General features: G+C 32.2%; 6 protein-coding genes across 17 annotated transcripts; 4 read left to right on the top strand and 2 right to left on the bottom strand.

The window, feature by feature from the left end:
- Window positions 1-11,130: 11,130 nt before the first annotated feature.
- Window positions 11,131-14,145, top strand: LOC123206089 (flavonol synthase/flavanone 3-hydroxylase-like). The gene is made up of 3 exons (XM_044623212.1): window positions 11,131-11,677; window positions 12,282-12,609; window positions 13,811-14,145. Exons 1-3 carry the CDS (start codon window positions 11,223-11,225, stop codon window positions 14,021-14,023), a joined length of 996 nt encoding a protein of 331 aa, XP_044479147.1. The 5' UTR covers window positions 11,131-11,222; the 3' UTR covers window positions 14,024-14,145.
- Window positions 14,146-14,573: 428 nt separating this feature from the next.
- On the bottom strand, window positions 14,574-21,072 carry LOC123206088 (fluoride export protein 1-like). 5 transcript variants are annotated; one of them, XM_044623209.1, is made up of 9 exons: window positions 20,704-21,072; window positions 20,569-20,617; window positions 18,522-18,656; window positions 18,206-18,459; window positions 17,963-18,040; window positions 16,714-16,812; window positions 15,983-16,175; window positions 15,482-15,906; window positions 14,574-14,877 (listed from the first exon to the last, which is right to left on the bottom strand). In XM_044623209.1, the coding sequence occupies exons 3-9, from the start codon at window positions 18,586-18,588 to the stop codon at window positions 14,656-14,658; spliced, it is 1,338 nt and encodes a 445-aa protein (XP_044479144.1). In that variant the 5' UTR covers window positions 18,589-18,656; window positions 20,569-20,617; window positions 20,704-21,072; the 3' UTR covers window positions 14,574-14,655. The 5 variants fall into 5 exon arrangements, with proteins under 5 accessions (XP_044479144.1, XP_044479143.1, XP_044479141.1 ...); XM_044623208.1 differs by having other exon boundaries at window positions 20,569-21,072; XM_044623206.1 differs by having other exon boundaries at window positions 18,206-18,656.
- Window positions 21,073-27,711: 6,639 nt separating this feature from the next.
- Window positions 27,712-30,567, top strand: LOC123206101 (cold shock protein 2-like). 7 transcript variants are annotated; one of them, XM_044623229.1, is made up of 3 exons: window positions 27,712-28,514; window positions 28,992-29,085; window positions 30,357-30,567. In XM_044623229.1, the coding sequence occupies exon 1, from the start codon at window positions 27,910-27,912 to the stop codon at window positions 28,432-28,434; it is 525 nt and encodes a 174-aa protein (XP_044479164.1). In that variant the 5' UTR covers window positions 27,712-27,909; the 3' UTR covers window positions 28,435-28,514; window positions 28,992-29,085; window positions 30,357-30,567. The 7 variants fall into 7 exon arrangements, with proteins under 7 accessions (XP_044479164.1, XP_044479165.1, XP_044479161.1 ...); XM_044623228.1 differs by having other exon boundaries at window positions 27,713-28,519; XM_044623227.1 differs by having other exon boundaries at window positions 27,713-28,519; window positions 28,992-29,141.
- A 3,514-nt stretch (window positions 30,568-34,081) lies between these two features.
- On the bottom strand, window positions 34,082-36,852 carry LOC123206119 (auxin transporter-like protein 3). Its single transcript, XM_044623251.1, has 8 exons — window positions 36,659-36,852; window positions 36,378-36,563; window positions 35,856-35,968; window positions 35,579-35,762; window positions 35,234-35,331; window positions 34,945-35,152; window positions 34,573-34,830; window positions 34,082-34,485 (listed from the first exon to the last, which is right to left on the bottom strand). Exons 1-8 carry the CDS (start codon window positions 36,812-36,814, stop codon window positions 34,291-34,293), a joined length of 1,398 nt encoding a protein of 465 aa, XP_044479186.1. The 5' UTR covers window positions 36,815-36,852; the 3' UTR covers window positions 34,082-34,290.
- Window positions 36,853-42,021: 5,169 nt separating this feature from the next.
- On the top strand, window positions 42,022-43,254 carry LOC123206120 (pathogenesis-related thaumatin-like protein 3.5). Its single transcript, XM_044623252.1, has 3 exons — window positions 42,022-42,114; window positions 42,202-42,865; window positions 42,970-43,254. The coding sequence occupies exons 1-3, from the start codon at window positions 42,057-42,059 to the stop codon at window positions 43,094-43,096; spliced, it is 849 nt and encodes a 282-aa protein (XP_044479187.1). The 5' UTR covers window positions 42,022-42,056; the 3' UTR covers window positions 43,097-43,254.
- Window positions 43,255-44,028: 774 nt separating this feature from the next.
- On the top strand, window positions 44,029-46,771 carry LOC123206121 (ubiquitin-fold modifier 1-like). 2 transcript variants are annotated; one of them, XM_044623253.1, is made up of 4 exons: window positions 44,029-44,190; window positions 44,281-44,378; window positions 46,255-46,287; window positions 46,514-46,771. In XM_044623253.1, exons 1-4 carry the CDS (start codon window positions 44,123-44,125, stop codon window positions 46,609-46,611), a joined length of 297 nt encoding a protein of 98 aa, XP_044479188.1. In that variant the 5' UTR covers window positions 44,029-44,122; the 3' UTR covers window positions 46,612-46,771. The 2 variants fall into 2 exon arrangements, with proteins under 2 accessions (XP_044479188.1, XP_044479189.1); XM_044623254.1 differs by lacking the exon at window positions 46,255-46,287.
- The last annotated feature ends 6,130 nt before the right edge of the window (window positions 46,772-52,901 follow it).

The following is a 52,901-nucleotide window of genomic DNA, read 5'->3' as shown; positions in this document are numbered from 1 at the left end:
TATTACAACTGGCAGACTTACCACCGTCCATCACCCCACCTTCGTCAATACTGTTATAAAGTCTTTTGCTGTTACATATACATACAGATACAGTAATGCTTTTAGTCAAAATATTAATTATAAGCAATGATTTTGTAACTGATAATAATCATTAACGGGAAGAAAGGGTTTAAATCTGTGTCACGATTTAACCAAAAGATAATTTCCATTAAAATATTTTGATGCCTGATTAGACTAATTGTAAATTGGACTTTAAGGAGTTTTAATTCAGTATGTGGGCAATTTATAAGCTCCCTTATATTTGTAATTATAGATAGTTATGACTTAGGAAACGTCACGTTAATTAATCCCAAGAAGATTCGACTAAAAACGGAGACACTTGGACAATATCCTTATCCAACCTTCTTTCTACCATTACAACAAAACATAACACAACCAAAAAAAAAACAAAAAAAAAGAATTAATTGGTTGGAATACATTTGAAATTACTCTTTAGCCCAAGTATCCCCCCCATCTAACACCTCCATATTGACGTGGCAACGAGGGCCCACTGATGCCAACAAAGGACCAATTCGCCTGGGCGTTTAGCCACTTGGAAACCTCTCAACTGTACCTTCCCTAGCAAACACTCCGCCTGAAAATCGGCGAATAGACTCAGATTCACCGGCCTCATTCCCGCCCGTGAAAAAGCTCTTTCCACGGTGCCACGCGCCGCAATGCCCCTTCAACCGCCGAGATTAGATTATCTTTGGCTTTAGCAAATACATTTCTATTTTCCTCGCCCACTCACCACTGCCCATCGCTGCATCTAGTGATTCAAACACCATCGAGTAATATTCAAGATAGTTCACAAAATTCCTCCTAAACGACACCGTTGCTCCGGACTCTATCCACCCTTCATTGTCTACGAATACCACCACACTTGGACAAAGTCTTCGCACATCATTGACGAACCCCACAGCGTTGTTTGTTGTACCCATTACAATGTAAAATAAAAGAGAAGCAGGGAAGTCCTTCTAACTCTCTTGAAGCCTCCCCTTTTATTTTCATCTTAATTTTACTTATTAGATGTATATTTAAGATTCAATACACAAGTGGGATTACATGATTTATACATTTATCTAATAAAATTAAAATATTATTTATTTTTTATGTTTATAAATTTTTCGACTTATTACCCGTATTATTAATTTAAATTTATTATGTTATGTGTATAACTTCTTTATAATTAAATTCTAAATAAGCATGTATATTGATACTTAATTAAGTTTTATGCAATGTCACGTTTAATTTGTGTGCTTCTTAATTCTCCTTGATGTATTTATATATTTGCATAATTTTGTTATTTACATGTGTTAATTAATTGAACCATAATTCATTTATTTAATATCTTTACCATTAAAAACAGGAGTAAAACCGTTATTTTTTAATAACATTAAAAAATATAAAATTTATTAAATTTTCTCTCTTAAGTTTAAAAAATAATAACTTCACCCCGACTTAAAATTTTCTAACTTTGAAAAATCACATTTTCCCCCTACAATTTTTCTTCACCTCTCTAGCCACCATCTTCGACGTCGACGACCTCCACTCTCCACTCTAAATCGTTGGTTGATGCACGTAAACAAATTTGAAACGAATCTCTCGTCGAAGACAAAGAGATCCGATAAGATCTGGGAGAAGAGATCTGAATTTTGTTAATGAAAGATCTCTTCATTGACAAAGAGATATGAAATCTCTTTGCCTATATCTCTTTGTTGTCAAAGAGGCTTTGTCGTCGTTCTTTCCAGATCATTAGAGAAAATGGTTAGAGGGGAAGAAAAAAATTCTAAGTTTTTGGAGGGGGGAAATGTGAATTTTCAAAGCTAAAAAACTTTAGGAGGGGTGAAATGTTAGTTTTTAAAACTTAGGAAAGAAAAATGTAATAAATTTTATATTTTTTAAATATTATTAGTAAAATAATGGTTTTATCCCTGCATCCAACAAAAAATTTTAATTTCAATTGGTCAACGAATGAGACTTCGGGTTTTTCAAACTTCGTAAGTGTGATTTTGAGATCGCACCTAAACTTGAATGGAAAATAGTTCTTTGGCCTAAATAAAAATAAGTTAAAAATGTCCTAATTTATCTATTGCATGATTTAAGATATGACCAATTAGAATCAGAGTTGGAAAATGCAAGACACAAGTGTATACATGACCGTGCACCTTAGAGAGACTATTTATAATGTTATTTTGACTCGTTTATGAAAAGGATGACTCATAACACTCGACCATTTACTCTTAATGGATTTTTGGGCAATTTCAAACATGAAATACACAACTATATATCTTGGATGCATGACATTGCATGACCTATATAAAGTAAAGAAAAAGGCAAAGGGGGCATATAATTTTCACCCTGATTTGATTCGATGTTTGAAAAACCTACACAATGTGATATGGTTGTTAACTAATGTAAAATAGCTATTAGTTAAAGTTTATAAAACATCGCTCTTGTATGACATTTAACTAAAATTCAAGCTAAGTCAACTATTCTCGTCTCAAATACCACAATTCACAATTCCAAATCAAGATTGTGGAAGAAGAATGGTAGGCAATTTGACTATGACCTTGCCATAACATCAAATTAATAATGTTAACGTATATCTACTATATATATATTCATACATGTTATTATATGATTTGTTGTTATTCTATCCTTAATTTAAAATTATCTAATTATATGATAACATATATAAGTGTATACATATTTATGTTATCAAAGTGAGTATATATAGTTTTAGCAAATATAAAAACATAAATAATCATGAATTTGAGTTGAGGAACTAGTCTTATTAATAACAGGAATTAAGAATATAATTATCTTAATTACTACTCTTTGCTCATAATTTGAGTCATTAGTGATAATTAGTGTTCAATTGGTCAATAAACCGTAGGGAGAGATATAGAAGTTGGATTAATTGATTTCATCCAAGTATTTAGTGTAAGATCATAGGTAAAAGATTTTCATAAGGATAATATTATGTATACATATTTATATATTATCATATAATTAAATATTATTATATTTTTAAATTAAAAATATTTAATCATATATTAATTATACCTAAATGATTCAAATTCTACGTTGAAATCCAACAGTGGTTGGCACTTATATTATCAATTCTTTTTGAAAAAATAAAGAATAAGTTTTTTTTTTTTTTTGACAAAGGAAAAAAGAAGACTGCTAATCGGATAAGATGTCGGTGTCCCAAAGAGATTTAATCCAAGTGAACCAGACAAAAAATTACAATGATCTGTTATAAAAAATAAATTGGACATCAGGCCATGTTCAACTTGAATTAGAAAAAGAAAAAATCCTGCAAAACAATCCAGAAATAGTACTCTCACAGAATATCGCCTACATGAAAATATAACTTGTGTTGTGGAACAAACTATTGCAATATTTACAGTTCTCTTGTTTATAGAACCGCTTTCTTCAAAGTAGCAAGTTCTGCCATGATACAGGATGCGGAAACATTGGCAATCCGAGTACCAAATGGAACCCATTTCAGATAACCGGCTTTCCCTAGCCCACGTCCATTCAGTCGGGCTAAGAACCACCCGATTCAGACACCTGGAGGTGGAACAATGCAACCCAACCATAGCTGGGCCTCACTGCTATCACTATTATATTCCTTCTTCATCAGCACTCCACTCACACTCCATAAAACTCCTAGCAGAAGTAGCAACATTACCATTGCTGCCAAATGACGCTTTAAGCTGTCCACCTTCCAGTTGCTGCTCGAGTCAGGAATTTCTTTGTTTGAACTTCAGCAAAATCTTTTAAGAAGCCACCTGAAACCGTTGGTGTCTCAACCCCGAAAATTATGGAGTAGGCCAGAAGAAACAATCCTGCAAACAACCAATATGGAAATGAGATTAGGACAGGGCTTGTTTATAACATGCATATTCTCAAGGGCCAATTTTATTCCCGAGTCTGACAAATGCCATATTCCCTAAGAAAAAACCGAGAAAAGCATACACCCACTGGCCATTGCTGCTGAGATCAAGCATTTCCCGATTCCAACCACTGAAAGTTGTAAGGCTCCCGAAGTAGCCAGTTGTCAAACCGATGGCTAAATATTCAGACACTCTGGAAATGTCTCCTTTGAAAACAACACCCCACCAACCCATCAAGAAAGAACCAATCTGGAAGGATCATGTTGATTTTGCAGGAGAACATAAATTTTTAAAAATTTTTACAAAAAAAAAAAAAAAAAGAGTTGAAAATAGCAAATCATGAATAATGCAGCCTGTGTAAAAATTGCAAAAGCCTTTCTACCAGCTGTAGAAGCTTTTATTAAGCTAGGGAAATCAGTTTAACACCAGATTGCCTTGGTTTTGGCAAGGAAAATTTTAATGCTTAGGTAGAAAGCCTCTTGAGAGGCAGATCATAAACTTTGGAAACAAATCCCCTTTAACTATCAAGCACTCAATAATTCAATTTCATGTCAACATCCAGTACTCTTCAATTTCAAAAACCAGACTCTTATCGACGGACACTCTCAAATCGGCATCCATTATGTCACCCTGAAATCTCCTTTAGTAATTATGAAATTACAGGTTTGGAATTAGTCAAAAAGCAGGTAAAAGTGAGACCTGTTTCTGCATGTAATATTTATTGAAAAAGTGTAATCTCACGAGTATGCTTTTAAACATGAGTGCATGTGAAAGACAGGTGGAGAATAAATTACCATATCAGAAGGACTAAACGAAAATAAAATAAAGAAAAGTTAGATCATAAGAGAAAGCTAACTTATTCAAACTTTCTAAAATTAAAATATGCTAATGCACAAGAAAGAAAATGATCATACCGGCCCGCCAAAAAGTCTTCTGAAAATTTAGCGTTCAAATATCGAAGCAACTGAAAGATAAACAATAATGAATCTGTAAACTAAGAGGGGCCAGAATAAACCTTCCAGATTCTTGAGTTTGACAGCCCTTGGCTTTAAGACACGGCGGAATTTGGTTTTTCCTCAGTTTTCTGTTAACTGAGGACTGAGGAGTGTAGTCTCGTTTTTAACTCTCGGATTTTGACGGTCTCTACAATAAATAGACGAGAGAGGTTGACAACAAAGATGAACACACGTCGCGTCGGTATCTGAAGAACTGGCGCACCAAAGCCAGCTGACCTAACAGAATCTGTTTTGGCAGGAGATGTCTTGTCGTTTTACATTAACATTGCCTAAAATAAACACGAGGAGTCAAATTTCTTTAATAGAATTTCTTTGGTAAGAATAATATTCAATTCCACTTGTTGAACTTAAATCTATGCATATCTGTAACTGTCCAATCCGTTCATTCAAGAAATCTTAATGCGGAAAGGTTTGTTCCCACCAAAGTATATTATATTGTTAGCCTAAAAAAAAAAGGGAAATTATAAAAAATAAACAAAAGTAAGAGAGTTTAAATAAAATTACTCAAAAAATTTAGATTAAAACAAAAATGTCCAATTTTTGTGAAATATCAAAACTGCCCATATATAAACACAACAAATTTCTCCTGTTCTCACTGTAAGTTTACTATTCAAAAACAGGGAAAAATTCAAAATTTTCCCCTGTCCCACGGTCATCTATTGTCGGCCAGATTTCTAGTGATATTTGTGGTTTTTGGCCACCGAAAATGGCACAAAACGTTAGTGTATCTTCCGTTATCTTGTTTGAATCAAGTTATTGTTCATATTATTAAGATTTGAGTGAGATTTTGCAGTTTGAAAACTTTAGGGTTTTGATTTTGAACAATGCTTAAAATGTTTTGATTCTTGGTTGATTTTGTTGAATTGGTTGAGGGGTTTTGTATTATAGTCTATGTAGATTTGATTTGTGTTGAAATTGGAGGTCGAAATGACGAATTTTTAGTTGAAAATCCCTTCTGAAACGTTCGGCAGTCCGACAGTGGGAACAGTGTTTCCCACTGTCGAACAATTTCTCCCATAGTCGATAGTGGGTTAGGAGACTTAATTAGTGTTTTCAAAATATTAGGGAGCTGTGTGAGAATCCTCAGTCCACTGTGGGCTTTTTTGAAATTTACCACATGACAGTGCGTTGTTGCCGACGCTGCCGTGGGATGGGGGAGAAATTTAACGTTTTCAAAGTTTTAAGGGGAGAGGAAACAGGGGGAGATCTACGGGGGTCCATGTGAAATTTTAAACTGAATAGTGGGTAGGCCGTGAAAACCGTGGGTTAGGTGAAAATTAACGTTTTTAAAACTATAGGGTTTATATGTGACAGACTTTGAATGACCATAACTTTTTATCTGAGAGGAGTTACGGGGCCTATAATATATCAACGCGAAGCTCGTTTCGAGCTCTATAACGACAACCGCTTTGTCGATTGCACTAAATTTGGAGGCCAAAATAAAATTGTTTTAATGTGTATTATATAGTTTTTTTATTTTATCAAATTTAGGATTTTCAGTTTTTATGATTTTGAGTTTGTTTGTGACCATATTAGACTTTTTTCATATGTAATTTTCAAATTTGATATTTGTAATTACGATGTTCTTTTTAGACACATTTTACGATGTAATTATGAAATTTTTGATTGATTTTTCGGTTTTCTCGTTCATAAGCTATTTGAACGTGTAGTTTTCGAAATTTAGATCTGTTTTTTAGATTTTTGAGTAATTTTTTTATTATTGACATTCTAGGGTATTTCAATATATCTATTTATTCATAACATGTTATTTTCAATATAGTTTTCACGAATTGATTTTTGCGATTCGAATTTAGAAATACGAATTTCTTCTTTCCGAAAGAACCCGTAGTAATTAATATTAAATAAAAATGAGAGTGAAAGTAAGTATTTAAGTGATATAAGAAATGTATGTAATGAGAGTGAGAGTGAGAGTGAGGGGGTTTATATAAATAAGGGGAAGGGTAATTTTGATATTTTAGAAAAAAACCATGGGTATTTTTGCTTAGGAATAGTGAATTTCGGCATTTTTACTTGAAAATGGTGACTTTGGGTATTTTTGTTTAGTGGGAGGGTATTTTGGCCATTTTTTATAATTTCTCTTTCAAAAATCTAAATCTAAATAATTATCTGCGGTCAATTAGTGTTAAAAAAAATGCTTTAACTCTAAAAGTGCAATTGAGATTTAAATATATATTTTTTTTTCAATTTTAAAAATTTATAATTTACTCTAAATTTTAAAAAATTATATTTATCCCCTAAGAGGGCGTTTGGTTTGGATAATATTTTATTATCAAAATAGAAAGATTACCTTGAAGATAGAATACTTAGAAGATTACTGGGTATAAATGATTACTATGTTTGATAAAATTTGATAGGTATAAATAATTATTGTGTTTGGTTAAAGGTAATAAAAGATTACTATTAAATTATTTTACTTAAATACCCTTAAATATAATTATTTTTAAATATTTTTTATATTATTTGTCATATTAATTAAAAATAAATTTATTTTTATTTCAAAAAATTAATAAATAATAATATAATTATAATAAACTCAAAATTACCTTAGTAATATTTAAATACCTAAGCTGAAGGTGGTAATCAGATTAAAAAAAATCTTTATATAATCTTATGTATATATATATTTTGATACACTAGTTATGTGTTTAAATTATGTATTAAAAAAGTATATATATAATATTATTCTTTTCCATTTCCATGGGGTAGCATAGTAATAAAGCACTTAGAACCTTCAAATGAAAGCATTTGGGTTTGAGATTTGGCGATATCATATCAATATCAGACCTTTTATTTACATAGTCCGATTAAAGTAGGATTTCTCCTCATAAAATAATTTTTTTCGTATTTTCCTCTTATACAAAATAGGGAATTACATTTTTAATTTAATGTACTTAATAATTGATATAACATATAAAAATGTAACACTACCTCTTACAATGTGTTTGATATAATATACGAAATTGTAACACTTTTAGTTAGTAAAAATATGAATTATTCATATTTAATTTGTATTTTCACTTAATTCACATTTTAAATACGTCATTCTAAATTTTTGAATCTAAAAAGTATTAAATATTTATTTTATATATCTCCTGTATTAAACACATATTGTTACCCTTCTTTTACATATTCTATTTTTTTATGAATTTTTAAAATACGAAAATGTCTCTTATATTTTTAATTAATTATCATAATATCATAACTACATAAAATAAAAAACTCAATTTTTTATCTTTCAAATCTCTAATATTTCACAATAATTTTTTATGATGATTAAATTTTAATTTATTTTATTTTCATCTTCATTTTCTAGGTGACACTATCTCTCACTCTTTGTAAGAAATATTGTGCAAAGATAAAAGATTGGCTTAGGCCTTGGCACAAAATGGATAGACTACACCTACCCTAATTTTAAAAAAAAAATACATGTTATTTTCGTTTTCAATCTTATCCTTTTTGACCAAAGGATCGTGTAGAGATAAAAGGTGGACTTGGGTCTTGCACAAAATAGACAGATTACACATACCCTAATTTTTAAAAAATACATGTTAATCATTGTATAGTTTAATGTATAATATAGTCCAAACCAATACATCCTAAATTCTGCCAAATCCTTAATTCACCTTACTTTCAAATTTTCCATCTTGCTTGCCAAAGCTTATTTTCAAAGTAGAAATTATCGGATTCATGTTGTTTTATTATTTTATTTTGTAAATCTTCAGCTATACCATTCTACTTGTTTTCATTTTTCAATAATTGATATTAAGATATTCATATATTTAGGTATAACATTCTAACTTAATTTTTTAATCAATATGTAAATAACATTTTGGTCTTTAATATAAATGATTAAGTTTTGATTTTAACAATTAGATTAATTTGTATACAATTTGAAGTTTAATTGATTCTCTGATGATTTTAACCCATTTATACGTAAATCTTTATATATTTTACTAGTATTAGAGTTGTAGCTAAGTTCTAAATTAGTAAGAATATTTTTTTTTTTGGTGGATTTTGGTTATTGTAAATACTTTTAATTATATTGGATTTAAATTGATTTTTTTTTTGGTTTCTTTTCATTGAATAAGTTTTTTATATAAAAAATTACTTGTGTTGTTGTACTATTTCCTTTCAATTTGATTGCTTCTTGTGATTTTAACCACCTCTTTCAAAACCTTTATGTATTTCACTTGTTTTAAAGTTATAATTGAACTCTAAATTTGTAGGGAATATTTTTTGTGGATGGTGCTAGTGTAAACACTTTTAACTTTATTGGATTTAAGTGAAATAACTTGTGTTATTGGATTTGGATGGAAGGAAGAGAAATAGATGTTGGCTGAAGATCGTCGGAAAAATCTCTTTATCACCAGAAAAATTGAATTTGAAAAATTAGAAACCTTAGAGAAAAAATTTAATATGATACATTTTGAAAGCTTTTTCAAAAATATGAAAAATTTCAAAACACGTTTATTTTTTTTAACGATTAAAAATCAATTTTATGTTTTACTATTTTTCACAATTTCAAACTCTTAACTCTGATTTTATCTCTTTTTCTCTTTGACATTTAAAGTTATTTTCTCTCTATCTTTGGCTTTTCTAAATCGTTGGCAAACACTAAAAAAATCAGTTTTGTCGAATTTGAAATATCCTATTTATTTGGTTTTTAGTTGATAGACTAAATTGGTTAATTGCATACATTATTTTTGTTGAAAAGATAATGTATTTTTTTAAAAGAAATATAGGTGGATGTATTTTTTTCTTAATTTGGTATTTATAAAAAATACCATATATTTATACACTTATAGGTTTTCACATATTTCTGTTTTTTTACCATTTTGAAGAAATATATTTCAGTTTTCAGTTTCTGTGCTATAGAGTGACGTCGGATAGTATTTCTTCTTATTAGATATAAAGTGCTAACGTCTCTCCTTAATTGAATTATATTTACTTCGTTAATTGAAATGGGGTTATTGATATTTAGTGTAATACTGAATGCAGGGAGGCGACGGAAGAATATACAAAGTGGCTGCATGGGGTGGCGGACAAGCTATTAAAGAGCTTGTCATTAGGATTAGGGCTTGGAGAAGATGAGGTGAAGAAGGCTTTGGGTGGCGAAAACCTTATTTATCTTCTGAAGATAAACCATTACCCTCCCTGTCCTCAGCCGGAGCTTGCTCTTGGTCTGGCGGAGCACACGGACATGAGCGCCATCACTATTCTGTTACCAAATGAAGTTCAGGGCCTCCAGGCCGGCAGGGATGGCCATTGGTACAACGTCAACCACGTTACAAATTCGCTTGTCATTCACATTGGCGATCAAATGGAGGTAAAATATATATATATACACACACCCACACGCTTGATATCTTTTTAATACACATGAAATTGAGATGGGTCCATCATAGTTATAAGTATACATATCATACAATACAAATAAAAAATTATGTATATCCTAAAATGTATTTATAATATACAATATAACAGATATATTATATAGTACGATACGTATACTATAATATAATATATATTACTAATATAGATCAATATATCTTCTAAAAAAAATAAAAATATAGTAATATTATATACGGAAGATTTTAAAATTTCAAAAGCATTTGAGATATTTTTAAAAATAATAACGTATCAATTATAATTTTTTATTATTTTATTTTTAAAAAATATAATAAAAATTTTAATTTTTAATAAATAATATAATACATAATTTAACTACTATATTCTTGGTTACTTCAAAGTGAGTTAAATGGTGAACTGAAGCCGATGACAATGGGGATGAGAGAGAGATAAGAGCTGAAGAAAATAAAAGTGAGGCGTAGGATAAGTAAAACAAAACAGTTAAAAAAATGTATTCTGTTTCGCTAAGGTCCTAGAAAGAGGGAGGAAAATAAATGGTATTATTTTTTTTTAGAATTATTTATTTATCAATTTATATAATTATATAATAAATTTTTTTATTATTAGATCCATCAATTGTAATTAATATCCTAATTTAATCTCTAATACTGATCCATCAATTGTAAGCAATTAATATTACATTTATAGGTGTCAACTTTAAGTAGGTCGAAATTTAAGTAGAGCGAAACCGTTTATATAGTACTGTACGTTTCACCTAATTTTGTTGTCTTATTATTATTGAAACTCCATCAAAAAAAATTATGAGAGGGAGCTATAACTTGTCACATTTATACCAGCCATAACCGTTTGAGGCTGAAGAAAAATTAATCTCATGGCGATCGAAACAGGGCGAGCCATTGAGCTGAAAGAAAAAGTCCCAGAAGAGTTCATTAGGTCACAGCATGAACAACCTGGGCTCACCACCGTTCATGGAATGGCTCTTGAGGTCCCCGTCATCGATTTGAACCACCCTGATGAGGAAAAAGCCCTGAATCTGATCGTTGATGCGAGCCAGAAATGGGGGATGTTCCAAATTGTGAATCATGGCATTCCTTGTGAGGTTTTAAGCAAATTACAGCAAGTTGGGAAGGAGTTTTTTGAGCTTCCACAGGAAGAGAAGGAGGTATATGCTAAACCTCCCGAGTCTAAAGGCATTGAAGGCTATGGAACAAAGCTTCAAAAAGAATTAGAAGGGAAGAAAACTTGGAACGATCATTTGTTTCATAAGATTTCTCCCCCATCGGCTATTAATTACCAATATTGGCCTAAAAATCCTCCTTCATACAGGTGTGTAATGTAACTTTCTCTAATTTATATGACACCTAGAAAGCACCGAAATGCATTATAAGGTGTGTTTCTACATTTTTGAAACGTTTTTGTTTATGAAATATCCTGAAATTAATACAAAACATTTTGAAAGCTTTTTTGGAAATATGATAAATTTCAAAACGTGTTTATTTTTTTTAACGATTAAAAATCAATTTTATGTTTCACTATTCTTCACAATTTCAAACTCTTAATTCTGATTTAATCTCTTTTTCTCTTTGATATTTAAAGCTTTTCTCTTTTTTGACGACGTATTAAAACTATTTCTTCTCTATCTCTGACTTTTCTAAATCGTTGGCAAACACTGAAAAAATCAATTTTGTTAGATTTAATATACCTTATTTATTTGGTTTTTAGTTGATAGACTAAATTGGTTAATTGTATACATTATTTTTGTTGAAAAGATAATGTTTTTTTTTTTAAAGAAATATAGGTGCTGTAGAGTGACGTCCGATAGTATTTCTTCTTATTAGATATAAAGTGCTAACGTGTCTCCTTAATTGAATCATATTTACTTCGTTAATTGAAATGGGGTTATTGATACTTAGTGTAATATTGAATGCAGGGAGGCGACGGAAGAATATACGAAGTGGCTCCATGGGGTGGCGGACAAGCTATTAAAGAGCTTGTCACTAGGATTAGGGCTTGGAGAAGATGAGGTGAGGAAGGCTCTGGGGGGCGAAAACCTTATTTATCTTCTGAAGATAAACCATTACCCGCCCTGTCCTCAGCCGGAGCTTGCTCTTGGTCTGGCGGAGCACACGGACATGAGCGCCATCACTATTCTTTTACCAAATGAAGTTCAGGGCCTCCAGGCCTGCAGGGATGGCCACTGGTACAACGTCAACTACGTTACTAATTCGCTTGTCATTCACATTGGCGATCAAATGGAGGTAATATATATATACACACACACACACACACACATACACGCACACACACACTTGATATCTTTTTAATACACATGAAATTAAGATGATCCATCATAGTTATCAGTATACATATCTTATAATACAAATAAAAAATTATGTATATCCTAAAGTGTATTTATAATATACAATATAACAAAAATATTATATAACATAATATGTATATTACAGTATGATACATATTAACGATATAGATCGATGCACCTTCTAGAATAATGAATATATAGTCAAATTATATAAAAGAGATTTTAAAATTTCAGAAGTATTTAAAATATTTTTTAAAAATAATGTGTTAAAATTTGAAAAGTATTTGAGATATTTTAAAAAATGATAACTTATCATGTATTATTTTATTTTTTAAAAAATATAATAAAAATTTTGATTTTTAATATTCCATCAATTTAACTACCATACTATGAGTTACTTCAAAGTGAGTGAAATGGTGAACTGAAGCCGATGGCAGTGGAGGTGAGAGAGAGATAGAACTTAAGAAAATAAAAATGGGGAGTAGGATAAGGAAGTAAAACAATACAGTTAAAAAAAAGTATTCTGTTTCACTAAGGTCCTAGAAAGAGGGACGAAAATAAATGGTATTAATTTTTTTTTACAATTATTTATTCGTCAATTTATATAATTATATAATAAATTTTTTTGTTATTAGATTATCTCACTCTGTTATCCCGAGATAGTTATATTTTTAACTCAAATATAAAATTGCAAATCCACCTCTTGACGTTACAAATACAGTTAGATTTAAATTACTCTAAACTTAAATTCGGTTTGATATATAGAAATAGAGTTCGAGCCCAAATTTGGTCTCATTGAGTTAGTTGTAAATGAGCTTAAGCTTGGCTAGAACTCAATTCAAGTTTCTATTTTAACTAATTTGTTATTAAAATAACATCGTTTTAATATATATAGATCAAAAAGACTTTATTTTGTATCAAAATTTTTAATTTATGAGTTTAACAAATAGCTCTAGCTCGAGCTCAAGCTTGAAGTTGCAGGCTCAAGCTCATTTGAAACTGACTCGTTTTAAATTTGGTCGAACTAAATTCGATTAGAATCCAATATTATCTACAAATATGAGTATTTAACTCTTGTCATTAATTTTTTGATTAATATATTAGCCCTTTAATTTTCTGGTCAAATTATTTTTTGGCAGATTTTGAGCAATGGGAAGTACAGGAGTGTGCTCCACAGAGTGACAGTAAATAAGGAGAAGACAAGATTGTCATGGCCAGTGTTCTTAGAGCCACCAGTCGACCTGGAGGTAGGGCCTCATCCGAAGCTCGTAAATGAACAGAATCCTGCCAAATTCAAGACCAAAAAATTTAGTGACTATGCTTATTGTAAACTCAACAAGGTTCCCCAGTAAGTCTATTTGCAGCTGTCGGGGGGCCTCTAGTCTTATTAATAACAGCTTATTTACTACTCTTTTAGTGATAATGTTAAGTTGGTCAATAAACCGTAGAGATATGAAAGATCAATTGTTGATTTCGTCGGAGTATGAGTATCAATATTTTACAATACATAGTACATATCCTACAATATGATATGATATAGATAAAAATTGATATGGATCATGAGAAGTATAAAATAAATACGATATAGTAGACATATCGTATAATATAACACGTATTCATAGTATAATATATATTACCAATACAAATTAATATATTTTTTTGAAAAAAATGATAATATAGTAAAAATGTATGTAAAAAATTTTAAAATTTTAGATGTTTTTGTTATTTTTTTAAAATAATGATATATCATTTAAATTTTTTATTATTTTATTTTTTCAAAATCATATTACACAATTATTTTTCATAATAATCAGTAAAAAGAAAGGAAAGAATCCAAAAGTTGAAATCCAAGAGTGGGTGGCACTTACATTTCCTAAAATATGACTATATGAGATATAAATTGTGCAGTGGAACAAAATCTTGTAATTATTTATTGTGCTCTTGTTTATGGAACAGCAAATAAGCTGTTTAAATTGGAATCCATTCAGAACTTGAAATTCCTCGTCCACACAGGTACACAGAACATCGGAATCCCTATGGCAAAGGAGATTAGTACTGTGGCAAGGGCATATGCATAGGCTCTCCACGGTTGGTTGCTCTCCCGCATTGCATTGAACTCAGCAACAAAAGTAGACACTGTACTCAAACCACCCAGAAATCCGAATTGTATGCCACCGACAACTACATTGCTGGTATTATTATTCTCCTGCACACACAAATATCTACTTATCAAAATTTCTGAACAAATCATTTGCACAAACACACACTTAAAAAAATGGCAAACCGTTAACGGTGATAAGTTAAACTGTTGGCACCAAAACCTATGTTAAACTAGTAACTCAAAGACGCTGGCCTCATTTTTTTCTTTTTTAATTTGGTTCATCAAAAACAAATCCAAAAAATATATTTACTGGTAAACTCAAAACATCACAAATGTTTATAATTAAGGTTAGATTCAAATTAAGTTTGTTCGAGTTAAAAAAAGAGTATAGAACAAACTTAGTTAAAATAATTTCAAGCTTACCCCTAAGAATTAAATATTTTCAAGATTAAGTTCAAGTTTTAAGAGTTTTTAATTTGTCAAACTCTCAAGTCATTTTTTGCTTGGTTACAGATTAAACTAAACTCGAGTTTGACTCTCCTCCAGTGAATCAAACTCAATTACATTTAAATCGAGACGAGTTTACACATGGCTTGATTTGAATTTAACATGTGAGACATATTGGAATAGGGATGTTTTTTTTTTTTAAGTTTAGATAGACACATAGAAGGAGGCTGATATAAACATAGGCCGAATTGCGAATACATACCGCCTCCCTGACAGTAGCAAGTGCTGCCACGATAAGAGCTGCGGAAACATTGGCAATCAGAGTACCAAATGGAACCCATTTCAGATAACCAGCCCTCCCTAACCCACGTCCATTCAGTCGGGCTAAGAACCACCTGATCCAGACGCCTGGAGGCGCAACAATGCAACTCAACCATAGCTGGGCCTCACTGCTATCACTATCATATTCCTTCTTCATTAGCACTCCACTCACACACCATAAAACTCCTAGCAAAAGAGTCAATATTACCATTGCTGCCAAATGACGCTTTAAACTATCCACTCTGCAGCTGCTGCTCAAGTCCGGAATTTCTTTGTTTGTACTTGAGTAAAATCTTTTTAGAAGCCACTTGAAACCGTTGGCTGTCTCAATCCCGAAAATTATGGAGTAGGCCACAAGAAACAATCCTACAAAACAACCAAAATGGAAATGAGATTAGGACAGGGCCAATTTTATTCCCGAGTCTCACAAATGCCATATTACCTAGGAAAAAGCCGAGAAAAGCATGCACCCACTTTCCATTGACGGCGAGATCAAGCATTTTCTGATTCCAGCCACTGAAAGTTGTAAGGCTCCCCAAGTAGCCAGTTGTCAAACCGATGGCTAAAAATTCAGAGACTTTGGAAATGTCTCCTTTGAAAACAACACCCCACCAGCCCATCAAGAAAGAACCAATCTGGAGGGATCATATTGATTTTGTATGAGAAAATTAATTTTCAAAATGTTCACAATCATTTTAAAAAAAAAAAAAGATCTGAAAACAGCAAATCATGAATAATGCATTTTGTGTGAAAAATGCAAAAGCCTTTCTACCAGCTGTAGGGAAATCAGTTTAACACCAGATTGCCTTGGTTTAGCAAAGGAAAATTTTAAGGCTTTGGTAGAAAGCCTCTTAGAGTGGCAGATCATCAAATACCCTTTAACTATCAAGCACCCAATCATTCAATTTCAAGTCAACTTCCAGTACTCTGGAATTAAAATACATCTGTCAGTCTAATCTAAATCCAGACTCTTTGACTGACACTTTCAAATCTGCATCCATCATGTCACTGATGAAATCTCCTTCAGAAAATATGAAATTACAAGTTTGGAATTAGCCAAAAAGCAGGTAAAAGTGAGATTTGTTTCTGAATGTAATGTTTGATGAAAGAGTATGATCTTATGAGTATGCTTTTCAACTTGAGTGCGTGTGAAAGACAGGTAGAATGAAATACCATATTAGAAGGAAGGTCAAGGTATAGGATGCTCAATTCATTTGTCACATGAGCAATACTGGGGCCAAAAAGCTTTTGCAGCAAATACCTTGTTAATGTCTGCACAATAATTTTTTCAATGAAAATTTGTAATTGTCAGAAACCTGCTCAAATCACCCCCAACCAACTTAAACCAGCTAGTACACACAAACGGAATTGATTTACAGGAAGTAAAATAAAACGGCACCCAAAAGAAGTAAACCACCACTGTATTTTATATATTCTCAAATTGCTAATTTTAGCTATTTTGAGAGATCAATGCTCTCCATTTTTGGTCATTCAAGAGGCTATAACTATCTTTAATTTGTCTAGCGTTCGAGAGACTAGACTCTCTTCCACAATCAATCAAAGGTTGCCCAAACAAAATCCAAGTTTCTTCTCCCTTCTCTTCTTTCCTAATCTCTCTTTTATACTTATTTCATGACTACTCATACATGTTTCATAACTGTCCAATCTAATTTAATAACCACACATACATATTTCACCTAAGTGTTAGTTCTAACATTAGTAGATGATATAAACCTTAAGAGAATCACATGTTAAAAACTAATTTTTGAAATTGGAGAGGTCAAAACAACTCATATTTCCCGATGTGAGATCTAAATCTCATATTTTACACTTAATCATAACAGTAACTATCAATAAATACAAATATAAAGGTTACTTTTACAAACCTTGAACCTGATGAATAGCAGAATTCAAATTTAAAGAAAGATCAAGGGTCTATCTCATTGACCAATCTTACTAGAATGGAATGATTGTAATTTCAGAAGCATCTATGTAATGCTTATGATTGGGAAGGGAGTTCCAACACTAAACAACAGGGAGCTTAGAGTAAGCAAACGAGAAAAAGGAAATTCTGGAGTTGAAGATCAAACTGAAGATGACTAAAGGGGGAATATAGATGTTAATAGCAAAAGAAAACCTTCGGAAACATGTCTGTCACTAGTCATATGCTGCTTTCAGTAACATTTCACTTTGTTCTAATGACAATAGAAAGTTTGTTTCGAATACATTGTGTTTAGAGGGTTGGTGCCAAGTAAGTACTTGCACACTAGATGAATGGAGTGAAAAATAAGGCTAAAAGGTAATGAACAGATTGCATAAGAAACCAAAATGATAAATTAGGAATTGAAATATATTTCAGCTGATTTTAATGTTGCCTACTGCCGATCTAAAAGTTTGAGGAAATACTAGTTATGAATATTACCCCAAGAATCCCAAAAACAGCCAAATGGAGAAGACATGATATATACTCCAATGACAATGGTAACACTTTCTCCTTCTCCTGCAAGTAGAAACGTTGAAACTTATAATTTACCGGCACATTATTAAGGAAATAAAACAAACTCTATGTGCATATTACCACCAACACTACAAAGAATAAAAAAGGCTCTATCCTTGACCATATATCACTAAAGAATTTGAGGCGAACTATAAAGTGTAAGCTCACCTGTTTTTGATCCTCAGACAAATGTAATGGCGTTGCGGGACGAAATATGATTTCCTCAGGTAAAGGTGTCACCACACTGACTGCATTGAGTGCAGCGGGATCACGAGACCGGAACCCCAAAGATTGCAATAGATTTAACTCTGAAAAGGGAATAGTTTCTCCATTCTCCGATGCATGATCAATAGAGAACCGCAGGCTACCACTGTCACTGTTCCGGCGGTTGTGAAGCGCTCGATCCCCAATATCACCTGTCTCTGAAACAGTCTCACTTTCAATGCCATTATCCAGTTGAGGACGCGACAAACTCAAGGAATACCTTCCCAATGAAGAACTTGCACTGCTTGCTTGACCAAATGATCCACGTCTCCTAAATTCAGCATCATCAATCCCACAATCCATGAACCTTCTCCACAGTCACAGGATTGTTTGTCCCGAAAACTTATCACAAGTGCTGCAATAGAAGTATGTATTGACTCAATTAAACCAAGAATATATGAAAAATTGACAATAGTTGAGAAGCAAGTGATGCAGGTGCTATTAATGTTTTTATAAGTTTCCTTGGGCAGTGGGCAATGGTAACTTATGCAAAAGAGAAAACATCTATACTCTTTCAAGAGTAAAAGCATATAAAATTAATAGTAGTCCAAGTAAATTTCCGCACCGTAAATGCATTTCCCACCCAAGGTTTGGTCTAAAAACACTTTTCAGCCCTAGTTTGCATAAGTAACATTTTTTTACCCACATGTTTTAAAAATAATAATTTTACTCTCTATTAATTTTAAAAGTAAAAAATAACAACTTTTTAGCGGATCCCAATGTTTTAAAAATGATAATTTAACCCATAAAAACATTATTACATTTTATTTAATTATCTCGAGGTATAATTGTTGTTTTTAAAACTATTAAGAAAAAACTGATATTTCAAAAAATTTCAAACAGATCTCCAAACATTTTTAAAATTTCAAATAACCCCCTACAAATTTTCATAAAGACTCATGATATTTTTAAAAATTATGATTTATTCTCTAATATATGATTATATGACAAATAATAAGAACATATAAATAAGAGATAAGAGTTAAAAAAAAAACTAAAATAAGTGGTTTCTTAATAATTTTGATATATAAAGGGTTGTTTTTTATTTGTGTTAATTTAGGGTTATTTGATAATTTTGCAAAATGAAATAGTACGGATAAAATGATAATTTCACAAATTTATTACTATTGTTTTATTAACTGAGTTTAATTTTAGATGGAAGAATGTTATTTATGCTTGATTTTTGGGTAAAAAAATATTATTTATTTTAACTAAAAGTGAAAAAGTGTTTTAAGGCTAAACCTTAGGTGGGAAAATGTAATTCACTCATTTCTGCATGAAGACGTGCTACAAATTTGAAAAATAAACTAAAGGAAAGATATCATCAAACCAGAACCTTTTATACAATTTTACACAATTATGTTCTCAGCTACATATTAGAATACCTAACTCTTTAAATGGAATCACTCAAATCCCAATTATGCTTCTCATATTTAAACACTCAGCAGATCATGAGGATATAATTGGCAAACTATGGAATAATAAAATCATATTTAAATCAAACAAAACAATCCAGTATACTTTCAAAATAAATCAACAATTTATAATATGCAAAATAATAAGAGAAAAAAGGGTTCTTCGTACATCCACATTGTGACGGTCAAGCATCCAAGAGTATCTTGGAAACTATGAGATATAACTCACAAACAAAAAAGGACCTATATGTTATATTTTAAAACGAAGAAGTTTACCATATTCTATTCTACTTTAATACCTTCAAAATTTTCTCTAATTAATTCCAAAAGTGATAATATGAGCTTTTGCCTATGAACCTATCAACAATTTCATTGTTTAAAAAATAATAATTCACAATACAGATATAGTATTTCAGTTTCAGAAGAAGTTTTTAATATAGTTTTCAATGATTGAAGATGTGTTCTTCCACTAAGAGAACAGAAATCGAACCCAAACTAAAGATAATAAAAATTATATAAAAAGGGAAAGGCAAGGCCCACTGGAATTTTGACTTGATGTAAATTTACACTTCAAAAAGAAAATCAAACTTAGGAACAGAGAATCTGAACTGCAAAGTTTTCTAGTTGCTTATTATTACCAAAATAATTAATGATTGATTGCGCAGGTTAATCACTCAACAGGAACTATCACGTGAACTGTAGCTAATAGTAAAAAAGTAAACAAAGAAACTTACCTAAAAAAAGTTCATTGCGAAAATAAAGAAAGAAAAGTCAGATCATAGGAGAAAGCAAACTGTTACAAACTTTCTAAAATTAAAATATACGACACAAGAAGAAAGAAAATGATCATACCGGCCGCCGAAAGGTCTTCTGAAAAATTCTCGTTCAGATGTCGACGGAACTGAAAGATAAACAAAAATGAAACCGTAAACAAGAGACGCTAAATTGATTGAAAAGCTTAAAAGTAGTGCATGTAACGCGAGTCACGTGACATTCGAGTGAAAAGTGGATCTGAGGAGACGCCAGAATAAGCCTTCCGGCCTCTTGAGTTTGACGGCCTTCGGATTTAAGAGATGGAGGAATTTGGTTTTTCTTCTGTTTTCTATGAACTAGAGGAGTGAAAAGCGCGTTAATAGAGTGAGCTGAGAGAGCCGAAGTATAATGATGCCCCCTTTTTCCTCTGAAAGTTCGACTGTCTAGGATAAATAGATGAGAGAGGTTGACAACCACGATGGACACACGTCGGTGTGTGAGGAATTGACGCACCAAAACCAACCAACGTAAAAGAGTCTGTTTTGGCAGGAGATACTTATCGTTTTACGCTCTCCAACTTTCGTCGTTAAAATGTACGAGGAGGTTTGCGTACAAAAAGGAAGGGATAAAACTCTTTTATAAAGCCCCTGACGGCTAACTTTTAAGGAAAAGATAATGTTATGAGTGCAAGTTTAGGGAAATTAATTAAAATAGGTGTGAAATTAGTTGTGTAAATTTTTTTTTAATAAAATTTTAATAGTTTTATATTTTTAAGTAAATTGTTTTTTTTTTATATCAATAATACTTTTTAGGCCAAATCACTATTTTCCACCCAAGATTTGATGTTTTCTCAAGTTTTCATCCTTTAACTATGAAAACACCAAACACTCATCCATAGCCGATTAAATTTAACGAAACTCTAACCTCTGAAAATTTAATCTCATTTCTCTCCCTAAAAGTTTAAAAACTAACATTTTTTCCCTAAGTTAAGTTTGAAAAGATCGTATTTTCCCCTCTAGGGTTTATTTCCAAATCTTTTCACTTTCTCCGGTGCCATCGCCGACCGTCTTCCCCTCCCGATGGTTTCTCTTCTACCGACGGCCCTCCTCAACTTCACCCCAACCCATCCGACGCAGAGAGAAGTTGTCTGGGAAGACAATCGTCTTCCCAGACGAAGATGACTCGTCTTCCCAGAGGACGACGAGTCGTCTCGTCTTCGTCTGGAAAGACGAAGAACTTTGTCTTCCTCGACGAAGTTCTTCATCTTACACGGCTTCTCCGACTCCGATCGGGAGTCTAAATGGGAGGAAAGAGATCGCCGGAAGGAGAGGATGCTTCGGGAGGGAGAGGTCGTCGGCAATAGAGCCGGAGATATCACCGGAGATTTCAAAACGAAACACTAGGGTGAAATTACGATTTTTTAAAACTTAGGCTAAGGGAAAATTTTAGTTTTTAAAGTTTAGGGGGGCAAAATTAGATTCTATTTTAGTTTATTTTTAATATTATAAAGAAAATAACGATTTTACCTTTACCACCGTTAGGATTTTGTTAAATTTAACTGGGCATGGGTGGGTGTTTGATGTTTCCATAACTGGGTAAAGGATGAAAACATGAGAAAACATCAAACCTTGGGTGGGAAATAGTCATTTGGCCTACTTTTTATGCTATTTCTCCACACTCAAAGTAATTTTTACTGGAAAATCTATTTTTGATAGTATACAAATTAATTTTTGTGTAATTGTTAAAATTTACAGATTCAAAATAGATTAATTTCTTATATAATAGTTGTTATTTATGTATCTTTATAAAATGATGAATATAACTATATAGAGTACGTGTGGATAGTGTACAGGCGCAAAAGGGTGCACATTTTTCTGGAAGGGTACGCGTTTTTTTGAAAGGGGGAAAAATGAGCAAAAGGGTGTGTGTTTTTTCGAAAGGGTGCACATTTTTTTGAAAAGGTACATATTTTTCTGAAAGAGTGCTCGTTTTTTTGAAAAGGTGCTCATTTAACCTATTTGACATGATCGATTCTATCTCAAAAAAGTGATTTGATTTAGATAAAATCCCTTTTGTGAAGAAAAAAACTCTAATAAAAATAAAGTTTGGTTCATGAATTTAAAAGTTACTCTAATAATTTATATTTTATTATTGATATTATTTTAATTAATTTTTTAAAAATATTTGAATATCGATAATAATGTGATATATAATATAAGAATTAATCTAATCATCAACTTTATTTTATGTATTTTTATCTCAATAATATTAATTTAATTTCAATCACACCTTTATTAATTTTTATTATAAAAATATTTTTATTTTAATTAATATGATAAATAATATAAAAAATATTTTAAAATAATTATTTCTACGAACATTTAAGTAAAAGTGTGGTCTTTGCTAATTGCCACACGAAGGGAGGAGAACGAGCATCACATCACGTGAGTGAGGCGGATCCTAATATAGACACGTGGAGTGATCAAAGATGTTGTGAAATAAAAAGATTATGGTACATTTTAATTAATATCAAATTTAATATAAACATTTGAAAAAAAAATTACATTTGAAAATTTAATAGAGGATGAAAAGAAATTTGTAATTACTTTTAAAATGATGTGACCATTCTAGTAATTAACTAAAATGAGGGTGATTATATGGTAATTTAACCAAGAAGAAATTTTCCTCCGGCATATTCCAACGGTGTCTGCACGCTTGTTACAGCTAAAAGCTTGCCTTGCCGTCCCCCGACATTCAACCACAAGTATATAGGCATATGGCCGACAAGTCGTAATATTTTTTAAGAGTGAACAACTGCTGGTTTTAACACTTTTTTCTGCACAGATGGCTTGCGCAGTGCTATCAGTTTGAATAAAAAAACAAAGGCCAAATGACTATATCCCAACCAAGATTTGATTTTTTCTCAAGTTTCCACCCTTTAACTATAGAAATATCAAACTCTCACCTATGACCGATTAAATTTAACAAAACTCTAACGGTGATCAGGGTAAAATCATTATTTTCTTTATAATATTAAGAATAAACTAAAATAGAATCTATTTTGCCCCCCTAAACTTTAAAAACTAAAATTTTCTCCCAGCCTAAGTTTTAAAAAATCACAGTTTCACCCTAGGGTTTCGTTTTGAAATCTCCGACGACATCTCCAGCTCCATTGCCGACGGCCTCTCCCTCTCGAAGCATCCTCTCCTTTCGGCGATCTCTTTCCTCCCATTTGGACTCCCGATTGGAGTCGAAAAAGTCGTGGAAGACGAAGAACTTCGTCAGGGAAGACGAAGTTCTTTGTCTTCCCAGTCGTCAGATGCATAGTGCATAGTGCAAGAGTTCTTCGTATGAGTCGATCGATCGTCTTCTCCCAGACGAAGAAATTTTCTCCCAATCGTCGGATGCGTCGATCGATCTCGACTTCTCTCTGCGTCGAATGCATAGTGCAAGAGTTGAGGGTGGCCGGAGGTGGAAGAGAAACCGTCGAGAGGGGAAGAGCGCCAGTAATGGCACCAGAGAAAGTGAAAAGGTTTGGAAATAAACCCTAGGGGGGAAATACGATTTTTTTTAAACTTAATTTAGGGAAAAAATATTAGTTTTTAAACTTTTAGGGAGAAAAATGAGATTAAATTTATCACCGTTAGAGTTTTGTTAAATCTAACCGATTATGGGTGGGTGTTTGATGTTTTCATAGTTAAAGGGTGAAAACTTGAGAAACAATCAAACCTTGGGTAGGAAATAGTCGTTTGGCCAAAAACAAAATATGAAACACTTCTCCTTACGGCAAATTATCATTTCGTGATTTATTTACCTTGGGAGAATCATACCACCGGCAAGGGTGGTCCTTATATCAAATTATTTAAATTTTGGGATAATTAAGATTCAAAAACTTACCTCCCCGAATTAAAGAAAAGTCATATAAATCTGAGTCTATACCTTATATTTGGGGTCCTTACAAAAATATTGTTTGTACTTTAATTAGCAATTATTAAGTGATATTTAAATTAGGATTAAATTTGAATTAAATTGAATCGTTAAATTCATCTCAAATATGTTCGACCCTAAGTTTGATATGAGTTTGAACTTAAATTGAGCTTTGAGCTTAATTTGGTACTAAAACAGTATCATTTTGATTCATATTAATAGAAACATCATTTATATCAATTTGTATTAAATTTTTAAATTCACAAACTTAACCAACCAAAAACTTGAACTCAAAAATATATAATTGTTTCATATTACTGACGGCCCAAATAAACCAGCGGCTGCGGGTATCCACAGCAACTAGAATAAATAAAGAAACAATAAAACTATGTGTACCTACTTTGGGTACACAAATATGTACATATTTATATGTGTCCTCATGTGATTGGATGATTTTGAATTAAGAATAAAATAATAACCAATTATATGATGACACATATGAATGCATATATATTTATGTATCTAAAATAGATACATATAGTATTGCTCATAAAAAAATTAGGCCGAATAAATCTCAAGTAAAGAAATAGAACGGCAATCAATGGACGAAGATAATGCATCAGATGAGCACAACCGAAGGCAGAATCTCAATCAGATAAAATCTTTATAAGAAAGATTAGGAAAGAAAAAAATCTTGCAATAATAAAAAAAAATAAGTGAAGCTAGGGGTAATTAATGTAATTTTATTTTTTAAATTTTGTCTCACTCTCTACCTCTTCGGATGCTCCGATGAGTAGGAAGAGAACAAAAATTCTTTATCATTCTCGTATTGAGGACAAAGTGAAGTCAATGCAATAATGATAACATAGATTAAGGTATTTAATATCTATCAGACCAATTGTCATCTCTACTCACATAATCAATATAGGTTTTCAAGTCGTATAAGTTAATTTATTTTCAACCTATTGCCAAGTATGTATAATAATTTTCTAATCCGGAACATACTTAATGATTATCGAAAGGATAATTTTCATGTGTATATACATTTTAAGTGAGATTACATGTTTAATTTTCAACCGTATAAATTCTATAATAATGTTTTATTAAATATTTTGCTACCAGTTGTCGTTGGTTTGAAATATCATTCCCATTAACTACTATAGATTTTGACTTCCTTTTAATAATAGAATGGAATATTGGAAAGAAGCTTTTGCTAAAAGTATGACGAGGAATGATAGAGGTTCGAGCTAGTGATAGTCACATGCAGCATGGAAGGTTGAGAATTGAGGATTGAGATGGAGAAGGCATATTCCTTTATCTTGATGGGTACATGTATGGCATCTGGAGATGGTAGAAGCTGAGCCAGACCTTTTCAGGTTCTTTGGTCAGTACGTGATTCCGTTTAGCTGGCTGGGCCACCTTTCTTTTTCTCTCCTACTTAAAGCCAATGCTAGCAAATTAAAGGCCAAAATAATCCTAAATTCATAGTTAGAAAATTTTTAAAAATTCAAATATCTATTTAGCACCTAACTTTTATCAGAATTTTCTATTAGAGTTACGGATAAAACCGTTATTTTATTAGTAATATTAAAAAAAACTATAATTTACTTATTCACCTTAAGTTTTAAAAATTAACAATTTCACTATAGACTTTACTTTTCTAATTTTGAAAAATAACTTTTTCCCCTTAAATCCTTAGGGTTTCTTTTTTCCTTCTCCGATGAAGAAACAAGGAGACAGTGACCATCTCCGACAGATGAATCTTCATTGACAGAGATGAAGAGACGTCTCTTCATCTCTTTGTCTTCATCCAGTTCGACCAACGATTGATGTTGTCAGCATCCCCTCCCGTCGTTTCCTCCTTGCCCGTGACTCTCATTTGTCCTTTGTCGTCAAGCATCGATTAAACTAATGAGCGGATGCGATGTCTCACTTCTATACATGACATCGTCGGTTGTCTAGTGTAAGAGAGAAGGCAAGATCTACGTCAGCTCAACCTAGGCAAAGAAGGATGCTGGAGGGTGAGGAGTGGATGCTAGAAACTGAAGTTCAAGGGGGGTGAAATAAGGTTTTCAAAATTTTGGGGGGTAGCTGCAATGGGATAAAGATGGAAACCCTAAATGATGATGAAATGACACTTTTATCCTTTATACTAACAGTAAAATTTAATAGAAGTTAAATGACTGGTAGGTGTTTAAATTTTTAAAATTTCATGGATTGGAGTTTTAAAATATATTAAATCTTGTGTGGGAATAAGTCTTTTGGCCTAAATAAAATTTAAGGCCAAAAGACTTGTAAACCAACCCACACAAACCCCAACACCCCCCCCCCAAATATGGTGAAATCCCAAAGTTCTTACTCTTCAACTTTCAAAAATTTAAACACCCGCCCATAAGTTAATCTATATTAAAAATCTCAATTAATATTAGGAGTAAAACTGTCATTTATTAAAAATTTAAAAAATTAAAGTTTTATCACATTTTCTCTCCAAGTTTGAAAAGTTACCCTTTCACCCCTAAGTTTTTTTCTCCTTCTCCTCTGATGACAATCTCCTCTTCGGCCGTTGGTGGGTTTTCTACCATCTTCAAGGTCAACTGATTTTCTCTTTTCAATGACCGATCTTCCATCTTCGATGGCCAATTTTATCGAACGTTGTTATAGTATTATTTGTATATAAAATAATCACATCATAATATATTATTATTTATATATAAAAATTACGTATATAGTATTATTAATAATATAATATGTATTATTTTCTCCAAAGCCTATAAGAGTGAGAATGTGAGTCAATTTGGGTAACATTTGGACGTTTGAGAAGTCCTTTCAGGCCCCAGATTTACCATGCCCAATCCTGGCAACCATATAAATTCAAAATATCAGAAAATCCCTTCATTATGTTTTGATGAAGTGGAACAACTACTTTCAACTATATTTTATTCTCAACTTAAAGGAATGGTGAAATCAATTATATCAAATAAATAAAATTTTTAATTTAATTATTGGTTTTATAATTATTATATTTTATAATAAAATATAATAATCTTAGAATGTTGAACCTATCCCAACTACCAATCAAGCTGCTTCATGGAGCTATAGATTTCTATGTAACAGATTAAAAAAAATCCAATTTGGATATTTGATAAGAAGATGAAAAAACAAATCCATATTTCATTCGACAAATATCTTGTACAATTGGATAAATAGACCACGTACAGTTGTCATGTCATCCGATAAGAAGTCAAAGCGCTAAGCGGATAAATGAACAAAATTTTTGATCCGTACGATACAATCCAACATTTCCCATAATCACTACTCAACCGTTGGATCTCTTATGCATGTGGTCCCCGCCCAACGAACTTAAAACTAACCGCGCGCCGTTCTGACACAATTGGATCCATTATCAAATTAGTCACTACGTACACTTACACTGAGCATCTGACAGATCTTATACTGAATCTTCTGGAACATTCAACAAAGACCAGAACTATTCCTCTGGAACCTTCGAGGTCAATGGCTGAGACTCGGAGATCCACCGGCACAGTAAAATGGTTCAGTGCCCAGAAAGGCTTCGGTTTTATAGCGCCAGATGAAGGTGGCGAAGACCTTTTCGTCCATCAAACCTCAATTCGATCCGAGGGTTTCAGGACTCTCGCCGAAGGCCAACCTGTTGTATTTGCCGTTGATTTTGGAGAGAACGGCCGTTCGAAAGCCGTTGACGTGGAGGCCGCTTCCAGATCCCACCGTCCGGGAAATCACGGCGGGAGAGGCGGAGGGTTTTTCGGCGGAAGGGGCAGAGGAGGTGGTTATGGTAGAGGTGGGAGAGGAGGTCGTTTCGGTGGCGGCGGCGCGTGTTTTAATTGTGGAAGAATGGGGCATTTAGCTAGGGATTGTTATAGCGGCAGTGGTGGTGGTGGACGAGGTCGTGGATATGGTGGAGGCCGCGGCGGTGGAAGAGGAGGCGGAGGAGGACGGTGTTATAATTGTGGGGAGGAAGGGCATTTTGCGAGAGATTGTCCGAATTATGAACAAAAGTGAGAGATGAAGAATGAGAAGTTGTTAATTTTCGTGGCCAATTGTTTCGGTTTTTGCTTTGGTCTATGTTACAAGGAGATTTGGTAATGTGGGTGATTTTTTTCAACCTTCTTGCTTTTACATTATCATTGTTTTCTTATAAATTGATTTTCTTTCACACGATGTGCAATATGAAATGGAAAATCATAGTATTTATGGTCCCTTATTTTGCTGGCTGATGTTATTTCTTCCATGCTTTTTTGTAACTTACCATTTTAGGTTATACATTATTGATTTTGGTTTGACAATGTAGAAAGATATGCATGTTCATTAGTGTCACTGTCCTTGAGAGGAATCTTGATGTTTCAGACTTCTCAATTGATTGGAGTTTGTGGATTTTGTAGCGGATAGAATATCTAGAAATATTGTGGGTGTTCTTTTGTGGTAGCTTTTAAGTCTTATCTTGAGGAGCTAATTATGTGTCTGTGAGGACATGGTAGAATGCAGAGCTTGTTTAGAGTTTTCTTAAATCATTTATTAACTACTTTTTTTTTTTTTTAAATTTTCATTTGCATTAACAGTTTAGAGGTCTGCGGAAAGTGCATCAAAATATACAAATAAGCTCATCTTATCCATTTCCCTTACAAGGAATGAGGACCAAGTCATATGGTTATGGTGGGCCTTGCATTCTTATATATCCTTATCTGTGTTTAGTAGCTGATGAGAGGCTGGTATTAAATGGAGTAAGATTGCTTTTATTTTCCTTTTGATTGGATCTGTCCTGCTGGATGATATAACACTTGGACTTATCTCATGGTTCTTTATTCTTTCCTTAAACCATTAGTGTAGATGAAATCATTCTTTCAAAAAAATCTCTGTCTGGACTCTGAACAACAAATAAAAGATTACTCCTAATATTTTAATAATTCTATATGATGTGCAGAAGTAAACTTTTCTTGTTGGTTGCATGCGAAAATGGATAAGATGTTGGGTTCTTAAAAGTCTATATAGTGGAAATTTGGAATAGCCATTCCCATGAATGTTAAATTTGTAGCGTTCAATTGTGAAACATGGAATGATGGTGATAGAGAAATAAAAAACAAAGCATTATTGGTACTTTTTTTGGTCTTATAACCTCAGAACAAGTTATTTTGATGCATCTTGTACTGCTAAACCTGTCAAATCTTTTGCTACAAATTAAACCTAAGCTTTGGAATTTGTTCTTCTATCATTTTCAATCCTATGATAACATGTATATTGATTTCTGTTTTCAAATATGAGGCAGGAATCGAAATTCTGCCTTTGGGTGCAATGGATCATTATGGAATTAGTGTATGAGCTGTTTGCTTATCTTGACTGAGTGTTAAATTTGTTTTGATGCATCCCTTTATGTTGAATATCTTTTTAAACACAACTTTAAATATCTTTTATTTTTTCACTGTGCTCAAGGGTGAAATTTCTTTGTATTGTTAACTCTGTTTTCTTGTTTTCTTAAGTGAAGCAGTTATAATGGTCTTTGCAATAAGCCAAATAAATGAAAGTTCATGTTTTATGGATAAAGTTGTCCAAATATGCAAATCACATCTTTGCAATCGATTAATCATTCTAGGTCATTGCCTTCCAAGTTTTCATCTTTTGCTTCCCTCTAAACTCTCTTAGTGTTTAAATAACTCTAATCAAATTCTTAATGGGCTGTTTGGGGTACAAGTGGACTTTGATCTTGGGAGAGAGCAGAGTGCACAATTCTATTGGCTTACATATGGAGTATAAAGTTTTAACATAACTAAACCCTATTTTGGTATTTACTTTGGTCAGTGGATGTTGGTTATTAGCAAAAATTTTTATTCATCTCTCAGAAATGCCCAATATTTATTTCCTTAATGATTTACTTTCATGCTTGAGATTTATCTATACTGTATTGGCAAAATAATTGCTACATTTTGTAGGCAGGAAACGGGAACTGTAGCATGTTACAGCTAATATGTTGACTTAAATTGTTGAACTTGATAACCCCAAGAAGAAGACAGGGCCCAGGGCTTCCTTGGTCATGCAGTTTTGTTTAAGGCTTTACCATGTGTTATCTTCGGTCTCACCAACTGTTTAAGAAACATGTTCAGCTGTGTTAAATTGGTTGATTTCCGTTCAATTTCCCATTCTAATCGGTTTACAGAACCTGCTTATATTTATTGTCAGATGCAAACTGATCGTACAAGTTTCTTGAGATTTTCTGTATCCTTGCTGAGGCTAAAATTTTGATGATTCCACAAAAGCTGAAAGAAGGCAGGAGACACAACACAACCAGAAAAACTGATAAAGTGATATGCTGTAGTTAGGGCTGGATTCGAGCCGAGCCAGCTCGAGCTCGAGCTCGGCTCGGCTCGGTTCGAGCCTGAAACGAGTCGGACTCTGCTCGGCTCGATCGAGCTTGAGCTGACTCGGGTTAGCTTGATTGATTTTTTTTTTAAATTTTTTATACAAAACGACATTGTTTTGATTTATATATATACAAAACGATGTTATTTTGATATGAAAAACGAATCGAGTCAAACTCGAGCCGTCATAAAAAAACTGAGCCGAGCCCGAGCTGGCTGCGAGCTGAGCTTGATTCGGCTCGAATCTAACCCTAGCTGTAGTTTCCATATTCCAAGTCTGTCAATTGGTAAAATTTCGAGTTCAATGACTAGTTTTACAATTATTAAACCGAATAATTTGAAGGTCTAACTGAGACTCCAAGTCTTCTTGGCATTGTCTGGGATTCTACACTCAGTCATTCCTGCTACCCATGTCTATACAGTAAATCCAGAAGGTTGAGGGCACTTCAATTCAATCAGGATAGAATTCTTATCAAATCAGGGTGTTGAGATAAATCTTTGAATTGATAATGTTTTCAGTTGGGGAAATGATTGCCTTTAATTTATTGACCTTGACAAGACAAGGCTTGAAGAACCAATATTAGATATTTCAGTTCACTTAAGTAATGACAGGTCAGAGGAAACTTCCATGGACCCTTAACAGTTTTGATCAGTCTCTCTTCTCCATTTATAACCTTTTTTTCTTTTACGTTTCACTCTCTTTCTTCCATTATCTTCATGCAGAAAGTAAGAAAGTAAAAGAGAAAAAGAGGAAGCAGAAATACGAGAATGGGCCACTAGCTTTTGAAAGTCGAAATCTAGTCAATCTTCATGGGCAGGGATTTCAATCCCCGTCGCCATTAAGAATATCAATTTTTATTCTTGATCTAACACCATTATAGAGATAAAAATGATTCTCCATCTTTTCTTTATGAATACAAATCTTCTCCTCATCTTTATCTTTATTCTTATAAGAAAAAAACTTCTTCTTGTATTAGATAAGCATAATATAAATATATTAAATAATAAAATAAATTAAAATTAAGACCAATCGATTATTTCAAATATCATAAATATAATATATTAATCACCTTAATATACACAACAAAAATATAAATAAATTTGAAAAAAAACATAACTAATATAAAACTATAAGGATATGTTAGATTTTAAACAAAAATATTAATATAAAGTGGTAGGGATGGGAATGAGAATTGGAACGAGGATGGAGGTGAGACCGGGCAGAGATATATGTATCTCTGCCTTTAATTGTAGAAATATTTTTTATCTTTATTCATTTTTTTTGTTTTTATCAAAGAATTTTCTTTTTATTAGTATCAAAGACTCTAAGTTCAGATCAAAATTATTATCTCTATTAATAAAAATAAGACGATATATATCACTTTACATAAATTTAAAAATTTAATTTTAAAATCTTTTATATATAAAATCTTTTTAATGTAACTCGAACCATCCATCCCTTTGGAGTATAAAATTACTTAAACAACCATTATAAATTTTCAGAAAAAAATTAAAATTAAATCAAATTAAATCTGCTGGGAAAAGAATGAGAAAAGTAATGCTGCCTTCTGCGAATACATAATGATGTTCACAAGGTGACTAAGCAAAGAAAGCGGACGGTTGAAGAGTCCAACCATGTGATGACAGATGTTGGCTGATTGTGTCAGATCATGTAAGTTTACAATAATAGGTCCCACACACGTGTGCCTTACAATTTCTCGAGTCATGAATCTTCACCATCAAGATTTTATTCTTCTTCACAAGATTGCAACCCAAATGGATACAATACACAACAAAGCTATGAATGTTTGTTTATTTGTAATTTTTCTAAATAAATTTTCCTAGGGAAGTTTCATTCATGTTCATTGCTAGCTTCTCTCCTATTGTTTTTTTTTTCTTGTAACGAGGAATATTGCTTTGTTGAGGAGTTGAAAAATGCTTTTTAAGAGATAATGAGCAGAAGACATCAAGTTTTGATTGCCCCTTTATAACTTTTTCCCATGTTGTGACCATTTCTCTTTTCAGAATGAAAGTTACGTAGCAAGGAAGATGGCAAGTCATAATAAGCACACAATGATCCTGGGCCCATCTTGCTCTTATGACCTTTGACTCACTTGTTGATGCCCTGCTTCTCAGCTCAACATGGCAAAATCAGCCTCGTTGGTTACGTGGGTATGCCCTTAAAACTACCTTGCTTTCTCGCTCTATGAGGGGCATCCTCCATAATTTATGTTCTAATCAGATGCTTCAGCCAAATAACTAAGAGGTTGAGCTGTGAAAACTGATATACACATTCCTTTTGTCGTTTAAGACGTGTACAAAGAGGGCACATCAAATAATTAGGCAACTGTCCAGCTTGAGTTATGTGATAGGAACCTAAAAAAAATTAAGCAGCATTGAAATGCAATCAAATTAGGCTTTGCGGCCGACATGTACAGCTGCCCATTACGCGGCACCGCCCAGGGACAGCATTTTCAAATGTTATCATCGCTCTCACTGTTTTTTGCTGATGAAGTCAGACATTATTTACACTCATGGAGTTTTCAGTTTGGCACTTGTTGCAGTAGATTATTCTGTACACTGATTTGAGAGTATTTTTTCCGTATTTCTGTTTTTAAGATCATGTTTACTTGTTTAGATGGAGTGAATAAAAGCATTTGAAGTGTTTTTGGAACAGTAATTTATTTGAAAATGCTTTCCAAGAAAGCACTGCAAGCCCCTAAATTTGCATTTCATATTGCTGAATGGCCATCAATGATTGAATTCTGGTACAGATTCATAATTTGATTTTACAAGTCATTTACAAGATGATATCGTTTTGTAAATTATTTAGTTAAAATGACATCGGTTGTTTAATGAGTTACAAACTTAAATAATGAATCTGAATTATAAATTTGAGTCAAACTATTTTTTATTCAAATTAAACTTGAGTTAATAAGTATTCAAATTCGGTTCAGTTTGGATTTATCTCAAGTTTTTTATATACTTATAAGGTCCAAATTTGTAAATTTTTTAATAAAAATTTTAAAAAATTCATCATTAAAAGGTATAAATTTATTTAATTTTAACGAAAATATAAATAATGACCATTAAAGTTATATATAATGAGGGGAATATTTATCATTTTGTTATCTTATTCCTGCTAATTTTTTTAATTTATTTTCTTGTTAAAGATTATTTTTAGTGGTGATTTTGGACAAATTTGAGTGATATTAAAAGGAAAAAAAATGAGATAATTAAGTAAATCCCTAAAAAAAAAAAAAAAAACCAAGGGGAATTTGCATGCATTCTTAATGAGATTAGTCAACACCTGTATATAAAGGGTTGGCCATGAATATGATCGCCATCACACCTTACATGAAAATCATCAATAATAGCTCTCTCTTACAATAAAAACAAAATGATCGAAAAATATATTAAGTTACAAATGCCAATCTTTTTGCACACTTATATATGTATTTTAATCTGTAAACAATAGAATTTGTTTGTTCATCTTTCTTGAATTTTCTCAAGCCTTGTGAGGTGGGCATTGATAGCACTTAGTGAATAAGCCAAATGTATCAACTTGTTGTATGAAATGGAGCAGGCTTGCCCATCCTCCAAACCCGAATCCCACAACCAGGACCCATATCACTACAAAGCTGTTCATGGAGTACAAGCCAGCCCAACCTCCAAGGAATTTTGGTGGTCTCTCTACTGCATTCTGTTAAGGGACAAAATTTCATTTGACGTCTAAATGGTAATTAAAAAAGGTTAATTTCTTGAGCTAAAAATAATAAAGATGCCTGACCTCGCGAGCAGCTGCGGGAGCAAAAGTTATCATATGAGCTAATGCAGGAATGATGTAAACAGTGAAGCTGACAAGCAGAGATCCAACAGTAGAGTTGATAGGGCCAAAGAAAGGGAAAAGTATGGCTAGGAACCATATAGGGATCACCACAGGAAGTCTAGACAGTGCCCTCTTGAAGATGCTCTTTGTGTAATGAACGCCAATGAATTTCTCCCATACAAAGTATAGAGGAGTGCATGCAAATCCAAATGTTATAAACTGCAAAAATATTCATGCAAAGTACTCTAGTTTGCATTCTAAATTGATGTATAGAGAATTGAGAGAATATATAGGTTTTTTTTTTTTTTTTTTTGGGTTTGTTTTTGTGGTTACCTGATGAATAAGCATGAGTATGACAGCAGTATCTCTGAACCCAGTTCTTGGGAGCAATGCGAAAGCATTGGAATGGGTAAGAAGCATGTCTCCAAAAGCCCAATACACAGCAGAAGCCGATGGCAAAGTCAAGGTTAACACATAAAGCGTTGCCATCAAGTATATTAACTTGAATTTCTGCGGCTTCCACATCGCATGCATGATCTCCCTATATATATATATGCATGCAATATTCATATTAGCGTAGTGTATAGAGATCTGAAGGTTTATATAAAGACTGAATCCTCACACTGTGACCGCATGTCCACCAAAAGTATAAAGAATGTTAGTAGCTCCGGTGAAGTAGAGAACCATTTTGCTTGGGCCCGAGTGCTTCACTCCTTCAACCTTCAAAATATATACAGAAAAAAAAAAAGATAAGTTAATCATCTGTTACTGTTATTTTATATGGAATTTAGCTCATGGGGAAGATGAATTTTGCTTAATTTGAACATTTATTTTAAAGATCATAATATAGAGTAATATTAGGCATACTCATTTTAAGTATATTTATATATATCATTATACAAGAAAATATTATTTTACCTTTAATTTAAAATTACTAAATAAATAAGTACACATATGGATTTTATACCTGTCCATGAATTAGGGAAGCTATGGTTAGATACCATGCAGTATAAGAAGTCATCATAAGGCCAACAAATGACCAAATTCTGTAGTTATGGAAAGAGGGAATGAAGATAGTTGTTGCACAGCAGGCTCCAAAGATGTAGGTCCAAGTTCTCTTGTCAAGATTGTCGTTTATGTAGTAGATGTTGCTGCAACATTAATGAAGATAATTAGAACAAATTATTAATTAATTATTCATTATTCAATCAGTGCTACCAACTTGAAAAATAGTCTAAGACTACCTTGCACAGGCAATCAATTGAATTACAGATCCAAATAGCAGAAAAGTGCAGTTGAAAAAGAGGCCTATATTCCTCCAGTGTTTCCCCAGTAGCCCATCCAGAACTTCAAACCACTGCATCAAGAGAAATATAAAGGGAAAATAACAATATCAGTAGGTTTTTATCCAGAGCAATGTTATTTTTAAAATATATACGCATAATTTTATTGTTTTATCAAGGAAGGTGAAATACTCCTCTTTTATTTTTTCTCTTTCTTTGTGCAATATTACAAATAGACAGTTAAGTTTTTATTCCTTTCAGAATTTCATTTTAGATAAGATAAACTAAACTTTCTTCCCTCCGTACGAATAGTTTGAATAGTATAAGTGAAAACTTTGGATATTGTGTATTCTAAGTCTTTTTTTTATGCTATTTCAAAATTATGCTCATGACTTATCTTGGTTGAGTGATTCGATGGGATTCCTTCTAAAACAGAAAAAACTAAACTAAAACTATTTATACATCCCCTTGAAATGGCATTACCTGAATTACATGATTTCTGAAGTCAACCTTTTCTCTTTCCTTTCTAGTTCTGTACTCAACATAAAGAACACTTATGAGATAAGCAGTCCAGCTTCCCATCAGCCCATAAAACAGCTGAAAGAGAATTCCAGATAGCATCCCAAGTTGAGAGAATGAATATGGCAGTGTCAGTAGTACTTGTGCAACCTGCAAAAGCACCCAACAAAAATAAGTTCCATGAATGAAATTCTTATGGTAACCCGGTAAAGTACAAAGCAGAAGAGTTGTGTTGAACAAAGTGCCTGGTTAGAAGCACAGCTAAACCATGCATCATACGCTGATCCACCATGCCAAAAAAAGTAGGAAAATTTGCTCTTATTAGACTTGGAATCTTCCCCTTCTCTTTCCATTTCAATGTAGTTTCCAGCAATGACAGTCTCCACCTTCTCTGAAGCCATTGTTACAGCCTTGAGAAATGACGTTAATTGTTAGGGAAATGAGAGTGTATAAATAGATAAAAGAAGTGAAAAAAAAGTGCGTCGTTTCTTTGTTGCAGTTATGTTCACTTTTTAATAAATTATGGGCAATAATTGAGTCAACAATAGACGTGGACTTCACAAAATCATCTTCTTTTCTCGTGGTGGGTCTGCCGTCTGCCTAGGGCTTTTTTGAGTGGTGATATTTTTGCGGGTGCCTTTCACATGCCCACCTCTGCTTTTGGGTTTTCTTGGGCCTGACAGAGTGATAATGGGCCCATACTCTCATGAACGCACGAGCGGGATGCCCCACCTTCGACTCTTTATGTAGTAAATATTGGAAAATATTTTTTATTTTGCAATTTAAGAAAAAAAAAAATAGGAGAGAATGATTGCTTTTAGCTGGGCTCGGTGGTAAACATGATCAGTAGCACCACGTGTGCCAACTGGTTTTTACAAAAGCTTTCTCGTTCGGCCAATGACTATTGCCATAGAGTTAATTCTTTTATGTGTTAATTATTAAAAATTTAAAAATTTATCATTTTATTAAATTTTATTATTATTATCCGAGATAAAATTATTATTTAATAAAAATATTTAAAAAAATTATAAATTCATCACATCCCCAAGTTTAAAACCTAATAATTTATCTCATTTTTCTTTACCTAAAGTTTGAAAAACTTACATCTCCTAAGGTTTTTATAGTAGTTATCGACAGTTAGAGACGACGGTGTTCTCTCTCTCTCCCGATTTCTTTCTTAGCTGCAGTCTATTTTCAACCATCATCAGTCTTCCTCTCCCCTCACCAGTCAGTGTATAACAAGATCGAGATCTAAGTCTCTTTGTTACACAACCAAAAGAGGGGAGAGGATGACCGATAATGATTGAAAATAAGTCACAATTGAGAGAGAAACTAGGAGGGAGGGAGAACGCCACTGTCATTGTCATCTCCGATAATCGATAATTACTAAAAAAACCCTAAGGGAAATGAAGTTTTTCAAACTTTGAGTGAAAAGACTTTATTAGTTTTTAAACTTAGAGATTGAAAATTTGATAAAGTTTTAGTTTTTAAAATATTTTTATTATATAATAATTTTATCCCTGATAATAATAATGAAATTTAATATAATTGTGAGTATTTAAATTTTCGATAGTCAATGAATGAAAAATTGGGTTTGCACTAAACCTTGGTGGGAAATAGTCATTTGGCTTTCTCTTTTTTGAAAACTTTATTTGTATATATTTATATCTCTTTTTTTTAATTTTATTTGTATATATTTATATTATTAGATATTTAAGAAAAAAGTTGTTGGGGATTGGTTATTAAACTTGAGATTTTATTATTTGATGTGATCAATTTAAATTCGAAAAAATAATTTAACTCAAATAAAAAAAATTTATTATCAAAAAAGAAAAACAATATCCAAACTTGCCCAAATGCCCTTGGTGAGAGGTCATTGGATTAATTAGTTTAGAGGAAAGGCAAAAGATAAAATTAGACTGCTCGGCAATCGCTTATGTCTTCAACACTTAACGCCATTACAGAAACAACAGAAATTAAAATAAACTTGCAACTTCACTTTCAGGACAAACCGTATTCTTCACATTGTATTTGTATTTGTTATTTGGAAATCAATCTTTTCCCTCCAGGCCCAATCTTTATCTTCATGGCCATGATATGGTATCTTGACTTGTAATGATTAGGATGGATTTTGAAGATTGGAGAGGGCTATTTGTGTAAATGAAAAATTAATAATAAATAATTATTTAACATATATTATCATATTAATCTGACAAGATTTGTTTTAATTTGAAAAAAAAATGAGATAAGGTGTGCAGATAGTAAGAAAATAAGTTCGGTATAAAACACGTAAATATATATATATCGTGTATTTAAAATAAGTATACAAGCCGAAAAGTTGGTTTAAATGACGAAGAGAAAAACTTTTCTTATGAAAGACTGAGTTCAAATAACATGAACTCTCATATATGAGAAGCTAGGATACGAATATCTTGAGATTGATTAACAATGTATCACAATAAATCAAACACTTAATTTATTCAATGTAATAATTATAAGTCTAGTCACTAAAACTTCGAGTTTAATTATCCAATGAAGTCGGACAACATTCCCTTATCTTAAAAAAAAAAACAAAATTGATACGTATGGTATTGCCCTCGGCATAAATATAACATTTCTATAAATATAACAATTATGAAAAGCTCAGCCATGGAAATTATTTTATTGTGGCATGATATACTTGTTTCTCATGCCACGAAAACGAGTTGATTATTACCCTTCTGCTCTTTCTGCGGCTTCTAAAGTCGAGAAGTTGAAGATCAGAAAACGACTCACAGAGTTCCTTGTTTAAATGTGTTATACAGGAAAACTCATTGCCAAACTTATAGAATGACACTTTAAAAGAGAAGAAGCTATTCTAAAACGACAATCTATTCCCAACAGAATTGGCATGTAAGTAGAATTTCTTTAAAATTCTTTTGCCTTTTAAATTAATAGGAATCAAAGATAGCTTAACTCTTTGATATGTTCTCCCCCAATTTGCATGAGTGTGGCTCCTAGCCAATTTGCTTGCTCCTTCTGTTCATTGGAGTGCTGCTTCTTAGAGTCAATGAGAAAAGCAATGAGTTCACTCTACCTGATTAATCTGGACTATAACCTATGACAATCATGGTTCCTCTTTTGCAAGCTTCCTTCCGTGGCAGCAAATTCAAGCCGCAAAGCCTTAACTTTAGTCTTATGGCGACCACAAGTTTGTGACTTGCTAGACCATCCCTTCTTTGCGTAGGTTCCTATTTCACTCACTATCTAAAAAGACAGAATGAGCTTCCTCCAAGAGAAGAAGAAGCATACTCAAGAATTGCAAACAAAAGTAGCATTTAGTCAAGTTACAGGAGACACATTCACAAACAATAGAATTAATGATGTAACAATCTACTTGATCAGCGCCATATTCCGCGAAGATCTTCAACTTTCGACAATCGATTCCAAGTCTCCTCTAAGATGCACCTCTTTACCATCGAGGCTACCAACGACAAACTCAGGGCCTGTCTTGACAAATGGCTCCACATCATGAACCTGAAAAGAAGAATGAAGAAGAACACATGCCCTCTCTAAGGCACAAGTAGCCTGTATACGGCTACCCACCCTCCGTAACCATATTAGGAATGCCTTCAAGACATAACCTTTTCTTTTGCATCTTTATAGGCCGTTTTCTCTTATCCACAATAAGATCAAGGAGTCGTATTTCCCCTACTCGTCGTTCTAGAGAATTGATAGGGAGATTGATTGTAGAATTGCTTCCTTTAGAAGAGGTTTACACTCTGAACTTCCCTCTCTTTCCATGGACAACTGAATAATTTTGATATCCACACAGATAAGAAGAGGAGAAAAATATAGATCAGCAGATACGTCGAAACAGATTATAAGATTTCCTACACCAAGCATTACCATCAACACAATCTGAAACCTAAAAGCCAACAGCAAAGTACGTTAAATAGAGTCAGATAAACTCACTGTCTCAGCTGTCGGTGAAGGGAACTCTCAAAGAAATGTAAGAAATAATCTTCTGAGTTCTTCAGAGAATCTAAAAAAACTTGAAGAAAATGGTAGACTCAAGAAACTTTAGGATGAAAGAAATTGAAGCATGAAGTCTTTGTCTTATAGGCAAATTAAGACAGAATGGGAAGAAATCCTAGCCCCCCGTTCCAGTCCCATGACATGTGTCATCGATTTGATGATGCACATGCAGTCTGTTGAAGAAAAACTCATAGGGATTTGAAGCGACAAATCGCATATGACATAGATGAAGCGTACATCTCCATAATGATATGCGAAAAAAAAAGACCTTAACCATCGAAGTGTTTTACACATAATTTTTTATTTTGTACCATATAATAAGATATAAATAAAAAATAATATATATTATAAAATATATCATTAAACGATATAATAAATATATCATATGATAGAAATGATATGATATATATTATCAATTTAATATAATATATTTTTTAGATAAAATGATAATATAGTTAGATATGTATGAAAAATTTTAAAATTTTAAATATGTTATTTTATTTTTTTATTTTTTAAAAGCTATATTATATAATATTTGATATCTGATAGATAAAATTAAATTTTTAATACATGATATAATATATAATTCAATTACTATAATTTTATATCTAAAAGTGAAGAGTTTTTAAAGTTCTATCAATACTCTAAAAACTAAAAGACTCAGTTACAAAATAAAACTTCTATTTAATCAATATCAAAAAGTAACATCAATCTCAGAAAATAACATTAAAAAATTGTAATGTCACTACAAAGGGATAGGAATCTTACATATCCTCAAGATAGTTTGATCCTCTGGTAGAAGTCCGCCGCTTAGATGTATCAACCTGCAAAATTATATTTTATTTTTATTTTATGTCTATTTAAATAAATAATAATTTCCTATCAATTAGAATTTTTATAATTCTCATTTCCAATATGAAGTAAAAAAGAATTTAATTTAAAATTTAAATATTACATATAATAACGTAACTCCACCTCTTTATTCTAAAATATAATATTATAGATACATATTTTGTATACACAATCAAATATATAGATGATGTATCATCATGTGATTAGATGTTATTTTATCTTTAATTCAAAATTATCTAATTATATAATAACATATTATTTATATATTCAAATTTTATTAAAAAAAGAGTACGAATAATTTTATTGTACTAAAAATTCGAAGAACTAAACAGAGGTAACAAAAAACTTTCTAAAGAATTCTTGTATTCTCAATACCCTACCGAAAAATTTTCCCAAAATCATAGGTAATTTAATCATGGTTCCCTCACAATGTTATGTCCAAAAACTCGCATTGACAAATTGCATTGTACTTGTTCATATGTCTGTTCCCTTTTTAATTTTGAAAAGTTTATTTGCCGATGGAACAGTTCTGATTTATGTGAAACAGGTGTCTAGAAAGGTAAAAGCAAAACGGAACCTGGACAAACTTGCGGGAAAGGATTAGGAAAAGAATCAAAAGGCTCTCCAGAATTCGTTAATTAATGCATGGTTTCCTTCTAACTCTCTCTCCTTCCACACGTATTCTTCTTTACTTCTTTCTTTATATGCTTTCTTTTGTCTCTGTTTCTACCCCACCTCATATCAAAAGATTGTGAGAGAGGTTTACAGAAAGAGATGGCAATAAATGATTTTCTTTTGCCACTTTTTTTAACTCTAGTTATAGCTTCGTCAGGTAATATCTTTAACATAATTTTTACGTTATTCATATGATAATACATTATCTTAATTGTTTCAATTTTGTTTGATTAATGATGTCCAGGGGCAAGATGGGCCGAATGTGCAAGAATTTTCACAATCGTAAACTCTTGCAAGGAAACAGTCTGGCCTGGAATCACCCCAGGCGACAATTTCAACGGCGGGGGATTTGCTCTAAAGTCAGGCCAATCAATCGTCTTCAAAGCCCCGGTGGGGTGGAGTGGGCGAATATGGGGTCGATCGGGTTGCAAATTTGACAAAAAGGGCAATGGCACATGCCAGACAGGAGCCTGCGGCACAGCCCTACAATGCGGAGCCTCGGGTGCCACCCCAGCAACCCTGGCTGAGTTCACCCTTGCGCAATTGGACTTCTATGATGTTAGCCTCGTCGATGGCTTCAATTTGCCCGTCACTGTCACCCCGATAAACGGTAAGGGAAATTGCAGCGTTGCTGGTTGTGATGGCGACATGAGAGCCAGCTGCCCCTCCGAGCTTGCCGTTAAAGCCAACGGAAAAGTCGTCGCCTGCCGAAGTGCATGCGATGTGTTTAACACGGATGAATATTGTTGCAGAGGCGTTTATGGAAACCCTAGAACTTGTCAACCAACTTATTATTCAAAAAAATTTAAACAAGTCTGCCCTACTGCATATAGTTATGCTTATGATGATCCTAGCAGTATTTTTACTTGCTCAGGAACTGATTATGTTATCACTTTCTGCTCTTCCGGGTGAGTCCACATTTTGAAAATTTCATCAGTTTGTAAGGGCTCTTTGTAATTTTCTATGTTAAATTCAAATTTCTGAATGAGCCAGCCGTTTTGATTGATTTCAGGAAGCGGCCAGTTTGCACTTATCATAACAACAAGCTCTTCTGCAGCGGCTCCAAATCGATGATTAATAGACGATGGCATGTGATGATTGCCGTAGTATTAACGGCTACCTTGTGGATAATTTCTTGAAGAATTATTTTGTTGTAAATTTGAATTTGTTAATTTTTTTTTTAATTCTGGAAAAGAAACAGTACAGCGATTGTGATTATTTATAATTCTGTACGTTGATTTTTAAACCGCCCGCATTGTCAAAGAAAAACAGATTTAATGTTATTCTTTTACTAAGATTTTTAATTTTTTTAATAGTTTTTTAGACCTCCAAGGCTATTTAAGTAAATAGTTCAATTAGAGATGACAACAGATCGGATAAAAAATAGATACTTTAATTTTTATTCTTGTCTTTATAGAAAAAATATTTTTCTATCTTTGCTTTGTCTCCGATATTAGAATAATGGAGAATCTTCATCCCTTTTTTTGTGGGAAAATTTATCTCCCATTTCCCTTCTTGTCCTTGTAAAGAATATTTCCCTCCCTTTTCCTTAAGAAGAATAATTGAATATTTATTAAGTATCATGATATATTTATAATAATTTAAAAACGTTTAAAAATAATTCAATATTTAAAAGTTTTAGAGATATGTAAGAAATGTGACAAACTGGAGAAGAAATAAATTAGAAATATATTTATCTTTATTTCTGTCTCGCGCCATAATAAGAGGATTTTAATCGTTTCTAATCTTGTCTGTATCCCCGTTCTTATTAGAAAATTTGTTCCCTATTTGTGAAAGTGTGGGCCAAGGACCCTATTTACAGGTTGGAATTCTCATTTCTAAGTTCAACAATATTGATATATCAATATGAACTATAATATGATGCATATTTTCTATGTGAACTAAAAATTACTTTCCATTACAAATTTAGAACAAAAATTTACTTAGTGAGGTTCCCTATTTTTTCTAATACAAGCATGGGCTCAATCCTAAATGGACGAAACTCGAGAAGGCCCAAACAGCTTCTCCGTATTTTTGCTAAAACCAGGAAAATACACTGATATATATAAATATAAATATAGACCCAAAATGCGTTACCTCCCTGCGATTCAGAGGAGAAAACAATCCCTAAATTTAATAACTTAAATCAAACAAAATTAATAAAAATGGCAAGCGGTGGGAAGGTTTCATTCAAGGTTACGCTGACCTCCGATCCCAAGCTCCCTTTCAAAGTGTACGTGAATCCCTAATTCTTTTTATTTTGTTTTTTTTTTTTTTTATTTGTTGAATTATCTCTAATCTTAATTATTCTATTGAATCGCAGGTTTAGCGTTCCTGAAGCTGCTCCCTTCACCGCCGTTTTGAAATTCGCAGCTGAGGAATTCAAGGTCCCTCCACAAACCAGCGCTATTATCACCAACGGTAATTATGTTCTTTCGTGTTTTTTGTAGTTGTTGATATCGTGATTGCATGTTAATAGTTTTCGTAATTGTGTGATTTCTTTTCTGGGAGTTGCATAGTTGTTTGATTTGATGATTATTAGCTTAATTCTGTGTCTTTTGACTATAATTGATGATGAGAGAAAGTTAATCTGATATTGCTAAATCACATTATCTGTGGATCCTACAAGGTAGTCCAAATGGCAGTTGTGTTACAAATTGTTGAATATTATTAAAATCAGTTTAAGATATAATGATATTAACTGCTTCAAATCTCATAATGGAAAAAAAAAAGGTTTTCTGTTATAAATAGCCTGAACGATATTGTCCGCTTTGGGCTTCAGACCCGCACGGTTTTGTTTCTCTTATGAAAACGCGTTATTCTAGGTAAAGGGACTTCAGGCCCCGGGCTTCAGGCCCCGGGCTTCAGGCCCGCCTAGAAGATATTGTCCGCTTTGGGCCTATCAGCTCTCACGGTTTTGTCCACTTGAGTGCGTCATTCAAGTTAAGGGCTTTTGGCCCCTGCCTATATACACGCTCAATGGACTGCACGGGAGCGATGTGGAACTTCAGGTCACAACACACCCCCCCATCGCAAATCGTGCTGATAACGTGTTATAAATAGTCTGAACGATATTGTCCGTTTTGGGCTTCAGGCCCGCACGGTTTTGTTTCTCTTATGAAAACGCGTCATTCTAGGTAAAGGGACTTCAGGCCCCAGGCTTCAGGACCGCCTAGAAGATATTGTCCGCTTTGGGCCTATTAGCTCTCACGGTTTTGTCCACTTGAGCGCGTCATTCAAGTTAAGGGCTTCTGGCCCCTGCCTATATACACGCTCAGTGGACTGTACGGGAGCGATGTGGGACTTCAGGTCACAACATTTTCATAATTTTACTGAAAAAAAGGTTTTATTTTAGTGTGCCTTTATACATTGGAAACTATTTTCAAGTAACTAACCAAACGCTGCTTTCTCTTTGTGAGATGTATGATCTAATTGAGCATGGCCTATAAGTCATATTAAAAGAGGTTTCGTAATGTTATTTGACCATGAATGAGGAGCATGTATTTTTATCACTTAGTTCAACTCATCCTTTGCATTCTTGAAGCTTCCATTATTGATTCAAATTACATTGGGAATTTGGTGGCAGAAATAGTAAAATTTGGAATTTTAGGACCATTGGTGAGAAATGTTAGTTCTCATAGCACTCAATTGACTTCAGTTGGAGATTGATTGGAATATATACTGAATAAAATTAGGCAAATAAGATTAAACTTATTAAGATAATTGGCTCTTTCTTATTGGCTCAAGTATTTGCAATTAGTAATATCTCTGAGCACGGTTTTTATCAGAGTTTTTTTTTTTTCAAGTCTTGTGTTCAAATGCTGAAAATTCCTCCACTCTACCATTCAAACGATGACAGAGGGCAATTTGATCCTTTATTTAGATCCACTTGAACTAAATTTATCTGTGTATTTAAGAATATGTTAATTTTAAGCACTTTTGTTTTACATTTTCCATCAGTTTCAGCTATTGAGAACAATGGTGTTTCAACTGGTATGGATGTAAATATTCTTGACACATTGATATAAATATCTTTTGTTCTGTCCACTCTTGACCAATTCTCTGAAGAAAGAGGTAATGAGTGAGGCGATTATTTAACACATTAGACAGCTACGCAAGAAAATAATTACAAAATTTATATATAATGTATTATTATAATTATCTAGGTTTATAGATTTTCAGTTTGAGGCCATATAAGTTTTTTGTCTACCGGAACCATACATCTACCTTTGATTACCTTAAGTCACATTCTGTAAGGTGAGATTATAAACTTGGAGTTCATTGTTTTTATATGCAGATGGTGTAGGAATCAATCCTCAGCAAAGTGCAGGTATACCCATACTCTTTATGCACTGTTTGGTACTTCCAGTTTATTAGAAGTCTTCACCTGGTTAAAGACAATGTTATATGAACTCAACAAAGGTCTTTAATATTCCTTAAAATACTTGAACAGATTTCTATTTTGTGTAGCTATTTTTGATGTATTTGCTCTAGGTAACTGTAGTATTGTATTTTCTCAATTTATGTGGAATATAAATTTCACTGGTTTTGCTCAGGTAATGTCTTCCTCAAACATGGTTCTGAGCTACGTTTGATTCCCCGTGATCGTGTTGGAGCTTCAAGGATGTTGGAAACTGCAGCATCATTTGAGTAAAGAGGCTGGTTCATTTCCTTGGTTGCTTTAAATCCATTGAGTTTCTTTACATTTTTTAATGTTGGGAGCATAGAAGAAATATTTCCTGTGCATCATACTCCTTTTATATCATAGACCTTGTGATATAAAAAGTTTCTAAAATGGATGGACTATTCTATAATTTTGTATGAGTGATGCAGAAACTATGACGATTGAATATCCCAGCCATCCCCAACATTAATATATAAATTTTAAAAAGACGGAAAATAGGCTGGGATATATTGGTATGGAGACATGGGATGGATTTAAGAAAAACGCAGATAAAACCCTAAGTTTAACAATCCATTAATCTTAAAATATCACTATAAGGGATTTGAACTAATATCTTCGAATTTCTCTATTGACACTCAAACTAATACGTTTTTGACCTTGCGGATTCCCTTCACTTGCCTATGGCTATAAACCAATTGCCAAAATGTTGTATCCGTTAAATCTAATGTCGAATATTCTATGTCGGCAAACCCTTTGTTAACAATACATTAGATTATATGATGCTTTGAATCAGAAGAAAAGAACAATCTTTTAGCTGGGCCTACGTTCATACGAGTCTTCAAAATGCCATAAAATGATCTTGCCAACCAACTTTATCGTAGGCTGCCAAATTTGCTTAGAACTTTCTCGCGCATGAGTGTAAGCGACAAAGAACACCGTACAAACTAAAATAAATTTTGAAAGATGGGGTGTGTGATGTGTAATGACGTGAAGGACCACTGTGGGCAACTCGTCTACTTGTTAAGGTCCACAATCGGCAACCCATATATGTGGTTGGTTCATTTTGGATTTAATGAATACAAATTTAATATAAATAATAATATATTATTATGTTGTTAGATATATAAATAATATTAAAAAATATAAAATTTTATATTTTTTTTTTAATTTAATAATTTTTTAATATTAAGTTTTGAAAAATTACTTTTTTTTAATATTTTAAATTTCTTCAATGATTTATCGACAAACAATGGTTGCTCTCTTCCTTATGATGATGTCTCTCCCTCTTTAGTAATTTCTCCCTCGACAAATATAACCTAGTCTCTCAACTTCCTTATTTTATAAATAAGATTGTCTTATTTTTATCGTTAACAACTAATCCTTGAAAGCTAACTGTGACTAGAAACTTGTAATTTAGTTATTCACTGTTTTGTTGGCAAGAAGTTTGTTGTTGTTGTTAGGTTTAATCATAACTATTAGTGTTGTTAAACACTGGTGAGATTCTTGACACTTATAATAAATAATCATTTATTTGCCAATAAATATTAATTAGAATAAATGGTTTGATTTGTATAATAATAAAATTATTTATATATTTATTTATTTTGAATACAATAATAAATATATATTTGATATATATTATTAAATAATTAAATAATTTTAAATTAAAAATAAAATAATATTTAATTATATAATAATATATTTATATATTTACATATTTCTTTTCTTGCACATTAGTCATTACAACATAAATTAAAACTCTTTGACTTATTATTATTATTTTTTTTTCAATTTAGCATGCAATGCCCACTATTACATGTTACAACTAAGCCGATCCTTCGATTTGACCATCAAAGGTTAATTAAAAACTAATCATTTAAGTTGTTGGATGTAATTTATCGAAAACACCCTCCCATTGTCAAACAACATTCCTTAACAACGCCTTAATTTCGTAAATTCCTTGTACACTCAATATCCCGAGAAATTTGATAGAGCCGGCCCGAATATCTCGGAGAGATTTGGGGCCCCGCTTTTTATGTCGTTTTTTTTTTCTGAGTCTCACAGAGATCTCGCTACTCCTGCTGAGATCCCACTGCTCCTGCTCCACCCACGTGAACGTGATGGCACTACCTGGTCACCAACCATACGGATTGACCAATTTGCCATTGTCGACATCCTTTTTACTCTATCTTTCTATATTTGTGTTTTTATTTCATCAAGTAATACAATCCGTTTTCATTTTGAATATATATATATATATATATATATATATATATATATATATATATATATATATAAAATTAATTATTATTTTATATTTATTTTAAAATTATTTAATTTTATCATAATATATATAAATAAATATTTATTTATATATTTAAAATAAATACATATAATTTTATTATGTTTAAATTATCCATTAAAACTTTTAAAAAGTTATTTGAGTTGTAATAAAAAGAGTTTTATACATAATAGGTTATGAGTTAAAATTAATAGTGATTATAATTTCGATTGCTACATCAAAAATTTTACGTATTTAATATAATTAATTTAATCTCAAAAAAATATTTCAATTCAAAAGAAATTTCTTATAAAAAATAATTATCCATTTGGACTGATTTGGAACATGGAAAATGCAATAGAAATACTATAAAAATTACATTTTTCTTTAAACAATAACCAAATTTTCATTTATTCAATTTTAATCAAATTTTAAAGATTTTTCTTAAGAAATACTATAAAAATAATTATAGCTGATTTTTTTTTTTTTGCAAGATTATATGAATTATTAGAATATTAAACAGTTCATTTATAAATATTATTATTAATATTTTCTAAATGATTTCACTATAAATTCAAAGATATATTGTATATGGGAGGTATATTAAAAATTTTTTGATGTGAGTTAATATTAATGATAATTTTAATTTTATAAAATCAGATAATTAAATAGTTTAACGTCTATTAATAGATGAAGGGACTATAAAAGGTGTCAATTTACCCCCCACTGACTTTTAAAAAAACTTCAAAAGTGTGTATTATTAGTTTTCAGCCACTCTCTCCATGGTATAATATTAGTTTTAACCGTATTAGTCTTATGTTTAGAAAAATTAAAATTTACCTCAAATATTAGCTTCAACTTTAGAAAAGTTAAATTTTACCCCATTTATTAGTTTCAAAATTCAAATTGTATATCATAATATATTATGCCCTCTTTCCATTTAAAAAGAAAGAAAGTTGTCTACTCTCACTTTCTCTGTTTAAAACAAAAGTGGTAAAATTTTTAACACACCTCTCAAAAATTCCAACAAAACAATTTTTGTAGTACGATATAAAAATGAAATCACTCAAGGGCATTTTCACGAGTGTGGACGGTTCAATTAGATACAATTTAAGAGCTTTTTTAAACCAAACTAAAAAAAATGGTTAAAAATTTTTTAAATCAAACCAAACTGAAAAAATACAGTTTAGTTTAATTTAGATTACGGTTTAAATATATTAAAATTATTTACCTCTAAATATATATTATTTAATAAAATTAATTAAATAACAAAATAAATATAAAAAAATAAGTTCTACACCTAATTATTTATTAAAAATTCGGGAAATTTTAAAAATTAGGCAAAATTAAAGGGGTCTAAGCGAAATTGCCCAAAAAATTCAGGTTTAAGCAAAAATGCCCAGGTTTTGTGAAATGACGAAAATGCCCCCATATATAAAACACAGTAAATTTTCACTGTGCAATTCAAAGAAAATTCGAATTTTTAACGCATCCCACGGCAAACGTCATTTTCGCCGATTTGCTTGCTTTCCGGCAACCGAAAATGGAAAATAATGTTATCACATCTCCCGTAATCTTGTTTGGATCAAGTTATTGCTCATATTATTGAGATTTGATTGAGATTTTTTGGTTTGAAAATTTAGGGTTTACGGTTTGAACAATGCTTAAAATGTTTTGATTCTTGGTTGTTTTTGTTGAATTAATTGAGGGGTTTTGTGTTATACAATGTGTAGATTCGATTTATGTGAAAATCGGTGGCTAAAACGACCAAAATTTGGCCGGAAATGACTGCCGAAGAGATCAGCAGTCCGACTATGAACAGTGCTTCCCACGTCAAAATCAATAATCCCACGTTCAGCCTAATTTAGGGGGGGAAATTAGCTTTTTAAAACAATTGGGGTGACGTGGGAAATACTTATCCCACGTGGGGTATTTTTGAAAATTAACACGCCAACCGAGTTTTGCAAAATTACGAAAATGTCCATATATATAACACAAAAAAAAAGCTATTTCCCACGTTAATATTAGCGATTTACTGTTCATTATCTCTCAAATTTCCAAAATTTTCACGTCACCACGTTCATCCCACGGGCGATCTGATTTCCGTCGCTTTCCGTCGATTTTCTTGATTTTCGGCACCCACAAATGGCAAAGAAGGTTAGTATATCTCCCTTAATCTTGTTTGGATCAAATTATTGCTCATATTATTGAGATTTGATTGAGATTTTTCGGTTTGAAATTTTAGGGTTTACGGTTTGAAAAATGCTTGAAATGTTTTGATTCTTGGTTGTTTTTGTTGAATTGATTGAGGGGTTTTGTGTTAGACAACGTCTAGATTTGATTTATATGAAAATCGGAGGCTGAAACGACCAAAATTTGGCCGAAAATGACTGCCGAAGAGATCGGCAGTCCGACGTGGGAACAGTGTTTCCCACGTCAAAATCGCGCATCCCACGTGCAGGATTGTTTGGCTGTTTTTGGGGGGGAAAAGTAGCTTTTTTAAAATATTGGGAAGCTGGGGAAATTCTTTAGAACAGAGTGGACCTTTTATAATTTCAGTTTTCATGAGGGGGTAAATTGAGATTTTTCTTATCTAGGGTTTTTGATTGTGTACTTTTCGAATTTTATATCCGTTTTTTCTGTTCTAGGGTTTTTCAACTTTTAGAATTCGAATTTCAATTCCGTTTTTTCCGATTTCATCGTTTTACGAGATATGGACTCGTATTTTTCAGATTTCCGAAGGATTTTTTGATTGTTTCCATTCTAGGGTTTTTCAACTTTTAGAATTCGAATTTTAATTCTGTTTTTTCGAATTTTATCGTTTTACGAGATATGGACTCGTATTTTTCAGATTTTCGAAAGATTTTTTGATTGTTCCCATTCTAGGGTTTTTCAACTTTTAGAATTCGAATTTCAATTCCGATTTTTCAGATTTCACCGTTTTACGAGATATGGACTCTTATCTTTCAGATTTTTGAAGGATTTTTCGATTGTTTCCATTCTAGGGTTTTTCAACTTTTAGAATTCAAATTTCAATTCCGTTTCTTCGGATTTCACCGTTTTACGAGATATGGACTCTTATATTTTAGATTTCCGAAGGATTTTTCGATTGTTCCCATTCTAGGTTATTTCAACTTTTAAAATTGGAATTTCATTTCTATTTTTTCGAATTTAACCGTTTTACGAGATATGGACTCGTATTTTCCAGATTTCTTAAGAATTTTTCGATTGTTTCCATTCTAGAGTTTTTCAACTTCAAAAATTCGAATTTCAATTTCGTTTTTTCGAATTTAACAGTTTTACGAGGTATAGACTCGTATTTTTCAGATTTTCGAAGAAATTTTTAATTGTTTCCATTCTAGGGTTTTTCAACTTTTAAAATTCGAATTTCAATTCCGTTTCTTCGAATTTAACCGTTTTACAAGATATAGACTCGTATTTTTCAGATTTTCAAAGGATTTTCTGATTGTTTCCGTTCTAGGGTTTTTCAACTTTTAGAATTCGAATTTCAATTCTGTTTTTTCAGATTTTACCGTTTTACGAGATATGGACTCGTATTTTTCAGATTTCTAAAGGATTTTTCGATTTTTGTCATTCTAGGGTATTTCAACTTTTAGAATTCGTATTTCAATTCTGTTTCTTCGGATTTTATCGTTTTACGAGATATGGACGTTTATCTTTCAGATTTTCAAAGGATTTTTTGATTGTTGCCACTCTGGGGTATTTCAACTTTTAAAATTGGAATTTCATTTCTATTTTTTCGTATTTAATCGTTTTACGGGATATGGACTCGTATTTTTCACATTTCTGAAGAATTTTTCGATTGTTGTCATTTTAGCTTATTTCAACTTTTAAAATTGGAATTTTAGTTTCATCTTTTTCGAATTTAACCGTTTTATGAGATATGGACTCGTATTTTCCAGATTTTTGAAGGATTTTTCGATTGTTCCCATTCTAGGGTTTTTCAATTTTCAGAATTCAAATTTCAATTCCGTTATCAGGCAGTTAAATCTTGTTTTTTAAGTTTTGTCGTTTTCTTTTTGATTATTTGGTATTTTTCATCTTTTTATATTTTTTTCACGTATACATTTGTTTACATATTTGTTTTTACTCATGTCTAACGAATTTTTTACATTGTCTCAGGATATTTCTCGCAAAAGAAGATGGGTTGACAGCGAGCTGCGAATCCCCGATGAGACCAGACACTTTCGGGCAGAGGCGATATGTCGTGCACAGCGTGCCGCATTATCTCGGATTA

This window comes from Mangifera indica, unplaced genomic scaffold (genome assembly GCF_011075055.1).
Source record: "Mangifera indica cultivar Alphonso unplaced genomic scaffold, CATAS_Mindica_2.1 Un_0024, whole genome shotgun sequence".
Lineage (NCBI taxonomy): Eukaryota > Viridiplantae > Streptophyta > Magnoliopsida > Sapindales > Anacardiaceae > Mangifera > Mangifera indica.
The sequence above is the reverse complement of the archived record's forward strand: the minus strand, read 5'-3'. Positions and strand labels throughout refer to the sequence as shown.

Bases quoted from the DNA above. Each gene is read 5' to 3' on its own strand.
- LOC123206120 (XM_044623252.1), top strand. From the start codon at position 42,057: ATGGCAATAAATGATTTTCTTTTGCCACTTTTTTTAACTCTAGTTATA. The intron at 42,115-42,201 runs GTAATATCTTTA...AATGATGTCCAG, and splicing joins TCTAGTTATAGCTTCGTCAG to GGGCAAGATGGGCCGAATGT. The intron at 42,866-42,969 runs GTGAGTCCACAT...GATTGATTTCAG, and splicing joins ATCACTTTCTGCTCTTCCGG to GAAGCGGCCAGTTTGCACTT.
- LOC123206088 (XM_044623206.1), bottom strand. From the start codon at position 18,604: ATGGATTGTGGGATTGATGATGCTGAATTTAGGAGACGTGGATCATTT. The intron at 18,041-18,205 runs GTGAGCTTACAC...TTCTACTTGCAG, and splicing joins TGTCTGAGGATCAAAAACAG to GAGAAGGAGAAAGTGTTACC. The intron at 15,907-15,982 runs GTAATATGGCAT...GTTGTTTTGTAG, and splicing joins TTTTCTCGGCTTTTTCCTAG to GATTGTTTCTTGTGGCCTAC.
- LOC123206101 (XM_044623229.1), top strand. From the start codon at position 27,910: ATGGCTGAGACTCGGAGATCCACCGGCACAGTAAAATGGTTCAGTGCC.
- LOC123206121 (XM_044623253.1), top strand. From the start codon at position 44,123: ATGGCAAGCGGTGGGAAGGTTTCATTCAAGGTTACGCTGACCTCCGAT. The intron at 44,191-44,280 runs GTACGTGAATCC...ATTGAATCGCAG, and splicing joins CCCAAGCTCCCTTTCAAAGT to GTTTAGCGTTCCTGAAGCTG. The intron at 44,379-46,254 runs GTAATTATGTTC...TTTTATATGCAG, and splicing joins CAGCGCTATTATCACCAACG to ATGGTGTAGGAATCAATCCT.
- LOC123206089 (XM_044623212.1), top strand. From the start codon at position 11,223: ATGGCGATCGAAACAGGGCGAGCCATTGAGCTGAAAGAAAAAGTCCCA. The intron at 11,678-12,281 runs GTGTGTAATGTA...TATTGAATGCAG, and splicing joins AAAAATCCTCCTTCATACAG to GGAGGCGACGGAAGAATATA. The intron at 12,610-13,810 runs GTAATATATATA...ATTTTTTGGCAG, and splicing joins ACATTGGCGATCAAATGGAG to ATTTTGAGCAATGGGAAGTA.
- LOC123206119 (XM_044623251.1), bottom strand. From the start codon at position 36,814: ATGGCTTCAGAGAAGGTGGAGACTGTCATTGCTGGAAACTACATTGAA. The intron at 36,564-36,658 runs GCACTTTGTTCA...GTGCTTTTGCAG, and splicing joins TTAGCTGTGCTTCTAACCAG to GTTGCACAAGTACTACTGAC. The intron at 35,763-35,855 runs GTAGTCTTAGAC...TTAATGTTGCAG, and splicing joins CAATTGATTGCCTGTGCAAG to CAACATCTACTACATAAACG.